This window comes from Pan paniscus, chromosome 1 (genome assembly GCF_029289425.2).
Source record: "Pan paniscus chromosome 1, NHGRI_mPanPan1-v2.0_pri, whole genome shotgun sequence".
Taxonomy (NCBI): domain Eukaryota; kingdom Metazoa; phylum Chordata; class Mammalia; order Primates; family Hominidae; genus Pan; species Pan paniscus.
The window spans coordinates 213613983-213684737 of NC_073249.2; the positions used below are offsets into that span (position 1 = coordinate 213613983).

Genomic DNA, 70755 nt, shown 5'->3' on the forward strand with positions numbered 1-70755 from the left:
AGATTCGGCCTGGTGTGGTGGCTGACACCTATAATCCCAGCACTTTAGGAGGCCGAGGCAGGCAGATCCCGATGTCAGGGGTTCGAGACCAACCTGGCCAACATGGTGAAATCCCGCTTCTGCCAAAAATTCAAAAATTAGCTGGGTGTGGTGGTGTGTGCCTGTAATCCCAGCTACTTAGGTGACTGAGGCAGGAGAACCCCTTGAACCCGGGAGGCAGAGGTTGCAGTGAGCCAATGTAGCACCACTGTACTCCAGCCTGGGCAACAGAGACTCTGTCTCAAAAATAAATAATAATAATCCAATTTTCTTTGTCAGTTTAGCTAATTTTCGTTTAAAGATACCATTTGTTCACTCAACCTTTATAGAATACCAAGGATAATGAAGTTAATGCTAGTGTCATTGGATCTGTAAAATTTTATCTGTGTGATAACCTGCCCAGTAAACTGAATTCTCATACCATTAGAGATTTCTCCAGAATTGCCCCAGAAAGGAAACACATTTTATAATCACTTATTTGCTATGACTGCATCATCAGCCTTTTTAAAAAGGTAAGCTACAACTCATCCTGAAAATGGAAACACAATCACAAAAATTTTAGCCTTTTTACACGGCTCACTGTCATCACTGGTCCATGACAACCCCCTTTCTTGCAGCTATATATGTGTATGTCTACTTGTTCATATCTATATCTATATCTATCTGTTTCCTTTTATTACCATTATTCACTTCCACTCCCCTTTCCACATATAGCCACTCTACTCTTTGACCTAGCCTTGAATTTGCATGTGACCTTATATAATATAAGTATATGGAAAGTATATAGAATATATACTTGCATTTTTATGTGTATTTATTTTAATCCACATATATGCTATAGCGTAGGGTGCTAGAGAAGAGGGCCTCACAATTAATTGTCCAGTCCTGGACACTTTGGGGAGTGAGTGGACATGCTGTTATAATTATTATTAGTAGTATTTTTTGGAGATGGAGTCTTGCTCTGTGGCCAGGCTGGAGTGCAAAGGTGCTATCTTGGCTCAATGCAACCTCCACCTCTTGGGTTCAACTGTTTCTCCTGCCTCAGTCTCCCAAGTACCTGAGATTACAGGTGCCTACCACCACGCCCGGCTATTTTTTGTACTTTTAGTAGAAATGGAGTTTCTCCATGTTGGCCAGGCTGGTCTCGAACTCCTGATCTCAGGTGTTCCACCTGCCTCGGCTTCCCAAAGTGCTGGGATTACAGGTGTGAGCCACTGTGCCCAGCCTCTCACGTGCCTTTTTAAGTTGGTGGGAAAATGACACCCAGGTTAATTTATGGCCATTGTGGGAATTATTGGAAATCTTTAAGACTGTTTTTCTTACAAAACCACAATGGTAGGATTAAACAGTCTGAATGGGATGCTAGCATGTAGAGCCTTCTAAACTCTTTCTCTCCCTCTTTGAGGCATTTGGGATCTGCCTACTGATTACAATTAATTGGATTTTTTTTAACTGCTTGGTTAAGATTTTTTTTTTTTCCCGACAGAGTCTGACTCTGCTGCCCAGGCTGGAGTACAGCACTGGTGTGAGCATGGCTCACTGCAGCATCAATCTTCTGGGTTCAAGGGATCCTCCCACCTCAGCCACCCAAATAGCTGGGACTACAGATGCATGCCACTATGTGTAGGGAAAAGAGAGATCAGACTGTTACTGTGTCTATGTAGAAAAGGAAGACATAAGAAACTCCATTTTGACCTGTACCCTGAAGAATTGCTTTGCCCTGAGATGCTGCTAATCTGTAACTTTGCCCCAACCTTGAGCTCACAAAAACACGTGTTGTATGGAATCAAGGTATAAGGGATCTAGGGCAGTGCAGGATGTGCCTTGTTAACAATATGTTTACAGGCAATATGCTTGGTAAAATCATTGCCATTCTCCATTCTCGATAAACCAGGGGCACAATGCACTGTGGAAAGCCACAGGGACTTCTGTCCTGGAAAGCCGGATATTGTCCAAGGTTTCTCCCCATGTGATAGCCTGAGATATGGCCTCTTGGGATGGAAAAGACCTGACCATCCCCCAGCCCGACACCCGTGAAGGGTCTGTGCTGAGGAGGATTAGTAAAAGATTAAGGCCTCTTGCAGCTGAGATAAGAGGAAGGCCTCTGTCTCCTGCCTCCCCCTGGGAATGGAATGTCTCAGGATAAAACCCAATTGCAGATTTGTTCTATTCTGAGATAGGAGGAAAACTGCCCTGTGGTGTGAGGTGAGACATGTTGGCAGCAATGCTGCTCTGTTATTCTCTACTCCACTGAGATGCTTGGGTGGAGAGAAGCGTACATCTGGCCTACATGCAGATCCAGGCAGAGTACCTTCCCTTGAACTTATTTGTGACACACATTCCTTTTCTCACATGTTTTATGCTGAGCACCAGTCCCCTGGGCCCACTGTTCTTTCTCCATACTTTGTGTCTTATTTCTTTTCTCAGTCTCTCGTCCCACCTGATGCGATATACCCACAGGTGTGGAGGGGCTGCTCCTCTTCAACCATGCCCGTCTAATTTTTTAAAAAAGAGGCAGGGCATTGGTGGCTCACTGGTGTAATCTCAGCCCTTTGGGAGGCCAAGGCACGTGGATCACTTGAGGTTAGGAGTTCGAGACCAGCCTGGCCAACATGGTGAACCGCCGTCTCTACCAAAAATATAAAAATGAGCTGTGCATGGTGGCGGGTGGCTATAATCCCAGCTACTCAGGAGGCTGAGGCATGAGAATTGCTTGAGCCTGGGAGGTGGATGTTGGAGTGAGCTGAGATTGTGCCACTCCATTCCAGCCTGGGTAACAGAGTGAAACTCCATCCCACCCCTCAAAACAAATGTTTTGTAAAGATAGGGTTTTGCCATGTTGCCCAGGTTGGTCTCGAAGCCCTGGGCTCAAATGATCCTCCCGCCTTGGCCTCCCAAAGTGTTGTAGTTACAGGCATGGGTCACTGCTCCCACCAAGAACTTTTTTTCTTTAAATTGCTGGTTTAATAAGGACTTGTTTATTTTGAGGAAAAAGGTCCCAAACATGAAGCTGTTCACAAAAATAACCCACAGTATCAACTTTAGAAAACATGTTTGAAGACTATAACACCAATTATGTTTCTGAGGATGCATTTGACATGCCTGCCAACTCTCATTCACAAAAATACATTGTTAGATTTTTGTTGAACTGCCCCACACAGCACACTAATATGGGGTGTAACACACATACTTCTAACTCCAAGCTGCTATCAGGAGCTACTCAACTCAATGAGATTGCCTTTGCAGTTAGGGAAGCAACTACTGAACTTATGTATGAAAGAAAAGAACTGTATTCCCTGCATAAAAAGAAATTATTTTGGAGACAGTTGATAAAAACCATACATCCTTTTTACTGTTAAGTCATAAAGAGGTATCTAAATTAAAAGCAAAAATTACAGGGTAAGACTTAGGAAAACTACTAGGGGTGTCAAGGGAAGTGAAAATGGGACTAGGTGCAGGGCAATATGAATTAATGAATGTGGGAAGGACAAGGATGGGGAGAACAGTAAGCATGTGCTGAAGATACTAAGGGAGAGGATCTGGTGAAAAATTTGTTGTTAGACAAGCTCCTAGGTAAAGAAACAATGGGATAAGATTTCTCAACCCCACTATGTGCTTAAGAGTCATCCTGGCCATTGGTGCTGTCTCTGTTATCCTCTCCTTCCTCAGCCTCTTTTACATTATTCTTGATCAACTCTAGCTGGTTGTCCCCCTGATCTTCATTATCATCATCATCCAGTGGGTCCCCCTCCTCAGCAGAGTCATCTGCACCCCCCTCAGACTCCATCTTCACATGAGTCTCATCGTTCTTCATGGAGCTACTGCTCTGCTCCTCTTCTGACTTAGCATTTTTCACCTCTACCTCTTGTTTGCTCTGTTCCTTTTCAATTTTTTCCAGGTTTTCCAGGAGAGAATCCACTTTCTCTTTTATCTGGGTCAACTCCTGCTTAATGGCCTGAAGGTCATCTCCTTTCAGCTTTCCAGACTTGGAAGATCCCCGCTTTCCACTCTGAGAATTGAAGCCACTTTTGCCCCTTCGTGAGGTGTTTCCTGATACGCGCTGACGTTTCGAGGGCACTACAGCCAGAGCAATGGGAGGAGGAGGAGGTACACGTGCTGGGAAACTGTACATCCCATCATAATAATGCCGTTGAAAGCCATAGTCCAAGTCAAAAGAGGAGCCGTACATCTCTGCTGCTGATCGTTTCACACCTGCGTTTCCTCGGTTCACTTTTGGCTCTGCAGCCAGGTTAATATCTACAACCTGGTCAGCAATCATTCTGCCATCCTCTCCTGCTACAGCAGCCCGGGCATTTTTCTCCTTATCATATTGAACGAAGGCAAAGCCCTTATGAACAGAGCAGCCCGCAATTTTGCCATACTTGGAAAAGATCGCCTCCACATCCGATTTCTTGACAACAAGAGTGTTGAGATTCCCAGTGAACACACGGGAGTTCATGGAGTGAGGATCCATCTTGTTGGTAACGTTGCTGGCCATTGTGTTGGATGATAAGGTTTCTCCAAAAGCCAAAAACAGGAGGCGGGAGGGAGAAGAGATTCGATTCTAAGTCTCCTACTGCCGGGTTCTACGTGGAGAAGTTGACTGCAGCTCGAGGCCAGAAATGCAGCCAAAACAGCTCAGTCTTCCTCTCTTCACAAAATGGCTCCCAACAAGAATTCTGAAATGACGTAAAGAAAAGCACAATCAACATTTTTGAAATAAAGACAAAATTGCATTCAGAAAAAAAATCAAAGCTTGAAACTGGTCATATGAAAAAAAGAAAAAAAGACAGGATATAGTTCTGTGCCGTCGTAGGCTGCACTGTCACCATTCTACATCGGCTGACTGTAGGTCAGATGGGAGTGTCCTTACAGAAATTAGTGACTTACCAGATCTGGATGTAGTTTAGAATGTGCTCAGACCTCAGGAAGAGCCAAGCAGGAACTCCAGGCTTGAAGACTTTGAGTCTGTCCTGTGGGTCTTTAGAAGCTTTTATTGACCTTTCTCATCACAACTCCCACCCACGCCCCTCCCCATATCCGCTGCTAGCTTCCAATCAAAAAGCGATATCTGGTTGCATTTCTGAAGCTCCACTCAGTTAATCCTGATTGGGTTTTTGGCTGTCCGAAGACTAATGGATTGAACCAGATATCCATTCATATCACATATGCATATTCATTTCATGAATTAAGAAATTGACAGCGTTAGGGATACAGTGGAAGTCAAGAATTCATTCACTCAAGGCCAGGTGAGGTGGCTCACACCTGTAATCCCAGCACTTTGGGAGGCCAAGGTAGGTGGATCACGGGAGGTCAGGAGTTCAAGACCAGCCTGGCCCACATGGTGAAACCCTGTCTCTACAAAAATAGAAAAGTTAGCCAGGCACGATGGTGGCTGCCTGTAGTCCAGCTACTCATGCGGCTGAGGTGGGAGAATCCCTTGAACCCTGGAGGCTGAGTTTGCAGTGAGCCGAGATTACACCATTGCCCTCCTGACTGGGTGACAGAGGGAGATTTTGTCAAAAAAAAAAAAAATGCATTCATTCATGAAATCCACAAACACTGATGGAATTTTACTGATATGTTGCCTTCATGTCCTGAGTGTGAGGCAGGGAAGGGGTTGATCTGTTCCAGATATTAGACAGAAAAATAAAACCTGAAAGTAGTGTTGTGGGGAGATCTTTGGCCACATCAAAATTATAAAAATGCTTTCTAGTTAAAACAGCTTTATAAAAACAGAGGAGTCATCCCTACAAAATAAGAATAAAAATCTCCATGTATGGAATGGTCTTGTGGGTTTTATATCACCTAAGGTAGCAGTTTATTCCCTCGTGCTGGTGGAAGAGAGGTGCCGCTCAGGGCGTGAGTGGTCTCAGTGCTTAGGTTAAGGCTTCTTTGGAAGAAATTGAAACGATACCTATAAACTTTATAAATTTAATCAGTGAAGAAGGGAGGGGGAGAAACAAAAATAAACCAAGCTTGCAGTGCATTCAGCATTCACCATGAGGTCAGCTTGCTCTCTGACCTTCTTCCTCATGGTTGCTGGCAGCCTACTGTCCCCAAATCATTTAGACCTTAGATTACAGTTCCCCTTAACTGCCCTGCAGACAACAATTTAAGCCTTGTAAAACATTAACTTTTTCATTTGAGATATTCTTACGTTCTGCATGTCAGTGAAAGTACAGATGCCAGCTGATCTGAAGGGCTCTGCAAGGCACCAACTCACCAAAGAATGCAGTTTTGACATCCTGATGACTTCATCCCTCTTAACTCTATATCAACTTTCCAGCCCCTTGCTATCCAGGATCCACTGGAAACCCTCAGTACTCCTTGGGGAGATGAATTTGAGGATCTCCTCCTAGCTTCTCATTTAGCCACCCTGTGATCATTAAACTCTCTGCTGCAAACACTGCTGTCTCAAAATATTGGTAAGCTACTGTGCAGCAGGCATAGGAATCTGATGGTCCTGTAACAAAATCATGTCAAAATTGCAAAGGGAAGTGAGGGTAGAGGATGGGCTTGGTTGAGCTTGGTGTTTTAATGGGATCCTGGGAGTGAACCAAGACTTGGTAAACATGTTGGGGGTTACTGAGGGGGTGGAGGAGGAATCTATCCAACATTTCACTGATGCCCCTTTGGTTTTGATTATTAGGACCAAGGATGGGTCTTTCAAAACAATTTATATAATCCTCCTTATTTTTCCTTTCAAAACCTTCGTCTTCTATTTTTCTCCCAAAATAATCTCACATCCATTCCCAATGCTTTGCTCATTTCAGGATAAACATCTTTTTTTTTTTTTTTCTTACATAGTCTCCTTCTCTGTTAAGTAGACCATATATTTTGTTGCCACAAAATGTCATTTGGACTGCTTCAAACACAGGAGTTTTCTGAACTTCATGTGAAACACCTCCTCAGAAATATTTTCCTTACTCCAAGAGATTTGCTGATATATCAGGTTGGGGTGTAACCTGGATATGGCAGCCCTGGTACCACCAACTCTGTACCAAAGTCTACATTGATCTGGATCTCAGCTTCTCCATTTTTTATTTAAGGGTATTACAGAAAATAATTTACCAGAGAGTTATTTGAAGTTCCATCAATATGGAGCCATCAGAAATGTTCTCTATCCAGGTTCGGTGGCTCGTGCCTGTAATCCTATCACTTTGGGAGGCCAAGGCCGGAGGATAACCTGAGGTTGGGTGTTGGAGACCAGCCTGACCAACACAGAGAAACCATGTCTCTACTAAAAATACAAAATTAGCTGGCTGTAGTGGCACATGCCTGTAATCCCTGCTACTTGGGAGGCTGAGACAGTAGAGTCACTTGAACCCGGGAGGTGGAGGTTGCAGTGGGCTGAGATTGTGCCATTGCGCTCCAGCCTGGGCAACAAGAGTCTGGGACACCACCTAGATTAGACCCAGTTACACTAATGTTTCCTATGCATAGAGATAAGTTACCAGTAATGAAATCAATAATAGTCATAGGCCACCCATTTGCATCTATAGCTTCTTCTCAGTGCCGAGTCATTTAATTATAAATATTACCCAACCGTGTGTGAGAGCAGGTTCTACTATTAGTTGTGATCCTTCCCATTCATCTAAATGACTCCATAGCCAGCAATTGCTTTGGTTAGTGACAGTGGCTAAATTTTGAACAAGAGACCTTAGAAAGTGTTTGCTTTGAGTGGTGAAAGTACGTAACAAAATAAAATGTAGGCTTGATCATTTTGTGTTAATACAAAACAAAACCAAGTCTCAGTCAATGGAAGGAGATCGAATGGAGTTTTGTTCCATTTTCTTAAAAAAGCTGTCTACCATGTGATGATGTCTGCTTCTAAGAAAGGCTTTTTTCCTTGGTTATCCTTAATTTTAAGTCACCTGGTATGGTCTCATCCAATGCTGCTCATGGGCAGATTTCCCTTAGGGCCATTTTAAAAGACACAATCTCCAAATGATAGGGCATGAAGGTCCAATCATCATCGAAAGCCTCCTTCACCTACTGGAAATAGTCTTTGAAAGGTCTCGTGGTACTGAGTCATATTGTTACTGAATGATGAGCTCACTCTCCTAAGTGCATAGAACCCAATACTACACCACCATGGTTTGAGAAAAGCAAAAAAGGCTGGGCACGGTGGTTCGTGCCTATAATACCAGCACTTTAGGAGGCCGAGGGAGTCAGATCACAAGGTCAGGAGTTTGAGACCACTTGGACAACATGGGAAAACCCTGTCTCTACTAAAAATACACAAATTAGCTGGTGTGGTGATCCATTCCTGTAATCCCAGCTACTCGGGAGGCTGAGTCAGAAGAATGGCATGATCCTGGGAGGCAGAGGTTGCAGTGAGCTGAGATTGCACCTCTGCAGTCCAGCCTGGGTGACAGGGCAAGACTCCATTTTGGGAAAAAATTAAAAATTATTAGGAGTTAACTGGGCTGGGCACAATGGCTCATGCCTGTAATCCCAGCACTTTAGGAGGCCGAGGCGGGCAGATCACAAGGTCAGGAGTTCCAGACCAGGCTGACCAATATGGTGAAACTCCCTCTCTACTAAAAATACAAAAATTAGTCAGGCATGGTGATGCACGCCTGTAATCCCATCTACTGGGGAGGCTGAGGCAGGAATCACTTGAACCCGGAAGGCCAAGTTTGCACTGAGCTGAGATCATGCAACTGCACTCCAGCCTGGGCAACAGAGCAAGACTCTGTCTCAAAGAAAAAAATAAAAATAAAAATAAAAAATAGTTAACTGACAGGGAGACAGGAGACAAGTTCCAAGCCTGTCTCCCCAATCTGGAGATAGTGGAGCAAGCTCACATGGCCTTTCCAACTGGTTTCAGGTGATGCCAATTCAAACAGTCAGCCAGGCTGTGTTAACAGTTAAGAGGTTAAACCTTTTTCCCATCGGACATGCCTGAGCAATTTAGGCTTTGCAACTTAAGCAATGGTTAATCCGTTGGAGTTGAACCCCTGATTACACGGTCAGAGCTAAAATGTGCAGGGGATACATGAGGTTCTATTATCAAAGGCATAGGTTCTCCAGTAAATACTTTATGATCAGTGCTTCTGATTGTAGTTGGTGAAAAAAAATACCTTATGAGGGGTCTGGCTGTATTTTCCCATGGGGTGGTAAAAATTATATTAAAGTAATCCAGTCTTCCTAGGCGTGGTGGCTCACACCTGTAATCTCAGCACTTTGGGAGGCTGAGGCTGGCGGAACACTTGAAGCCAGGAGTTGACCAGCCTGGGCAACATGGTGAAACCCCATTATCTACTAAAAATACAAAAATTAGCTGGGTGTGGTGGCATGCCTGTAATCCCAGCTACTTGGGAGGCTGAGGCATGAGAATTACTTGAACCCAGGAGGCAGAGGTTGCAGTGAGCTGAGATAGCACCACTGTACTCCAGCTTGGGCATCAGAGACTCTGTGTCAAGTTTCTCCAGAGGTGCACCAGAAATGAAACACATTTTATAATCATTTATTCACTATGACTATGCCATCAGCCTTTCTAAAAAGGTAAGCTACAACCCATCCTGAAAATGGACACACAATCACAAAAATTGTAGCCTTTTTACATGGCTCACTGTCATCATTGGTCCATGACATTCCCTTTTCTTGCCGCTATGTGTGTGTATGTCTACATATTCATATCTATATCTACACCTATTTTTTATTACCATGATTCACTTCCACTCCCCTTTCCATAGATAGCCACTCTACTTTTTGACGTAGCCTTGAATTTGCATGTGACCTCTTAGAATATAAGTATATAGAAAGTATATGGAATATATACTTGAACTTTGTATGTGTATTTATATTAATCCACATATATGCTATAGTGTAGGGTGCTACAGAAGAGGGCCTCACAATTAATTGTCCAGTCCTAGACACTTTGGAGAGTGAATGGACATGCTGTTATAATTAATTATTTTTTTTTGGAGATGGAGTCTCACTCTGTCGCCAGGCTGGAGAGCAATAGTTCCATCTTGGTTCACTGCAAACTCTGCCTCCTGGATTCAAGTGATTCTCCTGCCTCAGCCTACCGAGTACCTGGGATTACAGGTGTCCACCACCATGCCCAGCTATTTTTTGTATTTTAATAGAGAGATAGTTTTGCCACTTTGGTGAGGCTGGTCTCGAACTCCTGACCTCAGGTGATCCGCCCACCTCACCTCAGGTGATCCACCCACCTCAGCCTCCCAAAGTGCTGGGATTACAGACGTGAGCCACTCCACCGGGCCTTGTTATAATTAAGATTTTCAGAATGACAGGGGTGTATGAAGGCTTATAATCAACTTTACCATAGACCTTGGTCTCTCACCTAAGTTTGTAACTAATATATTTTTCAAATATAATAACAATAAAAATATCCTTGCTTGCCCTATGTCAAATCCAGCTCGAAGTACTTAAATAGATTAACTTATAACACTCTGTGAAGTCAATATTGATATTATCCCATTTTATATGTGAATGAGCTAAGGCACAGAGAGGTTAAGTAAGTTGGGTAAGACCACAGAGCCATTGGCCACTGAGCCAGTTTTTTTTTTTGGGACGGAGTCTCGTGCTGTCGCCCAGGCTGGAGTGCAGTGGCGCGATCTCGGCTCACTGCAAGCTCTGCTTCCCAGGTTCACTCCATTCTCCTGCCTCAGCCTCCCGAGTAGCTGGGACTACAGGTGCCTGCCACCATGTCTGGCTAATTTTTGCATTTTTAGTAGAGATGGGGATTCACCGTGTTAGCCAGGATGGTGCTGAGCCAGTTTTGAACTTAAATTAAACAGTCTGGATCTGCTGGATCTGGAGTCTTTACTACTAACCAAAATACCTACGTGCCTTCAAATCCTAAGGTGCTGAGGGTCTTACCTTGTTTCATATCTCAGTAGGAAGGGAGCTAATGTTTATCCATTACATCTGATGTTTAATGCAAGTTTTTAGCACAACATTTCATTTTCCAAAATATGCTATGATAAATTTAATTTGATTTTTCTTCAATTCCTTTCTGCATTTTGTAGGAACCTTGCTTTTCCCCCTTTAGTTTGTCAGTATGCTGAATTACACTTCGATTTTTCTGTGATTGGCTGGCATTCCTGGAATGGCCATTATATATCACTATATGGTTTTCTTTCTTTCTTTTTTTTTTTTTTTGAGATGGAGTTTCACTCTTGTTGCCCAAGCCGAAGTGCAATGGCACGATCTTGACTCACTGCAACCTCCACCTTCTTGGTTCAAGCGAATCTCCAGCCTCAGCCTCCTGAATTGCTGGGATTACAGGCATGCGCCACCACGCCTGGCTAATTTTGTATTTTTAGTAGGGATGGGGTTTCTCCATGTTGGTCAGGCTGGTCTCGAACTCCAGACCTGAGGTGATCCACCTGCCTCAGCCTCTCAAAGTGCTGGGATTGCAGGCATGAGCCATGGAGCCTGGCCTGTCTATCACTTTCTAATGCAGTGTTGCATTTAGTTAGCTGGTAATTTATTAAGTACTTTTTTCTGGCTGACCGTGGTGGCTCATGCCTGTTTGCCAATCATTTGCTGCCAGAACATGGGCAGGTTTTTCTCTGGCCAAGTCTCAGGTTTATCAGGTTAGAAATGGGGAAAATAGCAACATGCCTTAGATTCTCCATGAGGAAGAGCTGAGGTCCGGGATGATCGGTACCAGCCGTCTGTTGTGCCTCGTGGATGCTCAGTGAACACAGATTCTCACAACCATTATTGGTGCTGAGCTCACCCTCAGCCTCAGGTTGACAAAGTGGGGCGTGGGAAGTAGAAGCCTCACTGGGCTCAGGTGATCCTCCCACCTCAACTTCTCGGGCAGCTTGGCCTACAGGTGCACACTGCCTCCCCCCGGCTAATATCTTGTATTTGTATTAGAGACAGGGTCTCATCACATTGCCCATATTCCTCACAAATTCCTGAGCTCTAGCACTCTGCCTTTCTTGGCTTCCCAAAGGGCTGGGATTGGAGGCCTGAGCTTGCTTGCTTTCCCTTCCCAAGTGTGGCCCCGATCTTCTCTCTGGCCTCTGCTCCAGCTCACATTCTCAGATTCCATCTTTGCAAGCTGCTTTTCTGAGAGGAGCCCATCATTTTTGTGGGTAAACACCCTTTACCTTCTAGTAGGGCCAAGACTATACCTGCCCCCTGTGTTCTCAAAGCCAATGTTATGGTTTAAGAGTCTGACCTATCTCTTTTGATGATTCTCCTTTGAATTTCTGAACTCAATCTAGGGTGTGTGAGATGGCTGATGCCTGTAATCCCAGCACTTTGGGAGGCTGAGGTGGGGAGATCACTTGAGGTCAAGAGTTCGAGACCAGCCGGGCCAACATGGTGAAACCCCATCTCAACTAAAAATACAAAAATTAGTGGGGCATGTTGGAGCGCACCCATAATTCCCAGCTACTCGGGAGGCAAGGTGAGAAAATCGCTTGAACCCAGCAGGTTGAGGTTGCAGTGAGCTGAAATCATGCCACTGCACTCCAGCCTGGGTGACAGATGTTGGCCCAGTCTGAAAATCAAACAATCAATAAATAAACTCAATCTTGACAAAGGACTTTGAGTCCTGACATCTAGATGCCCACAAGATAACCACCATGTTTTACATTGTCTTGTTTCCTTTGCAGGTTCCCATTAGAAAACCTAGTCTCATTCCGCTCAGTTCGCACCTCACTTGGTCATTTTGTGCTGATTTCCTTCAGTGAAGCCTTGACTTAGTCTTGAGATAGATCACACCCTCAGTGGTTCCTTTCTTCTACCTGAATGTGCATATGATCTGCTATGTTAGATAGCATAAAACCGAGGTGACCATTCGATATACACAGCTTTTTATTCTGTTTTCTTGGGAATGACATCACTATCTTCTTCAGGCTGTTGTAGCTCTGAAACATTTTGACAATTTTGATGTGGCCAAACATCCTCCAATAAGGACACCTTTAGGTTTTTTTTTTTTTTGTTCTAATATCAGGAACAGATTAATCCCTTCCCTGTATCACTATGAAAGTCATCTATTAACCAAACTTCATCAGTATTTGGGGAATAAATGAATGAATGAGTTTTGGACTTTCACTCTATTATTTATTCTTTTACTTCCATAAATCTGTGTCTAATTCAATCAGTTGGTCAGAAGAAAGCTGAAAACTCAATCAGGATTAACTGGGTGTGACTACAAGATCTAATCAGGTATCACATTCTGATTGGAAGCTGGTGATTGAGAAGGGAAGGGTGGGGTTAGAAAGGTCTATAAAAGCTCCTGAGGGTACCCAGAAGAGACCCACAGCACTCATTCCTGGAGCTACTGCTTGGTTCTCTGAGAGGTCCCAGAACTCTGCAAAGTGAGTCCAGCGTTGGTAAGTCACCACCTGCTTAGGGTCATGCCCATCTGATCAGCAGCCAGCCAGTCAGGGACGGTGACACACATCCCAAAGTGGCACACAATATTTTTCTGTCTGTTTCATGAGATGAACAGATTTAGGCTTTCATTTTTTCTCTAAATGTAGTTTTGTCTTCATCCATCAGATTGTGATTTGTGCTTGGTTTTTGTCATTTTAAAATTCTTATCGAAGCAGGTTTTTAAAAAATATATTAAAAATTTACAGTGAGATGAATTTTTATTTCTTGACGTTTGAAGTTATTTGTTTTTGTGCCCTTCAATTACAGTTCATAGACTTGGTGTTATTGTGATTCTACAAGTGTGCTTTCATTTTCATAAAATCCTTAAAGGTATCCCACACACCAATCTCAAGAGTGCAGTTTTGCTCAGATCGTGGGATTTATTTTTGCCTCTAGGATCCATCAAAAAGTGGTTAATTGTGAGTATGTGGAAGTGATGTCTATAGGAACCTTCATCTTAGAGTTACAGTGCTCTAGAATAGCATGGTAGCACTTTTACAGTTTCTGGTTAATTTTTTTTTTTTGAGATGGAGTTTCCCTATTGTTGCCCAGGCTGGAGTGCCATGGTGTGGTTTGGCTCACTGAAATTTCTGCTTCTAGTTGCATGTGATTCTCCTGCTTCAGCCTCCTGAGTAGCTTGGATTATAGGCACTCACCACCATGCCCAGCTAATTTTTGTATTTTTAGTAGACACGGGGTTTTGCCATGTTGGCCATGCTGGCCTCAAACTCCTGACCTCAGGAGATCTGCCCACCTCAGACTCCCAAAGTGCTGGGATTACAGGAGTGAGCCAGCATGCCCAGCTACAGTTAGCATTTCTATACATACCTTCCAAATGCTGTGGAATACCATCACACCACTTTTACAGTTCCAGTGAATTAGTTTGTTTTTTTCTGCGATGTACTCTGAGTGTGTCACCCAGACTGGAGTGCAAGGCCCTGAGCTGGGCTCCCTGGAAACTCTGCCTCTGGGCTTCAAGTGATTCTCCTTCCTCTGCCTCCAGAGTAGCTAGGATTACAGTCATGCATGACCACACCTGGGTAATATTTAAATTAATTAATTTATCAATTTGTTTATTTTTGAGTCAGAGTCCAACTCTGTCACCCAGGCTGGAGTGCAGTGGTACGATGTCGGCTCACTGAAACCTCTGCCTTCTGGAGTCAAATGATTCTTAATTTTTGTATATTTAGTAGAGACATGGTTTCATTATGTAGGCCCAGGCTGTTCTCGAACTCCTGACCTCAAGTGATCTGCCTGCCTTGGTGTCCAGCAGTGTTGGGATTACAGACATGAGCCACAGCACCTGGTCCATTTCTGGTAGAAAATTTTCAAAATAAAAAATAATGGCATCGATTTTAGGGAGTCCCTTTAGCGTTCCCCCAGCATGTTCATGGTGTGAACTGAGAATGGAGGCTGTCTGGGCCCACGGGACACTCTCATTCTCACTGCTTTAGGGTGGTAAGTGACAAGAAATTTTTCCTCAAAGAGGTAGAGCTTGGATTTCAGGATCCTCAGTGGCACTGTCCAGTGGTTCTGGGATTCAGTGGAGCGAAGGATGAAAATTAATGGGTCAATGGTCTCTTTGACCCCTCCCTCCTTGGTGTTTGGAAGATACTCTTCCTGGTACCAGCAGAAGCAGAAGTATAGATGTGAGGCCACCAAGCACAGTGGAATTGGGGTAAAGTAGTAATTTTTCTACCTCTACCAGAGCAATGATATTGGTCCTAGGAGAAGATGAGGTGATTGTGTTTGCCCTGAGAGTGACACATTTTCCCTGGATTTGTCTTCTAGAGATTTTTCTTGCAGATCCATCAGTATGAGGATCCAGGCCCCACCGAGACTCCTGGAGCTGGCAGGGCAGAGCCTGCTAAGAGACCAGGCCTTGGCCATCTCTGCTGTGGAGGAGCTGCCCAGGGTGCTCTATCTCCCACTCTTCATGGAGGCCTTCAGCAGGAGACACTTCCAGACTATGACGGTGATGGTGCAGGCCTGACCTTTCACATGCCTCCCTCTGGGATTGCTGATGAAGATGCTTCATCTGGAGCCGTTGAAAGCATTGCTGGAAGGGCTTCATAGGCTGCTTATACAGAAGGATCGCCCCAGGTGAGGTGACCCAGGAGGGCTGGTAGATAGGGCTTAGGTGTCCAGGGAAAGAACAGCAGGGTCAGGCAGAGAAGTAACCCAAGTGTGGCCCAGAGTCTTCTGATGGTGTTGGTGAGGAAACTCAGGGAGGCTTTGGCCATTGTCCAGATCCTCAGAGAAAGGACTGCTCACCATACAGGGTCCACTGTGGGAACAGAAACCGGCCTTTACTCAGTGGAAGGTAAAGGGAATAGAAGTGGGGACCAGTCAGAATCCAAAGGGAAAAGGGACCAAGAAAAGACAGAGAGAACAGGGAGCACCGAGGACAGGAGCAGCTGATGTATGGGATGAGAATGAAAGCAAAGGTCAGGGATGGGTCCTTCTAAATTCTGAGCCTCTCCTTTACTTTACCCACAGGAGGTGGAAACTTCAAGTGCTGGATTTGCGGGATGTTGATGAGAATTTCTGGGCCAGATGGCCTGGAGCCTGGGCCCTGTCCTGCTTCCCAGAGGCCATGAGTAAGAGGCAGACAGCAGAGGACTGTCCAAGGATGGGAGAGCACCAGCCCTTAAAGGTGTTCATAGACATCTGCCTCAAGGCAATACCCCAGGATGAATGCCTGAGATACCTCTTCCAGTGGGTTTACCAAAGGAGAGGTTTAGTACATCTGTGCTGTAGTAAGCTGGTCAATCATCTAACGCCAATTAAATATCTCAGAAAGTCATTGAAAATAATGTGCACATGTACCCTAAAACTTAAAGTATAATAATAAAAAAAAGAAAATAATATACCTGAATAGTATTGAGGAGCTGGAAATTCACAACACGTGCTGGCCACATCTGATAAGAAAGCTTCGTTGTTACCTGAAGGAGATGAAGACTCTTGGCAAACTCGTTTTCTCCAGGTGCCATCATTACACGTCAGATAATGAACTCGAAGGACGGTTAGTCGCCAAATTCAGCTCTGTGTTCCTCAGGCTGGAACACCTCCAGTTGCTTAAAATAAAATTGATCACCTTCTTCAGTGGGCACCTGGAACAGCTGATCAGGTGAGAAAGGATTGTGCACTTTGTATGCAGACCACAGCACAGACTTGTTCTGTTACAGCAAACACTAGAAGGCATGTACTGTGTGCCAGCCAGTGGCAACGTCACAGTGAAGGGGACACCAGAATGTCAACACATTGTCCCATTCAGTGTTCCATGTTCTGGAGTGGCTATCACAGGATCACTGAAATAAGGGCAGAGGGGTCACCTGGGGTAGAAGCTAGAGAGGGACATCATGTACAAGCTAGTTAGTGGGGGTTTCAGCTCTATTGGGGGTGCACGTGTGAATTTCCTGTTACAAAGTGTGTTTCAAGTTGATATGATGTCAAAGAGATAATAGAGGAGGGTATGAAAGGAGGGAAAGCGCATCATCCTGTCCATTTCACAATAGAAAGTCTGTCCTCACCAGCTTAGTGATCACGAATGATCCTGTCTCTAATTCCCTGTCTGTAAAAGGTTGTTTTGAACTCCAGGAAAGGTAATTGACATGGGAAATGTGTGCTTCAGGGATGGAGGTGAGGGAGTAGGCATGAGAGTGGTAAAAAGTGACAGTTGGTTTGCAGATGCAGGCATGTCAGGGAGCCCCTGCCGACATGTAGCCCTAGCTGATGTCCCTAGACCTTGCTGAGTTGAGTTCTTTGTGCACATCTCCCACCGGGTACCTGTGGCCCAGAGATGAAGTTTTCTGCTAAAAGATGAAAAAAAAAAAGGCTTTAGAGATTTTATGGCCTTGAACCAATCACACAAGCAATGGTGAAAGGGCTGAGGCTAAAATGGGACAGCCCCTGAACGATCAGGGTCCTCATGATGCAGCAACTTGCATGAGGACCATCATCAGATGGTGGCAACAAACTTGTGTTTGGTTGAAGCAGGTATTTTCCTTGAGGTTATTCCCCACTACCTTCATCTAACTGGTACCATTGCCCAGAACTAACTTCTTGATCTCCACAGGTGCCTCCAGAACCCCTTGGAGAACTTGGAATTAACTTGTGGCAACCTATTGGAAGAGGATGTGAAGTGTCTCTCCCAGTACCCAAGCCTCGGTTACCTAAAGCATCTGAATCTCAGCTACGTGCTGCTGTTCCGCATCAGTCTTGAACCCCTAGGAGCTCTGCTAGAGAAAATTGCTGCCTCTCTCGAGACCCTCGTGTTGGAGGGCTGTCAGATCCACTACTCCCAAGTCAGTGCCGTCCTGCCTGGCCTGAGCCACTGCTCCCAGCTCACCACCTTCTACTTTGGCAGAAATTGCATGTCTATTGACGCCCTGAAGGACCTGTTGCGCCACACCCGTGGGCTGAGCAAGTTAAGCCTGGAGACATATCCTGCCCCTGAGGAGAGTTTGAATTCCTTGGTTCGTGTCATTTGGGAGATCTTCACCCCACTTCGGGCTGAGCTGATGTGTACACTGAGGGAAGTCAGGCAGCCCAAGAGAATCTTCATTGGCCCCACCCCCTGCCCTTCCTGTGGCTCATCACCGTCTGAGGAACTGGAGCTCCATCTTTGCTGCTAGGGAAGGCGTGCCCAGTGGGGTAGAGAAATCCAAAGTTCTCTTCCAGGCACTTGGACACTAAAATCTACTATGTAGGTGCAAACTATTTTTCTCTTTTCTTATTTATTTCATTTTTAAATAATTCCAAAATTTTTATTAAAGACAATTTGAGACAGGGTTTCTCTGTGTTGCTCTGGGATCCTCCTGCCTCCGCTGGGCTTATGGGATCCTCCTGCCTCAGCTTCCTAAAGTGCTGGGATTACTGGCGTGAGTGACTGTGTCCAGGCCACATGCAACTTAAAGGAGGCACAGGGAAGTGCTCAGTGTGAGGGAAAAAAACATAACAGCAGGGGGCAAGGCTGGAGGAAAATGTTGAGGTGACATGAATGAGAACTTCAGGGACCCGTGTCCTACAGAGTCGGAAAGAGAAGCTAAAGTTCTACAGTGATGAGAATGTTATCCCTGCAAGGATGGTTACCAAGGAATATCAGAAATAAAGAGCCCCTGAATGAAAACTTTTAACCTGTTGTAGCAATTTATCCACCAGAAATATCTAGTTATTGAGTTACTGATGGAAAAATAATGAAATACTACTTTGTCTGTGATTGAGTTTCAGCTGTAGAACATCAAAGCAACCAAATAAAATTTGATCATTTTAAGTATTTCCCACCCATTCTTGTTCTTTGTTTTGTTTTGGAGACAAAATCTCAGTTCGTCATTTAGGCTGGAGTGCAGTGGTGCAATCTGGGCTCATTGCAATCCTTTCCTTCAGGGCTCAAGTGATTCTTGTGCCTCAACCACTCAAATAGCTGGGACTGCAGGCACGTTCCACCAAGACTGGCTGATTTTTGTATTTTTAATAGAGATGGGGTTTTTCCATGTTGATCAGCCTGGTCTGAAGATCCTGGCTTCGAGTGATCCACTGACCTTGGCCTCCCAAAGCGCTGGGAAAACAGGCATACAGATGATCTCCACCCATTCTTTACTTCTCTTCAGTCATCAGTTTTTTTCTTACTTTTTTGCCCAAGGGGAGCAGCTTGGTCAGGCACGAAGGGATGGGCAGAGAGGGGCCCCAAGGAGAAGATAGGAATGGGGTGGTGCCACGCTCTCACAAGATGTGCGGATGCCAGGCCCAGAAGGCATAGCTGGGGCCATCCATCAGGGGGCCAGGGTGAGAAGCAGAAATGGCACCTGCTTCAAGGACCTGGCCAGCTATCTGGCCACTGTGCCCATCCTGCTAACAGTGTCAAGCTCCCAGGTCTTGAAGGGAGGTTCTATGCGGAACCACCCCATGCTGTGTTTCCGAGATCCGCCCCCCATAGGGGTGACCAGCCCGATTGCTGGGCCTGGGAACCATGAACCACTCCTGGAGGCACCCCCCTTGACTGGGTCATGAGGCAGGCCTGTGCTCCATTTCCCTGAGGCATCCAGCTGTGCCACCCACACCCTCTCATGGCAAAATGGAACCTTGTCCCAGGTCTGGAGTCTCCACCACAGCCTCTACTTCACTGCTCACTGCCTGCTGTTAGCCTGCAAGCTCCTGGATGATAGTGCAGTTGGGGCTGGTTAAACCACACCCAGGAGCATTGGGTTTGTTTGTGCGGGGTTGGCCAGAGCTGCTGTGTACCTGCTTCTCAACTGTCACTTCTGCAGGGAAACACAGAGAAAGGGCACAGCCAAGGCTGCGTACACTTCAGAGCTGATGGGAGCCTGGGACAAGAGGGAGTCCTGGTCCTCCTGAGTTGGCAGGTCAGTAGCTCCAAAGATGCAACTGAAGCTGTCCAGGTCACAGTTACCAAATGAGGTCCCCCAGTACTCTCGAGGGTCCAGGAGATCCCCCCTTCTCCTGCAGCTTGGGGGTGTCCGCTCTCACTGCCTCATCTCTCATGGCACCTGCTCTAATTTTGGAGTGTGGTTGTGGTCAAGCCCAGATGCTGTCACAGCCCAGGCGGGTCTGTGCACACTCGGATCAGTGCTGATGCACCATCCCACTGCTGTCTTGAACCCTCTGGACTTTGGGCCTTGATGAGTGTAGGAGGGAGGCTGAGGGGTGTTGCGGACTGATCAGCACTGGTCTTTGGATGCTCCTTGGTACAAGTGACCTGGACTCCATGGTTGGTGGTGGGAGGCAGACAGAATCCTGGACAGGAAGGTGAGGGTCACTGGTGAAGCTCCACCTTCTGATCAAGGAGGGCCTGAAGCCCGTGGGCTCGGCCACCAGTCCTATGGACCAGAGTGGGAACATGTGTTGCCTTTTCTGTGCCTGCTCATGGCCACCTATGACCCAATAAGTGCATACTTTCTCCTGTCTGATGTCAAAAAAACCCCAGACTCAGGGAGAACATTAGGAAGACCAGTGGCAGAGAGGAACTACCCACTGTTGGGATGATTTTCCTGTAGAGACAAGCAACCCACTCCGGGTCCTTTTCTCTGCTGAGAGCTGTAGAGATGATGAGATGACTTTCCTGCAGAGAGCAGCAACCCACTCCAGGGCCTCCTCTCTACTGAGAGCTGTGGTGATGATGGAATGACCTGCCAGGAGGGAGGGGTCACGCACCCCAGGGCCTCCTCTCTGCTCAGAGCTAAACACTCATCAGGACGCCCTGGCTGCAGAAAGAAGTTACCCACTGTGGGTCTCTGAGCTGTTCTATTGCTCAGTAAAGCTCCTCTTTATCTCACTCACCCTCCACTTGCCTGCATATTTCACTCTTCCTGGTCACAGGACAAAAACTTGAGACCCGCCTAATGGTGGGGTAAAAGAGCAATAACACAAATAAAGCTGAAACATGCCCCTTGCTCACCAAATTGTAGGTGAAGAGAAAAAGAGAAGAGCGACTACTCTTCCAGGAGCCCAGATGTGGGAGCTTCCTGAGCCAGGGCTGTGACTCCCTTTTGGGGGTTCTGCAGTACCTGGCATTTCCAAGCTTTCAGTGTTGGTGTCACTGTGTATTCCAGTGACAACCATGGAAGCTGTTTGTGCTGTGCCTGATTCATTTGCAGCCTTGCAGAAATCTGGCACCCATGCTGGCACCTGGAGCTGCCCATCCCACTGCTGCAGCAGCAGCAGCCGGTGACCGTCCAAAGTGGCCAGACCCCCTGCTCACTCACACACCCCTCACCACTCCAGCCCTGACCCGCCCTTAATAGGCATGTGCTCCAGGCCTGAAACATGAGCCAAGCATAGTCTACCAGGCTGCATGGGCAGAACGAACCCAGTGAACCCCATCAAAACTCTGGCAAAGGTGCCCCCAGCCACAGAGGTTTCTGGCCAGAAGAGTCACATTCCAAGGATTCCAGAAGAGAAAATTACTTAAACACAAAGAAAGACAATAAGAAAAGGATGGAAGAGAGAGGTCTCTAAACAACCAAAAAACAAGAAATGAAATGGGAGCACTAAGCCTTTATCAATAAAAACAATGAATATAATTTATCTCAATTCTGCAAGTGAAAGGCATAGGGTCTTTGAATGAGTAAAAAAATACGACCCTACTATAGGCTGTTTTCCAGAAACTCAATTCACCTATAAGCATACATGTAGATGGAAAGTGAAGGGGTAGAATAAGATATTCCATGCAACTGGAAACCAAAAACAGCAAGAGTAGCTGTACTTATATCAGGTAAAATAGATGCCAAATCTCACAATGCACTCAGGAAAAACAGAGTACAAATCTGAGCTTGTAAAATAATAGACTACGCTTACACAAACTATGCCTAGAAAGAACATACATCAAAATAATAGAAGCCAAAAATGACAAATCCACATGCAACATCATATTGAATGAAGAAACGTTGAAAGTATTCCTGCTAGGAACTACAAGCAGACAAAAATGCTCACTTTATCCACTTGTAATCAACATAGGACTGAAAATTTTTGTCAGAGCAATCTGGTAAGCAAAAGGAATAAAGTATAATTAAATTGGAAAGAAGGAAGTGAAACTACCTGTGTTTGCCAATGATGTGATCATATGTGCTTAGAAAACTGGAAAGATTCCACCAAGACTCGTAGATGCGATAAATGAATTCACTTAAATCTCAGGTACAACATGAATATGTACAAATCAGTACCACTGTTTGATACCAACAACAAGCAAGCTGAAAATCAATTCAAGAACTCCATCCCTTCACAATAGTTGCAAAACAACAACAAAAACAGTGACAATAACAAAAACAACCTAGGAATACACTTAACCATTAGGTAAAGGATCTCTATTAGATGAACTACAAGACACTGCTGAAAAAAATCATAGACAACAAAAAAGTAGAAAAACATCCCATGCTCATGGATTGACAGACACAATATTGTGAAAATGACCACACTGCCCAAAGCAATCTAAAAACTGCAAACATCAAACATCAATCTAAAAACGTCAGTCTAAAAATTTCATACACCAAAATACAAACACCATTTTCACAAGATTAAAAAAGAATCCTAAGATTCATATGGAGATGAAAAAGAGGCTGAAGAGCCAAAGCAATTCTAAGCAAAATGAACAAATATGGAGGCATCACATTACCTGACTTCAATTTATACAGTAAGGCAATAGTAAGCAAAACTGCGTGGTGCCAGTATGAAGGTCGAGACATAGACCAATGGAATGGAATAGAGAACCCCGGAATAAAGCCACATACTTACAACCCAGCGGTAGGACTGCTGCTTCTCAGTTTGTGCTGAGTGATGCCCCTTGGGGATATGGGGCCAAAGTTACTGGATTTTTCCCCCAAGAAAACCAGAGAGTGAATTGGGATATCCTGTGTGATTTTTAGACTGACTATTGCCATAGTGCTTAGGTCGTCTCCAGGTGCCCAGAGACTCAATCACCAACCAGTGTCCACATTCTTGTCACCGCTGCAAGAAAGAGTTTAGGAAGTAGGCAGAATGAAGCAAAAGGCAAGAAGTGTCTATTGCAAAGCAAAGGAACACACTCAAGAGAGGGCTTATTCAAGAGAGCGAGTCAGGTACAAGAGAGTTTGGGTTTCTAATTTTATAGGATTTCTAAGGAGAGGTTGAAATAATCATTAGGATTTTAAGAAAAAATGGTGAAGTTTTCCTAGAACTGAGGTGTCACTTATTTATTTATTTATTTATTTATTTATTTATTTATTTATTTATTTATGTTTTGAGATGGAGTTTCGCTCTTGTTGCCCAGGCTGGAGTGCAATGGCGCGATCTTGGCTGACTGCAACCTCCGCCTCCCGGGTTCAAGCAATACTCCTGCCTCAGCCTCTGGAGTAGCTGGGGTTACAGACATGCACCACCACACTCGGCTAATTTTGTATTTTTAGTAGAGACGAGATTTCTCCATGTTGGTCAGGGTGGTCTCAAACTCCCGACACCAGGTGATCCGCCTGCCTCAGGTTCCCAAAATGTTGGGATTACAGGCATGAGCCACTGCACCTGGCTAGGTGTTAACTATTTTTATACTAAATATGGGCATTCTCAGAACCGTCCTGGCGCTGGTGTGTGACTTACTGTCATAATAGGTGTATAATTAGGCCTGGGGTAGGGCAAGGGTCAAACCCAGTGCCATGTCTGACCAATTCAGTGTCAGCCAGCATAGCCCCTTCCTGCTTGCTCGGATCTTATTGGTCAAGGCTTATCCTTATTCTTGCAGCTAATTTTACAAGCTCTTTTCTTGCTGCTATATGAAATCACTGCTTGATATTTTCATGCTTCTCCTGTGACCAGCCAGCTTTCCTATTTTATGGGTATTTCTTTTCTTCTCCCTTCCCTTCCCTTCTCTTCCCTTCCCCTCCTCTCCCCTCCCCTCCCCTCCACTGTCTTGTCTTGTCTTGTCTTGTCTTGTCTTTCTTTCTTTCTTTCTTTCTTTCTTTCTTTCTTTCTTTCTTTCTTTCTTTCTTTCTTTCTTTCTTTCTTTCTTTCTTTCTTTTTCTTTCTTCCTTCCTTCCTTCCTTCCTTCCTTCCTTTCTTTCTTTCTTCTTTCCACTTTAAGTTCTGGGATACATGTGCAGAATGTGCAGTTTTGTTACATACGTATTCACATGCCATGGTGGTTTGCTGCGCCCATCAACCCGTCATCTACATTAGGTATTTCTCCTAATGCTACCCCTCTCCTAGCCCTCCACACCCCGAGAGGCCCTGATGTGTAATGTTCCCCTATCTGTGACCATGAGTTCTCATTGTTCAACTCCCACTTATGTGGTGTTTTGGTTTACTGTTCCTGTGTTAGTTTGCTGAGAATGATGGTTACTAGCTTCATCCATGTCCCTGCAAAGGAAATGAACTTATTTTTTATGACTGCATAGTATTCCATGATGTATATGTGCCACATTTGCTTTATCCAGTCTATCATTGATGGGCATTTGGGTTGGTTCCAAGTCTTTGCTGTTGTGAATAGTGCTGCAATAAACATACTTGTGCATGTGTCTTTATAGTAGAAGGATTTATAATCCTTTGGATATATACCCAGTAAAGGGATTGCTGGATCAAATGGTATTTCTGGTTCTAGATCCTTGAGGAATTGCCACACTGTCTTCCACAATGGTTGAACTAATTTACACTCCCACCAACAGTGTCAAAGCATTCCTATTTCTCCACATCCTTTCCAGCATATGTTGTTTCCTGACTTTTTAATGATCACCATTCTAACTGGCATGAGATGGTATCTCACTGTGGTTTTGATTTGCATTAGAGAAATGCAAATTAAATGACCAGTGGTGATGAACATTTTTTCATATGTTTGTTGGCTGGATAAATGGTTTTTTTGGAGAGTTGTCTGTTAGTATCCTTCACCCACTTTTTGACAGTGTTGTTTGTTTTTTTCTTGTAAATTTGCTTAAGTTCCTTGTAGATTCTGGATATTAGCCATTTGTCTGATGGATAGATTGCAAAAAATTTTCCCATTCTATAGGTTGCCTGTTGACTCTGATGATAGTTTCTTTTGCTGTGCAAAAGCTCTTTATTGTAATTAGATCCCATTTGTCAATTTTGGCTTTTGTTGCCATTGGTTTTAGCGTTTTAGCCATGAAGTCTTTGCCCATGCCTATGTCCTGAATGGTATCACCTAGGTTTTCTTCTAGGGTTTTTATGGCTTTAGGTCTTACATTTAAGTCTTTAATCCATCTTGAGTTAATTTTTGCATAAGGTGAAAGGAAGGGGTTCAGTTTCAGTTTTCTGCATATGGCTAGCCAGTTTTCCCAACACCATTTATTAAATACGGAATCCGTTCCCCATTAGCTGTTTTTGTCAGGTTTGTCAAGGATCAGATGGTTGTAGATGTGTGGCATTATTTGTGAGTCCTCTGTTCTGTTCCATTGGTCTACATATCTGTTTTGATAACTGTACCATGTTGTTTTGGTTACTGTAGCCTTGTCGTATAGTTTGAAGTCAGGTAGCGTGATGCCTCCAGCTTTGTTCTTTTTGCTTAGGATTGTGTTGTGTATACAGGTTCTTTTTTGCTTCCATATGAAGTTTTAAGTAGTTTTTTCTAATTCTGTGAAGAAACTCCATTAGAGCTTGATGGGGATAGCATTGAATCTATAAATTACTTTGGGCAGTATGGCCATTTTCATGATATTGATTCTTCAGACCCATGAGCATGGAATGTTTTTCCATGTGTTAGTGTCCTCTCTTATTTCCTTAAGCAGTGGTTTGTAGTTCTCCTTGAAGAGGTCCTTCACATCCCTTGTAAGTTGTATTCCTATGTATTTTATTTTCTTTTAGCAATTGTGAATGGGAGTTTACTCATGATTGGCTCTCCGTTTGTCTATTGTTGATGTATAAGAATGATTTTGATTTTTGCACATTGATTTTGTATCCTGAGACTTTGTTGAAGTTGCTTATCAGCTTTAGGAGATTTTGGGCTGAGACGATGGGGTTTTCTAAATATACAATCATGTCATCTGCAAACAGAGACAATTTGACTTCCTCTCTTCCTATTTGAATACTTTTTATTTCTTTCTCTTGCCTGATTGCCCTGGCCGGAACTTCCAATACTATGTTGAATAGGAGTGGTGAGAGAGGGCATCCATGCATTGTGCTGGTTTTCAAAGGGAATGCTTCTAGCTTTTGCCCATTCAGTATGATATTGGCTGTGGTTTTGTCATAAATGGCTCTTATTACTTTTACATACGTTCCATCAATGCCTAGTTTATCTAGAGTTTTTAGCCTGAAAGGGTGTTGAATTTTATCAAAGGCCTTTTCTGCACATACTGAAATAATCATGTGGTTTTTGTCATTGGTTCTGTTTATGTGATGGATTACGTTTATTGATTTGCGTAAGTGGAACCAGCCTTGCATATCAGGGATGAAGCCGACTTGATATTGGTGGATAAGCTTTTTGATGTGCTGCTGGATTCGGTTTGCCAGTATTTTATTGAGGATTTTTGCATCGATGTTCATCAGGGATATTGGTCTAAAATTCTGTTTTTTTGTTGTGTCTCTGCGAGGCTTTGGTGTCAGGATGATGCTTGCCTCATAAAATGAGTTAGGGAGGTTTCCCTCTTTTTCTATTAAGTGGAATAGTTTCAGAAGGAATGGTACCAGCTCCTCCTTGTACCTCTGGTAGAATTCGACTGTGAATCCATCTGGTCCTGGACTTTTTTTGGTTGGTAAGCTATTAATTATTTCCTCAATTTCAGAGCCTGTTATTGGTCTATTCAGAGATTCACCTTCTTCCTGGTTTATTCTGGGGAGGGTGTATGTGTTGAGGAATTTATCCATTTCTTCTAGATTTTCTAGTTTATTTGCATAGAGGTGTTTATAGTATTCTCTGATGGTAGTTTGTATTTCTGTGGGATCCGTGGTGATATGCCCTTTATCATTTTTTATTGCGTCTATTTGATTCTTCTATCTTTTCTTCTTTATTAGTCTTGCTAGCAGTCTATCAATTCTGTTGATCTTTTCAAAAAACCAGCTCCTGGATTCATTGATTTTTTGAAGGGGTTTTTGTGTCTCTATTTCCTTCAGGTCTGCTCTGATCTTAGCTATTTCTTGCTTTCTGCTAGCTTTTGAATATGTTTGCTCTTGCTTCTCTAGTTCTTTTAATTGTGATGTTAGGTTGTCAATTTTGGATGTTTCCTGCTTTCTCTTGTGGGCATTTAGTGCTATAAATTTCCCTCTACACACTGCTTTGAATGTGTCCCAGAGATTCTGGTATGTTGTGTCTTTTTTCTCATTGGTTTCAAAGAATGTCTTTATTTCTGTCTTCATTTCGTTATGTACCCAGTAGTCATTCAGGAGCAGGTTGTTCAATTTCCATGTAGTTGAGCGGTTTTGAGTGAGTTTCTTTTATTATTATTATTATGCTTTAAGTTTTAGGGTACATGTGAACAACGTGCAGGTTTGTTACATATGTATACGTGTGCCATGTTGGTGTGCTGCACACATTAACTCGTCATTTAGCCTTAGGTATACCTCCTAATGGTATCCTATGCAGCCATAAAAAATGATGAGTTCATGTCCTTTGTAGGGACATGGATGAAGCTGGAAACCATCATTCTCAGCAAACTATCACAAGCACAAAAAACCAAACACTGCATGTTCTCACTCATAGCTGGGAATTGAACAACGAGAACACATGGACACAGGAAAGGGAACATCACACACTGAGTGAGTTTCTTAATCCTGAGTTCTAGTTTGATTGCACTGTGGTCTGAGAGACAGTTTGTTTTAATTTCTGTTCTCTTACATTTACTGAGGTGTGCTTTACTTCCAACTATGTGGTCAATTTTTGGAATAAGTGCAGTGTGGTGCTGAGAAGAATGTATATTCTGTTGATTTTGGGTGGTGAGTTCTGTAGATGTCTATTAGGTCCGCTTGGCGCAGAGCTGAGTTCAATTCCTGTATATCTTTGTTAACTTTCTGTCTCATTGATGTGTCTAATGTTGACAGTGGGGTGTTGAAGTCTCCCATTATTATTGTGTGGGAGTCTAAGTCTCTTTGTAGGTCTCTAAGGACTTGCTTTATGAATCTGGGTGCTCCTGTATTGGGTGCATCTATATTTAGGATAGTTAGCTCTTCTTGTTGAATTGATCCCTTTACCATGATGTAATGGCCTTCTTTGTCTCTTTTGATCTTTGTTGGTTTAAAGTCTGTTTTATCCGAGACTAGGATGGCAACTCCTGCCTTTTTGTGTTTTCCATTTGCTTGGAAGATCTTCCTCCATCCCTTTATTTTGAGCCTATGTGTGTCTCTGCATGTGAGATGGGTTTCCTGAATACAGCACACTGATGGGTCTTGACTCTTTATCCAATTTGCCAGTCTGTGTTTTTTAATTGGAGCATTTAGCCCATTTACATTTTAGGTTAATATTGTTATGTGTGAATTTGATCCTGTCATTATGATGTTAGCTGGTTATTTTGCTCTTTAGTTGATGCAGTTTCTTCCTAGTATCGATGGTCTTTCCAATTTGGCATGTTTTTGAAGTGGCTGGTACCAGTTGTTCCTTTCCGTGTTTAGTGCTTCCTTCAGGAGCTCTTATAGGGCAGGCCTGGTGGTGACAAAATCTCTCAGCATTTGCTTGTCTGTAAAGGAATTTATTTCTCCTTCACTTATGAAGCTTAGTTTGGTTGCATATGAAATTCTGGGTCAAAAATTCTTTTCTTAAGAATGTTGAATATAGGCCCCCACTCTCTTCTAGCTTGTAGAGTTTCTGCCGAGAGATCCGCTGTTAGTCTGATGGGCTTCCCTTTGTGGGTAACCCGACCTTTCTCTCTGGTTGCCCTTAACATTTTTTCCTTCATTTCAACTTTGGTGAATCTGACGATTATGTGTCTTGGAGTTGCTCTTCTCAACGAGTATCTTTGTGGCATTCTCTGTATTTCCTGAATTTGAATGTTGGCCTGCCTTGCTAGATTGGGAAAGTTCTGCTGGATAATATCCTGAAGAGTGTTTTCCAGCTTGGTTCCATTCTCCCCATCACTTTCAGGTACAGCAGTCAGACATAGATTTGGTCTTTTCACATAGTCCCATATTTCTTGGAGGCTTTGTTCATTTCCTCTTATTCTTTTATCTCTGAACTTCTCTTCTCACTTCATTTCATTCATTTGATCTTCCCTCACTGATACCCTTTCTTCCAGTTGATTGAATCAGCTACTGAGGCTTGTACATTTGTTACGTAGTTCTCGTGCCATGGTTTTCAGCTCCATCAGGTCCTTCAAGGAATTCTCTGCATTGGTTATTTTAGTTAGCCATTCATCTAATTTTTTTTCAATGTTTTTGACTTCTTTGCCATGGGTTCGAACTTCCTCTTTTAGCTCAGAGTAGTTTGATCATCTGAAGCCTTCATCTCTGAACTCATCAAAATCCTTCTCCCTCTAGCTTTGTTCCATTGCTGGTGAGGAGCTGCGTTCCTTTGGAGGAGGAGAGGAACTCTGATTTTTAGAGTTTCCCGTTTTTCTGCTATGTTTTTTCCCCATCTTTGTGGTTTTATCTACCTTTGGTCTTTGATGATGCTGATGTGCAGACTTGGTTTTGGTGTGGATGTCCTTTCTGTTTGTTAGTTTCCCTTCTAAAAGTCAGGACCCTCACTGCAGGTCTGTTGGAGTTTGCTGGAGGTCCACTCCAGAACCCGTTTGCCTGGGTATCAGCAGCAGAGGCTGCAGAACAGTGGATATTGGTGAACAGCAAATGTTGCTGCCTGATCATTCCTGTGGAAGTTTTGTCTCAGAGGAGTACCTGGCCATGTGAGGTGTCAGTCTGCCCCTGCTGGTGGGTGCCTCCCAGTTAGGCTACTTAGGGGTCACAGACCCATTTGAGGAGGCAGTCTGTCCATTCTCAGATCTCCAGCTGCGTGCTGGGAGAACCACTATTCTCTTCAAAGCTGTCAGACAGGGACATTTAAGTCTACAGAGGATTCTGCTGCCTTTTGTTTGGCAATGCCCTGCCCCCAGAAATGGAGTCTGCGGAGGCAGGCAGGCCTCCTTGAGCTGCAGTGGGCTCCACCCAGTTCCAGCTTCCTGGCTGCTTTGTTTACCTACTCAAGCCTCGGCAATGGCAGGCGCCCCTCCCCCAGCCTTGCTGCCGCCTTGCAGTTTGATCTCAGACTGCTGTGCTAGCAATGAGTGAGGCTCCGTGGGCATAGGACCTTTTGAGACAGTCACGGGATATAATCTCCTGGTGTGCCATTTGCTAAGACTGTTGGAAAAGCACAGTATTAGGGTGGGAGTGACCGGATTTTACAGGTGCCATCTGTCACCCCTTTCTTTGACTAGGAAAGGGAATTCCCTGACTCCTTGCACTTCCCAGGAGAGGCAATGCCTCACGCTCCTTTGGCTCACGCTCGGTGCACTGCACCCACTGTCCTGCACCCACTTTCTGACACTCCCCAGTGAGAAGAACCTGGTACCTCAGTTGGAAATGCAGAAATCACCCGTCTTCTGCACCGCTCATGCTGGGAGCTGTAGACTGGAGCTGTTCCTATTCGGCCATCTTGGCTCAACCCCCTAGTTAATTTTTTATCTTTAATAGAGACAGGGTTTCATCATGTTGGCCAGAGTGGTCTCGAACTCCTGACTGAAGTGATCCACCCACCTCAGTCTCTGAAAGTGCTGAGATTACAGATGTGAGCCACTGTGCCTGGTCAATTGCTGGACGTTCATGATACACCTGGAGTATCCACAGTATCACAAGGGCCATTTTTTTCCATAATCCAATTTATTTATATTATTGGTAGTGAGCTAATGTTGATGTCCCCAAGGTAGCAATTTAGTGACTATACCAATGATAAACGTTTCCATGCATCACGTGGTCAACAGCATTTGCTACCAAGTGCCACCTTCCATGCTCAGCAGTGGGAACACAGGATGATGGAGACAAAGTTCCTGACCTTTAGCAACAATATCGAACAAGTGAGATTGTCAAGAAAGAAGAAATCATTGTAAAACATACCATACCCCTACAATTCCGTAATCATGCTCCTGGATATTTAATGAAGTGAGTAAACCCACACCTGGATGTTTACAGCAACTTATTCATAATCGCCAAAACTTGGAAGCTAGCAAGTTGCCCTTCGGTCAGTGACTGGATAAGCAAACTGATCCATCCAGTCAGTGAACTATTATAAAGCTGTAAAAAGACATGAAAAATTCCTAAATGCACGTTATTGTACAAGTGAAAGAAGGCAATCTGAAAAGACTCATCCTGTTAGACATTTCAGAAAAAGCTTTTGCATTTTTCTAAGGAGACAGTAGAAAGCCCAGTGGATGCAAGGGGTTGGGAGTACAATGGGATCAATGGGAAGAGGACAGAGGACTTTTAGGGAAAGAAAACTACTCTCCATGATGCTCTAATGGTGGATACATGTCATTATCCCTTTGTTAAAATACACAGAATTTACAAAACCAGCAATGATCCCTCATGTGAACTATGGACATTGGGTGATAATGATGTGTCCCTGTGGCTCATTGGTTGTGACGAATGCTCTGTGCTGGTGTGGGTGCTGATCCTGTGGGGGTGCTGTGTATTGAAGGGGGAAGAAGGTAGATGAGAACTCTGCAGTTTCTGCTTAGTTTTTCTGTGAATCTAAAACTGCTGTAAAGAAAAAAATAGGCTGGGCGTGGTGGCTCACGTCTATAGTCGTAGCATTTTGGGAAGCCGAGGCGGGTGGATCACCTGAGGTCAGGGGTTCCAGACCAGCCTGGCTAAAATGACAAAACTCTGTCTCTACTAAAAAAAAAAATAATAATAATACAAAAATTAATCAGGTGTGGTGGTGCATGCCTGTAATCCCAGCTACTCTGGAGGCTGAGACAGGAGAATTGCTTGAACTCTCGAGGCAGAGGTTGCAGTGAGCTGAGATCGTACCACTGCACTCCAGCCTGGGTGAAAGAGTAAGACTCCATCTCCAAAATAAATAAATAAATAAACTCAAGGCTGGGTGCGGTGGCTCATGCCTATAAGGGCTCACTCCCAGCAATTTAGGAGGCCGAGGCAGGTGGATCGCTTGAGCCCAGAATTTCAAGACCAGTCTGGGCAACATGGTGAAACCTGGTCTTCACTAAGAATACAAAAATAAGCCAGGCATGATGGTGCATGCCTGTTGTTCCAGCTACTAGGGGGACTGAGGCAGGGAGATCACCTGAGCCTAGGAGGTCAAGGCTGCAGTAAGCCGTGATCATGCCACTGCACTCCAATCTGGACGACAGAGTGAGACTTTGTCTCCAAATAAAATAAAATAAAATAAAATAAAATAAAATAAAATAAACACAATATTTTTTAAAACTGTAATGTTTCCTTTCAAAGCTAAAATTGTATTATTCTAAATATATTTTAAAGAAGAAATGATTATTGTTCAGTGTCTTTAAAATTGGTTTTTAAAATCTCATTTGTTTTGACATTTCAAACCAAGTTAACTATTCTTTTTCTCACCCTCCTTGAGACGGAGTCTTCCTCTTTCACCCAGGCTGGAGTGCAGTGGTGCATTCTTGGCTCACTGCAACCTTTGCCTCGCAGGTTCAAGCGATTCTCTTGCCTCAGCCTCCTGACTATCTGGGATTACAGGCACCTGTCACCACGCCAGGCTAATTTATTGTATTTTTCATAGAGACAGGGTTTCATCATGTTGGCCAGGCTGGTCTGGAACTCCTGACCTCGTGACCTACCCACCTCGGCCTCCCAAAGTGCCAGGAATACAGGCATGAACCACCACACCTGGCCATTAACCATTCTTAAAATATCACGTTGCATTCTTTAAAAGTTCTAATCTTTCATATACATAAGTTACAACACAAATATTTATACTCTAATAGTATTCACATTATAGTAAATTTTTTTTCATGTTCTGTCGCCTAGGCCGGAGTGCGTGGTGCGATCTCGTCTCATTGCAACCCTCACCTCCCGGGTTCAAGTGATTGTCCTGCCTCAGCCTCCTGAATACCTGGGATTACAGGCGAATGCCACCATTCCCAGCAAATTTTGTGTATTTTTAGTAGAGATGGGGTTTCACCATGTTGGCCAGGCTGGTCTCAAAATCGCGAGGCTGCCTTGGCCTCCCAAAGTGGTGGGATTAGAAGTGTGAGACAGCATGCCCAGCCATAATAATAAATTTTATTTTATCTTTTTTTTTTGAGACGGAGTTTTGCTACTGTTGCCCAGGCTGGAGTGCAATGGCTCAGTCTGAGCTCACCACAACCTCCACCTCCCAGGTACAAACGATTCTCCCGCCTCAGCCTATCAAGTAGCTGCAATTACAGACGTGTGCCACCACGCCTGGCTAATTTTTTGTATTTTAAGTAGAGAAGGGGTTTCTTCATGTTGCTCAGGCTGGTCTCAAACTCCCAACCTCAGATAATCCACCTGACTCAGCCTCCCAAAGTGCTGGAATTACAGGTATGACCCACTGCACCTGGCTCATAATAGTACATTTGTAAAAACACCATAAAATATAATCCTTGCAACACTCAATTATACCATCTAGTCGGATCTATCAGCAGATGGCACCTGAGGCATACGAATTAGAAATTTTGATCTTATTATGAATGAATCCAGTCCAGAAATGCCCACCCTGCCCCTGCTGGCTCCTGGGGCTCTGCTCTTTGGGGGAATCATGATGAAATTGTGGCAGAGAGTAGAAGTTGAGCCCCATTGCATGCCCTGAGTTCTTGTTGCCTCTCTATTGTCAGGAAAAGGAGGTGAGATTGAAAGATGAAAAGTGCTGGGACTTCTGCTGAGAAGAGAAAAAAGAACAAGATGTATTGATCTTACTGTATGCCAGACCCCATGCCAAGCCCTAAACATGAACCATCTCATTGGATCCTACCAAGGTTCCAGAAGCTGTTGGACATCATCATCCTCATTTTACAGGAAGCTGAGGCTCTTGGCTAACATCCCTGACAGCAACACCAGCCCCTGAGTACTCAGCAGGATCCTTCACTTGGGTGACCATTATGCAGGCTTCCTCAGCACAGGGAAGGTCACTCATCACCTACAGGCACTTGATCGTTATCCACCCTTTGATGATGTCAGATTCCAGAACACGCTGCACTAGTCTCTTCCTTCATAGGGAGAGAGGGGAGGTGTTATGAGAAAATCTCTCATCAATCTGACCTAGTTCCCCAAAAAGATGTAACTTTTAAAATGTCAGATGGAAATATTTAAAAAGTGTTACATGCCTGTATAGTTTTAGTATTTTACTTAAAGGGAATGTGGCTGTCTTTACTGGCTACAACCAGTTAAATTCAAGAAGGGCTGCTGGTCATCAGGAGAACAAGCCAGGGTTGATGCTGCCCAGAGTCTCCAGCTAATACACAATATGGCCATCCCCTTCCAGGGCAGCGGGAAGAGAGTGGCTCCTTGTGCAGTGAAGCTGACATCCACCAACTAAGGCTTCTGGAAGCATGTGGAGACTCACAGGGAGTGGGCGGGGTCTCAGCATCTGGCTAGTGGTGAAAGACGCTGAGAAGGAGGTGCTTTCCGTGTGGATTGGCTCACTGTTCTTGCCCAGTAATGTTCCAGGCCTTTGGTGTCCACCTAGTGTGTATTAACCCACTGAACAGCCACAACAACTAACAAGGAGTTAACAGACATCTAAAGAAGTGAAGAATTGGAGGAGGCCAAGCCAAGCGTGGTGGTCCACGCCTATACTCCCTGCATTTTGGGAGGCCAAGGCAGGAGAATCACAAGCTCAGGAGTTCCAGATCAGCCTGGGGAAGACAGCGAGGCCTTGTCTCTACTAAAAAGAAGTATCCAGGTGTGGTGGCTCACACAGCTGTAGTCCTAGCTACTCAGGAGGCTGAGGTGGGAAGATCGCTTGAACCCAGGAAATTGAGGTTGCAGTGAGGTATGATTGTGCCACTGCACTGTAGCCTGAGTGACAGGAGACCTCTAAAAAACAAAAACAAAAAAAAGCCTGACACAGTGGCTCACACCTGTAATCCCAGCATTTTGGTAGGCCTACTTGCGTGAATCACCCAAAGTCAGGAGTTTGAGACCAGCCTGACCAACACAGTGAGGAAACCCTGTCTCTACTAAACATACAAAAATTAGCTGGGCATGGTGGTGCATGTCTGTAATCCCAGCTACTTGGGAGGCTGAGGCAGGAGAATCATTTAAACCCCAGGTGGATGTTGCAGTCAGCTGAGATGGCACCATTGCACTCTAAACTCCAGCCTGGGCAACAAGAGTGAAACTCTGTCTCAAATAAAAGAATGGGAGGAAACTGATTACAATAACCAAATTTCATTTAAATACCTTGATTTTCTTGGGCTGCATTTTATTGATTGGACAACTCAGTCAGTGCCTTTTGGTTTTTCCATCAATAACTGAAAATTCCTGAGGCTTAAACTGGAAAACTGGTTACTTAGTAATAGAGGGCACCAGACAGATTCTGCTCAGTTTTCCTTTATTTCTGATTGTTTCTTTACAACCATCCATGCAAGAGTAACTCCCTCATGTATTCTCAAGCCTGAATTCCACTCTAGACATTCAGATTCCCATTTTCGACTCTACAGGACACAGGTCCCCAAAGTCCCACCGAATCCATGGCAACATTTCCCCTAAGTCCGGCCCCTGCTTGATCAGCTTTCCTTTCCCACTTTCAGAGCCTACGTGTGAAATGATGGGTTCTGTGCTCCCTTTAGGTTGTACCTAAGACCTAGGTTTTAGTTTCCAAGTGTCCAGAAGAAAGCGTTTGACATACCCATCCAAATAGGCAGGCATTCAACAGCAGTATTGATCTGCCTCCAGGTCATAAAATGACCTGTTGCCACAGTCAGGGCAGTTGTCAGTACAGAAAAAGATCCTCTCAGGGTGCCTTAAGTCCTTCACTCTGTTCATCAGCTCAGCCCTAATTTGAGCAAATCTGCTCCAGCAGAGAGTACCATCAGCACCATAACTCTCCCGCGGGGCAGGATACACCTCCATGCATAAGTTTTTGAGTATGATTGTGTGGCTCAGCAGGTTCTCCAGGGTGGCCATGGAGATGGGATTTCCACAGAAGCTGAAGGTGTTGAGCTCAAAGCAGCGGCTCAGGGCAGGCAGGATGGCGTTGACTTGGGAGTCTATGATGCCACAGTCATCTAAATCCAGGTACTCAAGGGTGGCTGCAACTTTTTCTAGGAGAATTTGGAGAGGCACAAGACTGTAATTGGTCAGTCTGATGCCACTCAGGTCCAGGGTCTTTAGTTGACTGATACTCGGGCACTGGGATAGATGCTTCAAGTCTGATTCCAAAAGCACACAGTTAGTTATTGTGAGGACCTTTAACGAGGTCTTCAGACAGCTGGGGAGAGAGAGCAAGAAGTTAATTCTGGGGAATCATAGGAGTGAGTGGAGGGTAGTGGGGAATGGCTTCAAGGTAATGGATGGAGACAATTTTGCCCAAGCCCAGGGTCATTCTCATGGCCTGATGGTCAACACTTAGGATGATGCGTGATGAAGAGCTTTGCCACCGAGGTCAATTCCACTTTAGGCCCAGTGCAGTAACTCACACCTGTAATCCCAGAACTTTGGGAGGCTGAGACTGGTGGATTCCTTGAGATCAGGAATTTGAGACCAGCCTGGTGAACATGGCAAAACCTCCTCTCTACTAAAAATCCAAAAATTAGCCAGGTGTGGTGGCGGGAGCCTGCAATTCCAGCTACTTGGGAAGCTGAGGCAGAAGAACCGCTTGAACCCAGGAGGTGTAGGTTGCAGTGAGCAGAGATCATGCCACTACACTCCAGCCTGGGTGACAGAGAGAGACTCTGTATTAAAAAAAAAAAAGGAGAAAAAATCATTCCATTTGAGGCTGACTCATTTCACCATCATTTATAGGAATGGATCAAGTTCACAGAATCCCTAAAGCTCCCTTTCCTCATCTGTCAGGCAGAAAACCACATCCCTGGGCCACAGGAGCCCAGTGGAGATGCAGGCATAAAGGACAAACCCAGACAGGATCCTGCAACATCAGCTGGGGTGGGCGGGCTGCAGGCGTCCCTGACACGCCTGTATCATCAGCAAACCATCTATCACTTTCACCATTCTTTGTGCCTGCTCCCTGGCCCTCTGTTTCAGAATCATGCATTGCCTAGGTAATTAATTTACCTGAAGCTCAAAAGAAACTTTTACAACAGGGAATTAGAGATGGGATCATTCATGTTCACCAAACTGTGGGGCACAAAGCTGATTTTCTAACATGTGCAGGTTTGCTGAGCATTCCCCTCTTCAGTGCCCACTTCACTTCCCTACTTCACATCATCTTCTTAAGAATTATCTTGCTGGCTGGGCGTGGTAGCTCTCGCCTATAATCCCAGCACTTTGGGAGTCCACAGTGGATGGATCACCTGAAGTCAGGAGTTGGAGAATAGCCTGGCCAACATGGTGAAACCCTGTCTCTACTTAAAATATAAAAATTAGCCAGGTGCGGTGGCTCACGCCTGTAATCACAGGCACTCAGGAGGCTGAGGCAGGAGAATCGCTTGAACCTGGGAGGCAGAAATCGCTGCGAGTTGAGATGTCACAACTGCACTCCAGCCTGGAACATCAAAGTTAAAATCCATCTCAGAAAAAAAAAATTATCTTGTTTGTTTTTAGTTTTATTTATTCATTTCTGACAGGGGACTTGGTATGTTACCCAGACTGGTCTTAAACTCCTAGGCTCAAGCTATCCTCTTGCCTCAGACTCCCAAAGTGCTAGGATTACAGGCATGAGCCACCGCCCCTGGCCTATTTTTCATCATCTTCACTTAGACACACGTCCTCAGGAAGAATTCAGAAAGGCACCTTCACTAGATCTGAACCCCCCAGTAGCTAGCTTCCTAGCATGGCAGCCTCTCTATAGCATCTCCCCTAGCTGATCCCTCTGCCTCTATTGGGAGGGTTGCGTGATACCCATTTCAGGACAGGGCCGCCAACAGGACAATGCATGGACATTCTAGTGTCCCCTTCACTGTTACATCCTCATAGGCTGCCTCACAGTAGATGCCCGTTAGCGTTTAGTGTAACAGGCTCCGCTGTGGTCTGCAGAGAAAGCTCACCACCCTCCCTCACCTGAGCAGCTGGTCCAGGTGGCCTTCGAGGAAAGAAACAGAGTTCATATAAAGCTTTTGGAGGCAGCGCAGCTTGAGGAACTGAGTGGTGAACTGGGTAACAATCTCCTTCTTCTGCTCTGGGGAAACGTAGCGAGAGACATCCATGTGGGAGAGAACGAGCTTCTGAAGATTCCTCATGTGGCCCAGGTATGGGGTAAACTGTCTCAGGATGGGCAGTTTCCACCTGCAATTAACTTCCACCTCCTGGATACAGTCTAGGTTCACCATTTTCAGGATGCTTCTGATATTGCGGAAGGGCATTCCCAAAATTTTCAGCTTCTTACAGCACAGGTGTAGTAAATCTCTCCTCTGCTTGACCCATAGAAGGAGGTAGGTGAGGTATTCATCCAGAGTCCTGTTCTTGAGCCAAAGTTCTACGAATACAGTCAAGGGCTGCTGTCCTCTCATCCTTGGACAGTCCTGCACTGGTTTTTTGTTCCTCTTGGCATTGAGGAAGCACCCATGGGCCATAGCTTCAGACCAAACCATCCAGAAGTTCTCACAGACATCCTGTAAATCCAGCACTTGAAGTTTGCACCTCCTGTGGGAAAATAGAGGTGAGACTGAGAATTTCAGAACTCATTTCTGAACTTAAACTCCACATCCTGGATAGCAGCTCCTCCCCTCCCTGCTTCGTGTCCCTCTCTCTGACTTTTCTTCACCCTCTTTTCCCCTTGGATCCTGCCCACTTGCACATTTTTTTTTTTTTTTTGAGACCAAGTCTCCCTCTGTCGCCCAGGCTGGAGTGCAGTGGTGTGAGGTCACCTCACTGCAACCTCTGCTTCCCGGGTTCAAATGATTCTCCTGCCTCAACCTCACAAGTAGCTGGGATTACAGGAACCCCCCACTATGCCCAGCTAATTTTAGTATTTTTAGTAGAGTTGGGGTTTACCATGTTGGACAGGCTGGCCTCCAACTCTTGACCTCAGCCTCCCAATGTGCTGGGATTACATTGTGAGCCACCATGCCTGGCCCAGTTCTCACTTTTCATGGTGCCTTTCAGTGCCATTAGAGGAGAGGTTCCTGGTACCTCCATGGACCTTGAGTGGTGAGCAGTGCTTTCCCTGAGGAGCTGGTGAATGGCCAAGTCCTCTCAGCTTCCTCACCACCACCATCCCCCTTGGGCCTCCTCACTTCACATGACCCAGCTGTTCCTTCTGTTGGACACCTGGGCCCTCCCCACCAGCCCACCTGGGCCACCTCACCTGGGACGAACCCCTTGGGTAAGCAGTGCATCAAGCCCATCCAGCACAGCTTGGAAGGCCTCTAGACAAGGCATCGTTATCAGAGGCCTCAGAGGGAGGCGGCGGAAGGGCCAAGCCTGCACCATCAGCTTCAGGGCCTCACAGCGTCTCCTGCTGAAGGCCTCCATGAACAGTGGGGGGAAAAGTTCTGTGGGCAGCTCCTCCAGGGTGGACATGGCCAAGGCTTGGTCCCTCAGTAGGCTCTGCCCCGCAAGCTCCAGGAGTCTGGGTGGAGTCCGGATGCTCATCTTCATGAATCTGCAGGGAAAACTTCCAGAGGACAAACCCAGAGAAAAGGCATCACTCTCAGGCCAAGCCCATGCAATCTCATCTTCTCCTATGGCCAAACTCACTGCTCTGGCAATGGTGAAAGAGCCCTCAGTTTACTCGAATTCTACTCTGTACTCAGTGGCCATTAAGCCAGCATTCTGCCTCTGCTGCATCAGCATGAGCGTCTCCGAAGCAGTGAGGAAGCAGGGCAAGCACTAGCCCTTCCTTTCTATCCAGTGCTCCATCCAGTGACTAGTGAGTGTGGAGGAACCTGAAAGTGAACCCCTCCTATCATTGGGGGAAATTACTAATTACTCAAGGTTCTAAAACAATGGGAATGGGAGTGTCACAAGCCTACATGCCCACATTTTCAGTTCCTACAAATAAGCTTGTTGGGAACATTCATGGGGCATCCCTAGAACAGGTTCTATTTGTTTTCTTTTCATTATTTAAGCTTGCTTTCTCTTTCTCTCTCTTTCTTCTTTCCTTCTTTCCCTCTCTCCCTCCCTTATTTCTTTCTTTCCCCCACCTCTCCCTTCTTTCTTTCTTGTCTTCTTTCCCTGCCTCCCTTCTCTCATTCTCTCTCTCTTTCTCTCTCTTCCTCTCTCACTCTCTTTCTGACAGGGTCTTGCTCTGTCACCCAGCCTGGAGTGTAGTGGTGGGATCTCAGCTCAGTGCAGCCTTGACCTCCCAGCTCAAAGGATTCTTCCTCCTCAGCCTCCCAAGTAGCTGGGACCACAGTTATGCATCACCACACCCAGCTCATCTTTTATTTTTTGACTTTTTGTAAAGACAGTGGATTTCGCTATGTTGTCCAAGCTGCTCTTGAACTCCTAGTCTCAAGCAATCTACCCCTCTTGGCCTCCCAACATACTGGGATTATAGGTGTGAGCCTCCGCCCCAGCCTCATTATTGAAAATTTCAGTGAGAAGCTTTGAAAGCTATGTGACACTGTTATGCATCATTCTCAAGATAGACATTTCCAATGCACACCTCTTACACATATTCAAACTGAACCACTTTGGCAGGGTGCAGTGACTCACACCTGTAATCTGAGCATTTTGTGAGGCCGAGGCAGGTGAATCATCTGAGATCAGGAGTTCAAGATGAGCCTGGCCAACATGGTAAAACCCTGCCTCTACTAAGACAGCAAAAATTAGCCAGGTGCAGTGCTCTGCACATGTAGTCCAAGCTACTAGGGAGGCTGAGGTAGGAGGATCGCTTGAACCCAGGAGGCAGAAGTTGCAGTGAGCTGACATTATACTACTCCACTCCAGCCTGGGAAATAGGCTAGATTGAACAGAGAGACAGAGAGAGCTACATTTGACTAGACTTCTTAATCTCTACCCAGTTAATCCTGATTGGATTTTTGGCTTTCTTAAAGATTAACTGACCGAATTAGATATTGATCCATCAAAATGAAAGATTTAGGGATAGGGTGAAAGTCCAGTACTCCTTCACTGATTCCCTTCACAAACATGGAGTTTTACTAATATGTGTCCTTCACAGTCCTGAGTGTGAGACAGGGAAGGGTTGAATCTCTTCCTGATATTAGACAGAAAGAAAGAAAACTTGAAAGTATCTTTGCTGAGGGATCCTTGGCCACATCAAATTTATCAAAATATTTCAGAGTTAAAACAGTTTTCAAAGACAGAGATGACAGTTCCTAAGAAAACACAATAGAAATCTTCATGTATCTGATGATCACCTGGGTCATATAATTCTTTTTGGTGTTGAGGGAGCTGAATCTCACTTCATCGGCCAGGCTAGAGTGCAGTGGTGTCATATCGGCTCACTGTTACCTCAGCCTCCAAGATTCAAGCAATTCTCATGCTTCAGCCTTCCACGTAGCTGGGACTACAGGCATGCACCCCCCACAGCCATGTCTCCATTTGGGTGGAAGAGGATGTGATTGGTTTAAAATTAAGGTCATAGATCCTTTTTGGTTAAGATATTGTTTTTGTTTTTTGGACAGGGTCTCTCTCTTTTGCCCAGGCTGGAGTACAGCAGTGGTGTGAGCATGGCTCACTGCGGCCTCAACCTTCTGGGCTCAAGTGATTCTCCCACACCAGCCACCCAAATAGCTGGGACTACAGATGCATGCCACCATGCTCGGCTAATTAAAATAAAAAAAAGTAGAGGCCAAGCACCAGTGACTCACAGCTGTAATCCCAGCACTTTGGGAGGCCAAGGCAGGTGGATCACTTGAGGTCAGGTGTTCGAGACCAAACTGGCCAGCATGGTGAAACCCCACCTCTACTAAAAATACAAAACTTAGCCAGGCATGGTTTCAGATGTCTGTGACACCAGCTTCTGAGGATGGAGACTGAGGCATGAGAATTGCTGGAACCTGGGAGGTAAAGGTTGCAGTGAGTTGAGATTGTGCCACTGCACTCCAGTCTGGGCAACACAGAGAGACTCCATCCCCACCCTCAAAAAAGAAAACGTTGTGTAGAGGAGGGTTTTTGTCATGTTGCCCAGGTTGGTCTCAACCCCCTGGGCTGAAATGATCCTCCCACTTTGGCCTCCCAAAGTGTTGGGGTTAAAGGCATGAGTCACTGCTCCCTTCAAGAATTTTGAAATGACCTAAACCAAAGCACAATCAACTTTTTTGAAATAAAGACAGAACTGCATTTAGAGGAAAACATTCAAAGCTTCAAATTGTTCATATATATAAAAAAAAGGACAGGATGTAGCTCTGTGCCATCGTAGGCTGCACTGTCACCATCCCAGACCGACTGACTGTAGGTCAGATGGGAGTGTCCTTACAGAAATTAGTGACTTACCAGATCTGGATGTAGTCTAGAAGGTGCTCAGACCTCAGGAAGAACCAGGCAGGAACTCCAGGCTTGAAGACTTTGGGTCTCTCCTCTGGGTCTTTAGAAGCTTTTATTGACCTTTCTAATCACAACTCCCACCCACGCCCTTCCACATATGCACTGCTAGCTTCCAATAAAAAAGCAATATCTGATTGCATTTGTGAAGCTCCACCCAGTTAATCCTGATTGGGTTTTTGGCTCTCCCCAGATTAATGGATTGAGTCAGATATCCATTCATATCACATATGTATATTCAGTTCATGAAGCAAGAAATTGACAGTGTTAGGGATAGGGTAGAAGTCAAGAATACTTTCATTCAAGGGTGGGCGAGGTGGCTCATACCTGTAATTCCAGCACTTTGGAAGGACAAGGTGAGTAGATCACCTGATGTCAGGGGTTCAAGAGGAGCCAGGTCAAAAAGGTGAAACCCCGTCTCTACAAAAATACAAAAATACAAAAATTAGCTGGGCATGATGGCAGGCGCCTGAAACCCAGCTACTTGGGAGGCTGAGGCAGGAGAATTGCTTGAACCCAGGAGGCAATGGTTGCAGTGAGCCAGAATTGTGCCACTGCACTCCAGTCTGGGTGACAGAGGGACATTCTGTCAAAAAAAAAAAAGTCATTCATTCATGAACTCCACAAACACTGATGGTATTTTACTAATATGTGAACTTCATAGTCTTGAGTGTGAGGCAGGGATGGATTTGATCTGTTTGCGACATTAGACAGAAAAATAAAATCTGAAAGTAGTGTTGTTAGGAGATCTTTGGCCACATCAAAATATAAAAATGCTTTATACTTTAAAAAGCTTTATAAAAACAGAGGAGTCATCCCTACGAAATCAGAATAAAAATCTCAATGTATTGAATGGTCTTCGGGATTTTGTATAACCTAAGGTAGCAGATTACATGCTCGTTCTGATGGAGGAGAGGTGCCACTGAGGGCGTGAGTGGTCTCAGGGCTTAGGTTAAGGCTTCTTTGGAAGAAATTGAAACCACATCGATAAACTTTATAAATTTAATCAGTGAAGAAGGGAGGGAGACAAACAAAAATAAACCAAGCTTGCAACACATTCAGCATTCATCAGGAGGTCTTCTTGCTCTCTGACCTGGTTCCTCAAGGTTGCTGGCAGCCTACTGTTCCAAAATCATATAGACCTTAGATTACAGTTCCCCTTAACTTCCCTGCAGATGATTTAAGCATTGTAAAACATTAACTTTTTCATCTGAGATATTCTTTCAGGTTCTGCATGTCAGTGAAACTACTGATGCCAGCTGATCTGAAGGGCCCTGAAATGCACCAAGTCACCAAAGAATGCAGTTTCTACATCCTGTTGACTTCTTCCCTCTTACCGCTACCCCAACTTTCCGGCCCCTTGCTATCCAGGATCGACTGGAAACCTTCAGTACTCCTTGGGGAGATGAATTTGAAGATCTCCTCCTAGCTTCTCATTCAGCCACCTTGTGATCATTAAACTCTCTGCTGCAAACCCTGCTGTCTCAGAATATTGCTAAGCTACTGTGCAGCAGGCATAGGAACCTGATGGTCCTGTAATAAAGTCATGTCAAAATTACAAATGGAAGTGAGGGTGGAGCTGGTCAGGGTTGAGCTGGGTTTTTAATGGGAACCTGGGAGTGAACCAAGACTTGCTGATCATGTTGGGGGTTATCGAGTGGGTGTAAGAGGAATCTATCTAACATTGCACTGATGCCCTTTTGGTTTTAATCCTTATGACCAAGTATGAGTCTTTCAAAACAATTTGTATAATCTTCCTTATTTTTCCTTTCAAAACCTTCAACTTCCTTTATCTCCCCAAATAATCTCGCATCTATTGCCACCTCTTTGCTTACTTCATAATAAACTTTTTTTTTTTTTTTTACAGAGTCTTCTTCTCTGTTAAGTAGACCATGTATGTTGTTGCCACACAAGGTGAGTAACCTGGTTCTCTGGACAGAAAGGGTCAAAAGGATCCCATTCCTCAACAGCTGGGGGTGATGTAAAGGTCATGGTTATTCTTTGTCATATCTGCACCTGCATATTGCCAGTGAAAACTTGCAGGTCACATTGGGCAGGCTTCCAAATTTGCCACCTGTGGAAGGTCTTTTGCTTGGCTTACATCCTGTCCCTGAGTAAAGAGTCTGATCGTGAGTTCATGAGTGCCTCAAACTCTGCAAGTATTGATGAAGGCTTCCACCCACTGACAGTGAGAAGGCACTGATTTGATGCTGATCATGAAGTTCTGCTGGTTGTCTTGCAAGGAATATGTTTTATTCTTTTATCTTATCATCTAAAGCCAATGATTGTAACCTCTGTTTGTCCCTTCCAATTGAAAAAGCAAAAACAAAGAGTGAACTCTATTTGACCCTTGTCAGGTCAATAAAACAAAAGAAAATTAAAAAAAATAATTGATAGGAGGAGTCCCATTCCCAGCCCGGGCAATAGAGTGAGACTCCATCTCAAAAGGAAAAAAAAAAAAAGGCCGGGCACGGTGGTGGCTCACACCTGTAATCCCAGCACTTCAGGAGGCCAAGGCAGGCAGATCACGATGCCAAAAAATTGAGACCATCCTAGCCAACATGGTGAAACCCTGTCTCTGCTAAAATTACAAAAATTAGCTGAGCATGGTGGCGCCCACCCATAGTCCTGGTTACTCGAGAGACTGAGGCAGGAGAGTCGCTTGAACTCAGGAGGAGGAGGTTGCAGTCAGCCAAGATTTCAGCACTGCACTCCAACTTGGTGACAGAGCGAGACTCCGTCTCAAAACGAACAAACGCAAACGAACAAACAAAGAAAAAAGCTGGAAAAATAAATTCTGAAAGAATTTCCATCTCTATGAATTCATCTTCAGAACTGATAGCATTTCCTGCTTGGCATTTTTTGCCTACATTTTTGGCATAAGATCTATCAACAAAAAGTATGAACCCAGGTTTGTGTAATGGAATATCTTAAACATCAATAGGAGGAGTCAATAGTTCTGATGCCACACACACGTATGGTCTTCTCCATCATCAGGAAATGGCAACAAAGTGGTAACGTTTTGCAGAGTGTAGCATTTGAAATGGAGATTTGAAGGTGACAAGGAAAGGATTTTGTAAGACATTAGTGTACAAGTTGAGCAATGTTGGTTCCTGTCACAATATTTTTATTGATTTATTTATTTTATTCATTTATTTTTTGAGATGGAGTCTCGCTCCGTCACCAGGCTGGAATGCAGTGGCACGATCTCAGCTCACTTCGACCTCTGCCTCCCCGGTTCAAGCAATTTTCCTGCCTCAGCCTCCTAAATAGCCGGGACTACAGGTGCATGCCACTACACCTGGATAATTTTTTGTATTTTTAGTAAAGACGGGGTTTCACCATGTTAACTAGGATGGACTCAATCTCCTGACTTCGTGGTCTGCCCGCCTCGGCCTCCCAAAGTGCTGGGATTACAGGCCTCAGCCACCATGCCTGGTCGGTTCACATCAAAATTTAAGAGGTATTCAATTGCATATGAAACTTGTAGGCAAAGTTTATTTCTTTTTTCTTTAAAGCATTAATTAATTAATTAATTTATAATGTATTTATTTATTAATTTTTTTTTGAGATGGAATTTCACTCTTGTTTTCCAGGCTGGAGTGCAATGGTGCGATCTCGGCTCACTGCAACCTCTGCCTCCCTGTTCAAGTGATTCTCCTGCCTCAGTCTCCCAGTTAGCTGGAATATATAAAAAAGACAGATATAGCTCGGTGCCATCATAGGCTGCACTGTCCCCATCCCAGACCGGCTGACTATAGGTCAGATGGGAGTGTCCTTCCAGAGATGAGTGACTTACTAGATCTGGACTGCGTTTGCAGCATGCTTAGATCTCAGGAAGAACCAAGCAGGAACTCCAGACTTGAAGACTTCGGGTCTCTCCTTTGGGTCTTCAGAAACTTTTATTGATCTTTCTAATCACAACTCCCACCCACACCCCTCCATGTATCCAGTGCTTGCTTCCAGTCAAAAAGTGCTATCAGATTGCATTTCTGAAGCTCCACCCAGTTAATCTTGATTGGGTTTTTGGCTGTCCCCAGATTACTGGATTGAATCAGATATCCATTCATATCAGCTATCCATATTAAGTTCATGAATCAAGAAATTGACAGTGTTAGGAATAGGGTGGAAATCAAGAATTCACTCATTAAAGGCCGGGTGAGGTGGCTCACACCTGTAATCCCTGCACTTTGAGAGTCCAAGTTGGCTGGATCACCTGAGGTCAGGCGATCAAGACCTGCAACGCCAACATGGTGAAACCCCATCTCTACAAAAACACAAAAATTAGCCTGGCATGATGGCAGGTGCCTGTAATCCAGCTACTCAGGAGGCTGAGGTGGGAGAATCGCTTGAATCCAGGAGGCAATGGTTGCAGTGAGCCAAGATTGCACCATTTCACACAGTTCTGGGTGACAGAGGTAGACTTTGTCCAAAAAAAAAAAAAAAAAAAAAAAAAAAAAAGAATTCATTCATTCATGAACTCCACAAACACTGATGGAATTTTACTGATATATGACCTACATAGTCCCGAGTTTGAGGCAGGGAAGGGTTTGATCTGTTCCGGATATTAGACAGAAAAATAAAACCTGAAAGTAGTGTTGGGAGATCTTTGGCCACATTAAAATTATAAAATTGTTTTATAGTTAAAACAGCTTTATAAAAACAGAGGAGTCATCCCTACAAAATCAGAAAAAAAATCTCCATGTATCGAATGGTCTTGTGGGTTTTATATCACCTAAGGTAGCAATTTATTTGCTCATGCTGGTGGAAGAGAGGTGCCACTGAGGGCTTGAGTGGTCTCAGGGCTTAGGTTAAGGCTTGTCTGGAAGAAATTGAAACCGTATCTCTAAACTTTATAAATTTAATCAGTGAAAAAGAGAGGGGGAGGAACAAAAACAAACCAAGCTTGCAGCGCATTCAGCATTCACCAGAAGGTCAGCTTGCCCTCTGACTTGCTTCCTCATGGTTGCTGGCAGCCTACTGTCCCAAAATCGTGTAGATCTTAGACTACAATTCCCCTTAACTACGCTGCAGACAGCAATTTAAGCATTGTGAAACATTCACTTTTTCATTTGAGATATTCTTTCAGGTTCTGCATGTCAGTGAAACTACGGATGCCAGCTGATCTGAAGGGCCCTGCAAGGCATCCACTAACCAAAGAATGCCGTTTTGACATCGTGATAACTTCATACCTCTGATTGCCATCAAACTACACCAACTTTCCAGCCCCTTGCTATCCAGGATCCACTGGAAACCCTCAGTACTCCTTGGGGCGATGAATTTGAGGATCTCCTCCCAGCTTCTCATTCAGCCACCTTGTGATCATTAAACTTTCTGCTGCAAACCCTGCTGTCTCAGAATATTGGTAAGCTACTGTGCAGCAGGCATAGGAACCTGATGGTCCTGTAACAAATTTATGTCAAAATTATAAAGGGAAGTGAAGGTGGAGGCTGCTCAGTGTTGAGCTGGGTGTTTTAATGGAATCCTGGGAGTGAACGAAGACTTGGTAAATGTGTTGGGGGTTATTGAGAGGGTGGAGGAGGAATCTTTCCAACATTGCACTGAGGCTCCCTTGGTTTTCATACTTGTGACCAAGAATGAGTCTTTCAAAAAAATTTATGTAATTCTCCTCATTTTTCCTTTCAAAACCTTTGTCTTCCTTTACCTCCCCGAGTAATCTCACATCTATTCCCATGGCTTTGCTCATTTCATAATAAAAATCCTTTTATTTTTCCTGTGGAGTATCTTTCTCTGTTAAGTAGACCATATATTTTGTTGCCACACAAGATGAGTAACCTGGTTTTATGGAGAGAAAGGGACAAAAGAATCCCAATCCTCATCAGCTAGGGGTGATATGAAGGTCAGGATTATTCTTTGTTATATCTGCACCTGCATATTGCCAGTGAAAACCTGCAGGTCACATTAGGTAGACTTCCAAATTAATCATCTGTGGAAGGTCTTATGATTGGCTTACATCCTGTCCCTGAGTAAAGAATCTGATCTTGACTTCATGAGTGCCTGAGACTCTTCAAGTAGACTGATGAAGGCTTCACCCAGTGACAGTGAGAAGGACACTGATTTGATTCTGATCGTGAAGTTTTGCTGGTTGTCTTGCAAGGAAAATATTTTTGCCTGTCATGTTGTCATCTAAAGTCAACGATTGTAACCTTTGTATTGTCCCTTCCAATGGAAAAAACAAAAACAAAAAAGCTCAACTCTATTAGAGCCTTGCCAGGATAAAACAAAAGAAAATTTAAAAAAAAACAACTGATAGGAGGAGTCCCATTCCCTTCTTTCAACCTTTCTTATAAAAAGCATTCCAACTTGTAACAGACTTTGGAAAACACTGATTTTGTCAGTGTGTGTCTTCCAAGTCGATCCTGACATTTAGCTTCCAATGAAGCTTTATTTAATTATTTCTGCCTCAACTACCTTAACGTCTATTGACAACAGGTTGCACGGTAATGGTTGGAATTGGGGTAGGAAGAAAAAATATTTCTGTGTGTTTTATAAAGTAATCCTTGCATGCCATCTCCATTGAAGAAAGAATAGTTTCCTCTCCAAATATGTCCTGAGTATTGATGCATCCAATAAATAAAACTATTATTTCATACAGTAGAGCTATAGATGCATTCTATTTGCCTCTGGAGTTTCCAATGAACCAGTGCCTAGTTTCAGTAAGTTCTCTGATTATATGGCAGAGGGTAACATGGTCATGTTCTGACTCTATGTCTATGTCAATATCTATAGCATTCCCATCTACATAATGCGTGTCAAACCAAAGAGTTTGATTCCAGTGGGAGTCTGGAACACTATCTAGGTTAGACCCAGTTACACTAATGTTTTCTAGGCATAGAGATAAATTACCAGTAATGAAATCAATAATAGTCATAGGCCACCCAATTGCACCTATAGCTTGTTCTCAGTACCAAGTCATTTAATTATCAATATTAACCAACCTTCCAAAGGAAGGATAACAAACCTTATCATGAAGTTAGCATCCTCAATTGCTACCCATCTGTGTATGAGAGCAGCTTCTACTATTATTTGTGATCCTTCCCTTTCATGTAAATGACTCCATAGCCAGCAATTGCTTTGGTTAGTGAGAGTGGCTACATTTTGAACAGGAGACCTTAGAAAGTGTTTGCTTTGAGTGGTGAAAGTACCTAACAATATAAAATACAGGTTTGAGAATTTTGTGTTAATACAAAACAAAACCAAGTCTCAGTCAATGGAAGAAGATCAAATGGAGTCTTGTTCCATTGTCTTGGAAAAGCTGTCTACCAGGTGATGATGTGTGCTTCTAGGGAAGGCTTTTCCTCGGATATCTTTACGTTTCAGTCATCTGGTACGGTCCCATCCATTGCTGCTCATGCGCAGATTTCCCTTGGTGTCATTTCCAAAGGATGCAATCTCCAAATGCTAGGGCAGGAAGATCTAAGCATCACTGAAAGTCTCCTTCACCTACTGGAAATAGTCTTTGAAATTCTGCATCAAGGTCTTGCAGTATTGATTCATATTGTTACTGAATGATGGGATCACTCTCTTAAGTGCGTAGAACCCAATACTATGACACTATCTTTGAGAAAAGAAAAGAAGATTCGGCCTGGTGTGGTGGCTCACGCCTATAATCCCAGCACTTTAGGAGGCCGAGGCAGGCAGATCCCGATGTCAGGGGTTCGAGACCAACCTGGCCAACATGGTGAAACCCCGCTTCTGCCAAAAATTCAAAAATTAGCTGGGTGTGGTGGTGTGTGCCTGTAATCCCAGCTACTTAGGTGACTGAGGCAGGAGAACCCCTTGAACCCGGGAGGCAGAGGTTGCAGTGAGCCAATGTAGCACCACTGTACTCCAGCCTGGGCAACAGAGACTCTGTCTCAAAAATAAATAATAATAATCCAGTTTTCTTTGTCAGTTTAGCTAATTTTCGTTTAAAGATACCATTTGTTCACTCAACCTTTATAGAATACCAAGGATAATGAAGTTAATGCTAGTGTCATTGGATCTGTAAAATTTTATCTGTGTGATAACCTGCCCAGTAAACTGAATTCTCATACCATTAGAGATTTCTCCAGAATTGTCCCAGAAAGGAAACACATTTTATAATCACTTATTTGCTATGACTGCATCATCAGCCTTTCTAAAAAGGTAAGCTACAACTCATCCTGAAAATGGAAACACAATCACAAGAATTTTAGCCTTTTTACACGGCTCACTGTCATCATTGGTCCATGACAACCCCCTTTCTTGCAGCTATATATGTGTATGTCTACTTATTCATATCTATATCTATATCTATCTGTTTCCTTTTATTACCATTATTCACTTCCACTCCCCTTTCCATATATAGCCACTCTACTCTTTGACCTAGCCTTGAATTTGCATGTGACCTTATATAATATAAGTATATGGAAAGTATATAGAATATATACTTGCATTTTTATGTGTATTTATTTTAATCCACATATATGGTATAGCGTAGGGTGCTAGAGAAGAGGGCCTCACAATTAATTGTCCAGTCCTGGACACTTTGGAGAGTGAATGGACATGCTGTTATAATTATTATTAGTAGTATTTTTTGGAGATGGAGTCTTGCTCTGTGGCCAGGCTGGAGTGCAAAGGTGCTATCTTGGCTCAATGCAACCTCCACCTCTCGGGTTCAACTGTTTCTCCTGCCTCAGCCTCCCAAGTACCTGAGATTACAGGTGCCTACCACCACGCCCTGCTATTTTTTGTAGTTTTAGTAGAAATGGAGTTTCTCCATGTTGGCCAGGCTGGTCTCGAACTCCTGATCTCAGGTGTTCCACCTGCCTCGGCTTCCCAAAGTGCTGGGATTACAGGTGTGAGCCACCGTGCCCGGCCTCTCACGTGCCTTTTTAAGTTGGTGGGAAAATGACACCCAGGTTAATTTATGGCCATTGTGGGAATTATTGGAAATCTTTAAGACTGTTTTTCTTACAAAACCACAATGGTAGGATTAAACAGTCTGAATGGGATGCTAGCATGTAGAGCCTTCTAAACTCTTTCTCTCCCTCTTTGAGGCATTTGGGATCAGCCTACTGATTACAATTAATTGGATTTTTTTTAACTGCTTGGTTAAGATTTTTCTTTTTTTCTTTTCTTTTTTTTTTTATTATACTTTAAGTTTTAGGGTACATGTGCACATTGTGCAGGTTAGTTACATATGTATACATGTGCCATGCTGGTGCGCTGCACCCACTAACTCGTCATCTAGCATTAGGTATATCTCCCAATACTATCCCTCCCCCCTCCCCCCTCCCCACCACAGTCCCCAGAGTATGATATTCCCCTTTTTTTTTTTTCGACAGAGTCTCACTCTGCTGCCCAGGCTGGAGTACAGCACTGGTGTGAGCATGGCTCACTGCAGCATCAATCTTCTGGGTTCAAGGGATCCTCCCACCTCAGCCACCCAAATTGCTGGGACTACAGATGCATGCCACCATGTGTAGGGAAAAGAAAGATAGATCAGACTGTTACTGTGTCTATGTAGAAAAGGAAGACATAAGTAACTCCATTTTGACCTGTACCCTGAAGAATTGCTTTGCCCTGAGATGCTGCTAATCTGTAACTTTGCCCCAACCTTGAGCTCAGAAAAACACGTGTTGTATGGAATCAAGGTATAAGGGATCTAGGGCAGCGCAGGATGTGCCTTGTTAACAATATGTTTACAGGCAATATGCTTGGTAAAATCGTTGCCATTCTCCATTCTCGATAAACCAGGGGCACAATGCACTGTGGAAAGCCACAGGGACTTCTGTCCTGGAAAGCCGGATATTGTGCAAGGTTTCTCCCCATGTGATAGCCTGAGATATGGCCTCTTGGGATGGAAAAGACCTGACCATCCCCCAGCCTGACACCCGTGAAGGGTCTGTGCTGAGGAGGATTAGTAAAAGAGTAAGGCCTCTTGCAGCTGAGATAAGAGGAAGGCCTCTGTCTCCTGCCTCCCCCTGGGAATGGAATGTCTCAGGATAAAACCCGATTGCAGATTTGTTCTATTCTGAGATAGGAGGAAAACTGCCCTGTGGTGTGGGGTGAGACATGTTGGCAGCAATGCTGCTCTGTTATTCTCTACTCCACTGAGATGCTTGGGTGGAGAGAAGCGTACATCTGGCCTACATGCACATCCAGGCAGAGTACCTTCCCTTGAACTTATTTGTGACACACATTCCTTTTCTCACATGTTTTATGCTGAGCACCAGTCCCCTGGGCCCACTGTTCTTTCTCCATACTTTGTGTCTTATTTCTTTTCTCAGTCTCTCGTCCCACCTGATGCGATATACCCACAGGTGTGGAGGGGCTGCTCCTCTTCAACCATGCCCATCTCATTTTTTAAAAAAGAGGCAGGGCATTGGTGGCTCACTGGTGTAATCCCAGCCCTTTGGGAGGCCAAGGCAGGTGGATCACTTGAGGTTAGGAGTTCGAGACCAGCCTGGCCAACATGGTGAACCGCCGTCTCTACCAAAAATATAAAAATGAGCTGTGCATGGTGGCGGGTGGCTATAATCCCAGCTACTCAGGAGGCTGAGGCATGAGAATTGCTTAAGCCTGGGAGGTGGATGTTGGAGTGAGCTGAGATTGTGCCACTCCATTCCAGCCTGGGTAACAGAGTGAAACTCCATCCCACCCCTCAAAACAAATGTTTTGTAAAGATAGGGTTTTGCCATGTTGCCCAGGTTGGTCTCGAACCCCTGGGCTCAAATGATCCTCCCGCCTTGGCCTCCCAAAGTGTCGTAGTTACAGGCATGAGTCACTGCTCCCACCAAGAATTTTTTTTCTTTAAATTGCTGGTTTAATAAGGACTTGTTTATTTTGAGGAAAAAGGTCCCAAACATGAAGCTGTTCACAAAAATAACCCACAGTATCAACTTTAGAAAACACGTTTTAAGACTATAACACCAATTATGTTTCTGAGGATGCATTTGACATGCCAACTCTCATTCACAAAAATACATTGTTAGATTTTTGTTGAACTGCCCCACACAGCACACTAATATGGGGTGTAACACACATACTTGTAACTCCAAGCTGCTTTCAGGAGCTACTCAACTCAATGAGATTGCCTTTGCAGTTAGGGAAGCAACTACTGAACTTATGTATGAAAGAAAAGAACTGTATTCCCTGCATAAAAATTATTTTGGAGACAGTTGATAAAAACCATACGTCCTTTTTACTGTTAAGTCATAAAGAGGTGTCAAAATTAAAAGCAAAAATTACAGGGTAAGACTTAGGAAAACTACTAGGGGTGTCAAGGGAAGTGAAAATGGGACTAGGCGCAGGGCAATATGAATTAATGAATGTGGGAAGGACAAGGATGGGGAGAACAGTAAGCATGTGCTGAAGATACTAAGGGAGAGGATCTGGTGAAAAATTTGATGTTAGACAAGCTCCTAGGTAAAGAAACAATGGCATAAGATTTCTCAACCCCACTATGTGCTTAAGAGTCATCCTGGCCATTGGTGCTGTCTCTGTTATCCTCTCCTTCCTCAGCCTCTTTTTCATCATCGTTGATCAACTCCAGCTGGTTGTCCCCCTGATCTTCATTATCATCATCATCCAGTGGGTCCCCCTCCACAGCAGAGTCTTCTGCACCCCTCTCAGACTCCATCTTCACATGAGTCTCATTGTTCTTCATGGAGCTACTGCTCTGCTCCTCTTCTGACTTAGCATTTTTCACCTCTACCTCTTGTTTGCTCTGTTCCTTTTCAATTTTTTCCAGGTTTTCCAGGAGAGAATCCACTTTCTGTTTTATCTGGGTCAACTCCTGCTTAATGGCCTGAAGGTCATCTCCTTTCAGCTTTCCAGACTTGGAAGATCCCCGCTTTCCACTCTTAGAATTGAAGCCACTTTTGCCCCTTCGTGAGGTGTTTCCTGATACGCGCTGACGTTTCGAGGGCACTACAGCCAGAGCAATGGGAGGAGGAGGAGGTACACGTGCTGGGAAACTGTACATCCCATCATAATAATGCCGTTGAAAGCCATAGTCCAAGTCAAAAGAGGAGCCGTACATCTCTGCTGCTGATCGTTTCACACCTGCGTTTCCTCGGTTCACTTTTGGCTCTGCAGCCAGGTTAATATCTACAACCTGGTCAGCAATCATTCTGCCATCCTCTCCTGCTACAGCAGCCCGGGCATTTTTCTCCTTATCATATTGAACGAAGGCAAAGCCCTTATGAACAGAGCAGCCCGCAATTTTGCCATACTTGGAAAAGATCGCCTCCACATCCGATTTCTTGACAACAAGAGTGTTGAGATTCCCAGTGAACACACGGGAGTTCATGGAGTGAGGATCCATCTTGTTGGTAACGTTGCTGGCCATTGTGTTGGATGATAAGGTTTCTCCAAAAGCCAAAAACAGGAGGCGGGAGGGAGAAGAGATTCGATTCTAAGTCTCCTACTGCCGGGTTCTACGTGGAGAAGTTGACTGCAGCTCGAGGCCAGAAATGCAGCCAAAACAGCTCAGTCTTCCTCTCTTCACAAAATGGCTCCCAACAAGAATTCTGAAATGACGTAAAGAAAAGCACAATCAACATTTTTGAAATAAAGACAAAACTGCATTTAGAAAAAAAAAGATCAAAGCTTGAAACCGTTCTTATGAAAAAAAGAAAAAAAGACAGGATATAGTTCTGTGCCGTCGTAGGCTGCACTGTCACCATTCTACATCGGCTAACTGTAGGTCAGATGGGAGTGTCCTTACAGAAATTAGTGACTTACCAGATCTGGACTCAGTTTGCAGGGTGTTCAGACCTCAGGAAGAACCAAGCAGGAACTCCAGGCTTGAAGACTTTGGGTCTCTCCAGTGGGTCTTTAGAAGCTTTTATTGACCTTTCTAATCACAACTCCCACCCACGCCCTTCCACGTATGCACTGCTAGCTTCCAATCAAAAAGCAATATCTGATTGCAATTCTGAAGTTCCACCCAGCTAATCCTGATTGGGTTTTTGGCTTTCCGCAGATTAATGGATTGAACCAAATATCCATTCATATCACATATCCATATTCATTTCATGAATCAAGAAATTGACAGCATTAGGGATAGAGTGGAAGTCAAGAATTCATTCATTTAAGGCCAGCTGAGTTGGCTCATGCCTGTAATCCCAGCACTTTGGGAGGCCAAGACAGGCGGATCACCTGAGGTCAGGAGTTCAAGACCAGCTTGGCCAATATGGTGAAACCCTGTCTCTACAAAAATACAAAATTAGCCGGGCATGATGGCGGCTGCCTGTAATCCAGATACTTGGGAGGCTGAGGTGGGAGAATTGCTTGAACCCAGGAGGCTGAGGTTGCAGTGAGCCGAGATTGCACACAGCCCTCCAGACTGGGTGACAGAGGGAGACTCTGTCAACAACAACAACAACAACAGCAACAACAAAAAAGAATGCCTTCATTCACGAACTCCACAAGAACTGATGGAATTTTACTGATATGTCACCTTCATAGCCCTGAGTGTGAGGCAGGGAAGGGGTTGATCTGTTCCGGACATTAGACAGAAAAATAAAACCTGAGAGTAGTGTTGTTGGGAGATCTTTGGCCACATCAATATTTTAAAAATGCTTTATAGTTAAAATAGCTTTATAAAAACAGAGAAGTCATCCCTACAAAATAAGAATAAAAAGCTCCATGTATGGAATGGTCTTGTGGGTTTTATATCACCTAAGGTAGCAGGTTATATGCTCATTCTGGTGGAAGAGAGGTGCTACTGAGGGTGTCAGTGGTCTCAGGGCTTAGGTTAAGGCTTCTCTGAAAGAAATTGAAACCATACATATAAACTTTATGAATTTAATCAGTGAAGAAGGGAGGGGGAGAAACAAAAATAAAGCAAGCTTGCAGCTCATTCAGCATTCATCATGAGGTCAGCTTGAACTGCTTCCTCATGGTTGCTGGCAGCCTACTGTCTGAAAATCATGTAGATCTTAAATTACAGTTCCCCTTAACTGCCCTGCAGACAACAATTTAAGCATTGTGAAGCATTAACTTTTTCATTTGACATATTCTTTCAGGTTCTGCATGTCAGTGAAACTACTGATGCCAGGTGATCTGAAGGGCCCTGCAAGGCACCAACTCACCAAAGAATGCAGTTTCAACATCCTGATGACTTCATACCTCTTACTGCTACACCAACTTTCCAGCCGCTTGCTATCTGGGATCCACTGGAAACCCTCAGTACTCCTTGGGGAGATGAATTTGAGGATCTCCTCCCAGCTTATCATTCAGCCACCCTGTGATCATTAAACTCTGCTGCAAAGCCTGCTGTCTCAGAATATTGGTCAGCTACTGTGCAGCAGGCATAGGAACCTGATGGTCCTGTAATAAAATCATGCCAAAATTACAAATCTTATCATGAATGTAGCATCCTCAATTGCTACCCAACTGTGATGAAAGCAGGTTGTAGGATTAGCTATGATCCTTCCCTTTCATCTAAATGACTCCATAGCCAGCAATTGCTTTGGTTAGTGCGAGTGGCTACATTTTGAACAGAAGATCTTAGAAAGTGTTTGGTTTGAGTGGTGGAACTACCTAGCAACATAGAATATAGGTTTGATAATTTTGTGTTAATACAAAACCAAGTCTCAGTCAATGGAAGAAGATCAAATGGAGTCTTGTTCCATTGTCTTGGAAAAGCTGTCTACCAGGTGATGATGTCTGCTTCTAGGGAAGGCTTTTCCTCGGATATCTTTAAGTTTAAGTCATCTGGTACGGTCCCATCCATTGCCGCTCATGCGCAGATTTCCCTTGGCGTCATTTCTAAAGGATGCAATCTCCAAACGCTAGGGCATCAAGGTCTAAGCATCACTGAAAGCCTCCTTCACCTACTGGAAATAGTCTTTCAAATACTGCATCAAGGTCTTGCAGTATTGAGTCACATTGGTACTGAATGATGGGCTCACTGTCCTAAGTGCATAGAAGCCAATACTATGACACTATCTTTTGAGAAAAGAAAAAAGATTCAGCTGGATGTGGTGGCTCACATCTATAATCCCAGCCCTTTAGGAGGCTGAGGCAGGCAGATCACGAGGTCAGGGGTTCGAGACCAACCTGGCCAACATGGTGAATTCCTGTTTCTGCTAAAAATACAAAAATTAGCTGGGTGTGATGGGGTGCGCCCATAATTCCAGCTACTCAGGGGGCTGAGGCAGGAGGATCTCTTGAACCTGGGAGGTGGATTTTGCAGTGAGCTGACATAGCACCACTGTACTCCAGCCTGAGCAACAGAGGCTCAGTCTCAAAAGAATATTAATAATAATAATCCAGTTTTCTTTGTTAGTTTAGCTAATTTTAGTTTCAAGATACCATTTGTTCTTGAATACCTTTGCAGAATACCAAGGATACTGAAATTAATGGTAGTGCCATTGAATCTGTAAAATTTTACCTGTGTGATCACCTGCCTAGTAAACTGAGGTTTCCTACCATTGGAGATTTCTCCAGGGATGCCCCAGAAAGGAAACACATTTTATAATCATTTATTTGCTATGACTGTGGCATCAGCCTTTCTAAGCTACAACGCATCCTGAAGACAGACAGACAATCACAAGAATTGTAGCCTTTTTACCTGGCTCACTGTTATGATTGGTCCATGACATTCCTCTTTCTTACAGCTAGATGTGTGTATGTCCATCTATTCATATCGATATCTATATCTATTTCCTTTTATTACCATGATTCATTTCCACTCCCCTTTCCATAGATAGCCACTCTACTCTTTGACCAACCTTGAATTTGGATGTGATCTTATAGGATATAAGTATATGGAAAGTATATAGAATATATACTGGCATTTCATATGTGTATTTATTTTAATCCACATGTATGCTATAGTGTATGGTGCTACAGAAGACGGCCTGACAATTGTCCAGTCCTGGACACTGGAGAGTGAATGAGCATGCTGCTATAGTTAATTTTCTTTCTTTTCTTTTTTTTTTCGGAGATGCAGCCTCACTCTGTTGCCAGGCTGCTGGAATGGAATGACATGATCTCGATTCACTGCAACCTCCACCTCCTGGGTTTGAGTGATTCTCTTGCCTCAGCCTCCACTCTACCTGGGATTACAGGCGCCCGCCACCATGCCTGGCTATTTTTTGTATTTTTATTACGATGGGGTTTCACCATATTGGCCAGGCTGGTCTCGAACTCTTGACCTCAGGTGATCCACCCACCTCAGCCTCCCAAAGTGCTGGTACTACGGGCATGAGCCATCTTGTCCGTCCTTGTTGTAATTAAGATTTTCAGAACAACAGGGTGAATGAAGGCTTATAATCAACTTAACTATAGACCTTGGTCTCTTACCAAATTTTTAACTAATATATCTTTCAAATATAATAAGAATAAAAGTATTGCTTGCCCTATGTCAAATCCAGCTTGAAGTACTTAAATAGATTAACTCATAGCACTCTGTGAAGTCAATCTTGTGATTATTCCTTTTTATGGGTGAGTTAGCTGGGGCACAGAGGTTAAGTAAGTTGGATAAGATCATACAGCCATTGGCCACCGAGCCAGATTTGAACCTAAATTAATCAATCTGGATCTGGAATCTTTCCTACTAACCAAAATACCTATGTGCCTCTAAATCCTAAGCTGCTGAGGGTCTTACCTTGTTTCATATCTCAGTAGGAAGGGAGCTAATGTTTATCCATTACATCTTATGTTTAATGCAAATTTTTAATATATAACATTTCATTTTCCAAAATATGTTATTATACATTTACTTTGATTTTTCTGCATTTTTTAGGAACCTTGCTTTTCCTCCTTTAATTTGTTAGTGTGGTGAATTATGCACAGATTTTTCTGAGATTGTCTGGCATTCCTGGAATGGCCATTATATATTACTTTCTTTTCCTTTTTTTTTTTTTAAGACGCAGTTTCACTCTTGCTGCCCAGGCTGGAGTGCAATGGCGTGATCTCGGCTGACTGCAACATCTGTCTCCTGGGTTCAAGGGATTCTCCTGCCTCAGCCTCCTGAGTAGCTTGGATTACAGGCACCCACCACCACACCTGGCTAATTTTGTATTTTTAGTAGAGATGGGTTTTCTCCATTTTGGTCAGGCTGGTCTCAAACTCCCGACTTCAGGTGATCCACCCACCTTGGCCTCCCAAAGTGCTGGGATTACAGGCGAGATTCAGAATGCCTGGCCTATATAATACTTTTTAATGCACTGTTGCATTTATTAGCTGACATTTTATTAAGAACTTTTGCTGTCTTGCTCCAGATCATAGAAAAAAAGGCTTTCAATTTCTCCATTCAGTATGATGTTGGCTGTGGGTGTGTGAAAAATACTCTTTATTATTCTGAGGTTTTTGTAGAGAGTTTTATCATAAAGAGATGTTGGCCAGTTGCAGTGGCTCACTGGTGAAACAGTGAAACGCCTTCTCTACAAAACATACAAAAAGAAAATTAGCTAGGCATGGTGGTGTGTGCCTCTAGTCCCAGCTACTCAGGAGGCTGAGGCAGGAGAATCACTTGGACCTGGGAGGTGGAGGTTGCAGTGAGCTGAGATTGCACCACTGCACTCCAGCCTAGGTGAATGAGTGAGGCTCTCTCTCTCTCTCTCTCTCACACACACACACACACACACACACACACACGTCCTTTCAGGACAAAATCTTGTTCACTCGTGGTGTATATTTAATGTGCTTCCACTAGAAGTGAGAAATTCTCATAGTTTACATAACATTTTAAAATTATGAATCACTCCAAAGGCATATCTACTATTTGTAAAAGTACTAACTACTTTGTCTTTGACTGTATGACAAGCTCTAGTAGGGGTGTATCTTACTGTAAATTGTTCTGATATAAACTCTAAAATAAACGCAACAGAATTAACCAACTTTTAAAACAGGAAAAATAGGCTGGGAGCGGTGGCTCATGTCTGTAATCCAGCACTCTGGGAGGCCAAGTCAGGCAGATCACAAAGTCAGAAGATGGAGACCATCTTGGCCAACATAGTGAAACCCCATCTCTACTAAAAAATATAAAAATTAGCCAGGCATGGTGGCACAGGCCTGTAATCCCAGCTACTTAGGAGGCTGAGACAGGAGAATCATTTCAACTACGGAGTCGGAGTTTAGAGTGAGCTGAGATCTCGCCACTGCACTCCAACCGGGGCAGCAGAGTGAGACTCCGTCTCAAAAAAAAAAAGAAGGCCGGTCGCGGTTGTGGCTCACGCCTGTAATCCCAGCACTTTCTGAGGCCAAGGCAGGCAGATCACGAGGTCAAAAGATTGAGACCATCCTAGCCAACATGGTGAAACCCCATCACTACTAAAAAATACAAAAATTAGCTGGGCATGGTGGTGTCCGCCCGTAGTCCTAGCTACTCAAGAGGCTGAGACAGCAGAATCGCTTGAACCCAGGAGGAGGAGGTTGCAGTGAGCCAAGATCGCGCCACTGCACTCCAAGCTGGTGACAGAGAGAGGCTCCATCTCAAAACAAACAAACAAAAACAAAACAACAACAAAAAACCCCAAAAAAGCTGGAAAAATAAATTCTGAAAGAATTTCCATCTCTATGAGTTCATCTTCAGAAGTGATAGCATTTCCTGCTTGGCATTTTTCTCCTACATTTTTGGCATAAAATCTATCAACAAAAAGTATAAACCCAGGTTTGTGTAATAGAATGTTACACAATATTCATACTTTCCTCAGGCTTTTTCCACCCTGCTGTAGTCATTCACTTTTAGGCTTTCCCAGGTCCTAATACATTTGTGTCAACTGATATAAACCAGGTAACCCACAGTCACAGCCTCCTGCGAGGATTCTAATTTACTCAGTAGATCGGTGCAGTGACTCACATCTGTAATCCCAGCACTTTGAGAGGCTGAGGTGGGAGGATCACTTGAGGCCAGAAGTTCAAAACCCACCTGGGGAACATTGCAAAACTCTGTCTCTGAACAAATAAAAATAAAAATCCAACAGAAAATAATGAATACTACAGAGAATATGGAGCAATGAGAACCCTGGTACAACATTGGTAGTTATGTAAATTAGTACAGCTACTATGGAAAACAGTATGGCGTTTCCTCCAAAAAATAAGAATAGGATTAGCATATGAACCATAAATCCCACTGCTGGATATATATCCAAAATTAAATAAATACATCCAGGAGATATCTACACTACCATGTTGGTCAGGCTGGTCTCGAACTCGTGACCTCAAGTAATCCACCTGCCTCAGACGCCCAAAATTCTGGGATTACAGGCATACACCACTGCACCCAGCCTGCACTCCCCTATTTATTGCAGCACTATCCACAATAGCCAAAATGTGGAATCAAACAAAGTGTCCATCAACAGATGAATGGATCAAGAAAATGTGGTAAATACACACAATAGAATATCATTCAGCCATAAACATGAATGAAATCCTGTCATCTGCAACAACATGGATGGAACTGGAGGGCATTATGTTAAGTGAAGTAAGCCAGCTATAGAAGACAAACATGGCATCTTCTCACTCATAATTGGGAATTAAAAACACGAAACTTAAAAATAGTAAAATGACTGTTATCAGAAGCTAGGAAGGGTACTGGGAAACAGATAATAAGAAGGGGATGGTTAATGGGAATAAAAACACAGATAGGAATAAGATCCAGGGTTCAGTAGCACAATAGGGCAAATCATGTTGACAATAGTTCATAGTAAATTTCTACATAATTAAAACAATGGAATTGGAATGTTGCTAACACAAAGAAATGATAAATTCTTGAGATGGTGGCTATCCCTGTTACCATGATTTGAACATTACACATCTTATGCTTATATCAGAATTTCAGGCCAGGTGCAGTGGCTCATGTCTACAATCTGAGCACTTTGGGAGGCTGAGGCAGATGGTTTGCCTGAAGTCAGGAGTTCAAGACCAGCCTGGTCAACATGGTGAAACCCCCCTTTCTATAAAAAATACAAAAATTAGCCAGGCATGGTGGCGGGTCCCTGTAGTTCCAGCTACTCAGGAGGCTGAGGCAGGAGAATTGCTTGAACCCAGGAGGCAGATTTCTAGAGACTTCTGATGTATAAATGTCTAAAACAGGTTGATCAATCATGGAAGACACCAGAAAGTTTCCATTCAGGTTCCATTTATTTTTGACATTTTTAAATAACCATCCTTGTGGTGGTAACTCCTGCATCACTCTAGAACTTCAGGTTCTATTTCTAAGTCTAGGACACAGGTCCCTGAAGGCCTCATTGATGCCAAGTCAGCATTTTTACCCAGTCCTGCCCCTGGCTGAGTCACCTTTGTTTTTCCACTCACAGTGAGCACGTGCCTCAAATACGCGGCTGTGTGCTTCCTTGAAGAAGCGGCTGACCGGGCCCTGCTGCTCACACCTGTAAACCTGGCACTGTGGAAGGCCAAGGTGGTCAGATCACTTGAGGTCAGGAGTTTGAGGTCAGCCTTCGCCAACATCGTGAAGCCCTGTCTCTACTAAAAATACAAAAATTAGCCGGGCGTGGGGACATACACCCACAACACCAGCTACTTGGGAGGCTGAGGCAGGAGAATCACTTGAACCCAGGAGGTGGTGCTTGCAGTGAGCTGAGATTGTGCCACTGCACTTCATCCTGAGGGACACAGTGAGACTCTGTCCCAAAAAATAAAATAAAATAAAAATAAAATAAAACAAAATAAAATAAAAAATATAAAAAATAAAATAAAAATTTAAAAAATGCACCCATGTACAATATTTTAGTTCCCAAGTGTCCAGAAGAAAGCTTATCCATCCCACGAACCAGGCCTTCCCTAGGAGCAAAGATGGAAGTCTACTTTCTCAGATGGCCATGAGCCACACGTAGGGCAAGGGACGGGACCAAAGAAGATCCTCTTGGGCTGCCTGAATTCCCTGAGTGTACGCATCAGCTCAGCCCGAATTGGGGTGAGGATCTCCCAATTGACATGACCCTTGTAGTCAAGACTCTCCAGAGGGGCAGGATACAACTCCAGGCCTAACTTGCTCAGCCCACCTGTGTGACGCAGCAGGTCTTTCAGAGCATTCATGGAGGTCTCATTTCCATGAAAGTTGAAGGTGGTGAGCTGGGAACAGTGGCTCAGGGCAGGCAGGAGGACCCTGAGTTGGGGGTCCTGGATCCGACAGTCCTTTAAGACGAGGGTCTTGAGAGTAACAGCAACTTTCTCCAGCAGAACGCCAAGGGGCTCAAGATTGGTGGTCCACATTAGGATATGAATCAGACGCAGCTCCTTTAGCTGACTGAGGCTTGGGTACTGAGACAGACACTCCATGTCCCGATCAGTTAGGTAAGCATCACTGAATATAAAGGCCCCCAAGGGGTTCTTGAGGTACCTGGGGAGAGCAAGAAGTTAGTTATGGGCAATGGTGCCAGTTAGAGGAGGGGGGTGGGAAATCATCTCAACGGTAAACTTGAAGTGGGCATTGATTAATTCTGCACCTTACTACCACACAGGTGTTATAGTAACTGCAATGTGGAAGCCTGTTTCACCCAAACACAAGTTTGTTCCCATCATCAGATGATGGTCTGCGTGCAAGGTGCTGCCTGATGAAGACCCAGATCATTCAGGGGCCACTCCATTTTAGGCTCAGTCCTTTCACCCTTGCCTGTGTGATTGGTACCACTCTCACACCTACTCCCTCACCCTCCATCCCAGAAGCATGCACTTCTGATATCAATTATCTTTCCTGGAGTTCAAAACAACATTTTACAGACAGGGAATTAGAGCAGTTTGCTAAGCTGCTGAAGACAGAGCTGCTACTGTGAAATGCACAGGTTTGATGTACTTTCTTTTTTTTTTTTTTTGAGACAGTCTCACATTGTAACCTAGGCTGGAGTGTAGTGGCACCAACCCAGCTTACTGCAGCCTCCACTTCCCTTGCCTCAGTCTCCCAAGCAGCTGGGATTACAGATGCCTGTCTGCATGCCCGGTGACATTTTTTTTTGTATTTTTAGTAGAGACGGGGATTCACTGTGTTGGCCAGACTGGTCTCAAATTCCTGACCTCATGATCTCCCTGCCTTGGCCTCCCGAAGTGCTGGGATTACAGGCATGAGACACCACAACCGGCCACACCTTCCCTTCTTTCATACCATCCTCTGTATGAAGAATGTGTTTTCATCATATTAACTTTATACACTGTTCCTCACAAGGAGTTCACAAATGCACCCTCACTAGATCTGAACCCTCAACTAACCAGCTCCCTACACACCTCTCTCTGTGGCATCTACCCCAGGCCATCCCTCTGCCCTTATTTGACTGGTCTTGTGATACCCACTTCAGGATATAGAGCACTGAAGAGCATAATGAGTTGACATTCTAGCGTCCCATTCCCTGTGACATCACCGGTGGCTGGCACACAGTAGATGCCCATTAACATTTACTGTGAAAAAGAACATAAGTCTGTGGTATGGTCTGCAGAGAAAGCTCACCATCATTTCTTACCTGAGCAGGTGCTCCAGGTGCTCTTTGATATTACTGATCTTTTTTATATAAAGCATCTGGGGGTAGTACAGGCAGAGGAATGGAGAGTCCAAGTCAGGAATGCACGGCCACTGGATGCTCACGTATAACTCACGCTCATAACCGAAGGCTAAAAAGAGTTCACGAAGATTGCTCATCTGGCTCAGGTAAGGGGCAAACTTTCCTGTTTTATTCAGAGAGGACTCTTTCCAGACTTCCAACTCCTGGATACTGTCTGGGTATATCCTTTCCAATAAATTGCAGAAACTTGAAGTGGACATTGAGTAATTCTGCACCTTATTACAGCACAGGTGCACTAGGCCTCTTCTGTAGTGGATCCACCCACAAAGGTAGCTCAGGCATTCATCCAGTGTACTTTCCTTTAGGCAGAGGTCTATGAACACCTTCAAGGGCTGGCGCTCTCCCATCCTTGGACAGTCCTCCACTGTCTGCCTCTTACTCATGGCCTCTGGGGAGCAGGAGAGGACCCTGGCTCCAGACCATATGGTCCAGAAATTCTCATCAACATCCCGCAAATCCAGCACTTGAAGTTTCCACCTCCTGTGAGTAACATAGGGGAAAAGCTCAGAATGTAGGCAAGGACCCACCCCTGACCTGAGCTTTCACTCCACATCCAGGACATCAGTCAGCTGCTCCTGTCCTCAGTGCTCCTCCTTCTGTCTCTTCTCCATCCTGTTCCCCCTTGGATTCTGCCTTGTACCCACTTCTAATACCTTTACTTTCTGCTGGGAGGAAGCAGGCTCCTGTTTCCTCAGTGGACCCTGTATGGTGAGCAGACCTTTCCCAGAGGATCTGGGCAAAGGCCAAGGCCTCTCATGGGCACTGTCAGAAGGCTCTGAGCCACCCTAGCTCCCCAACCCCACCACTCCTCCTGAGCCAGCTGTCCCTTCCCTGGATGCCTGGACCCTTCCCCGCAAGCCACCTGAGTCACCTCACCTGGGGCGAACCTTCTGGGCCACCAGTGTATCAAGTCCCCTCAGGACAGCTTGCAAGGTCTCCAGATGAGGTGTCTTCATCAGGGATCCCAGAGGGAGGCAGAGGAAGGGCCAGGCCTGCACCATCAGCTTCAGGGCCTCAAAACGTCTCATGCTGAAGGCCTCCATGAACATCAGAGGGAAGACCTCCCTGGGCAGCTCATCCAGGGTGAAGATGGTCAAGAACTGGTTCCTCAGCAGGCTCTGCCCTGCCAGCTCCAGCAGTCTGGATGGGGACTGGAGGCTCATTCTGAGAAATCTCCGAGGAAAAACTCTAGAGGACAATCAAGTGAAAAGGCAAGTTTCTCGGGCCAATCCCCTGCAATCCCCGCTTCTCCTAGGGCCAAAGTCATTTCTCTAGCATGTGTGAAAGAGCCCTCAGTTTACTCCAATTCCATTCTGCAATAAGTGGCCACAGAGGCATAGTTCTGCCCTTCTGGTACCAAGAAGAGTGTGTCCCAACCTCTAAAGAGCAGGCAAGATCCCTCCTAGTCCATGAATTATTAGCCACTGTTGCAATAAACTCATAGCACTGGCAAATGTTACCGAGGATCTCTGAAGCTCGGATCTCATGCCCAGCTAATCTTTTATTTTTTGACTTTTTGTAAAGACAGTGGGTTTCACTATGTTGTCCAGGCTGGTCTTGAACTCCTAGACTCAAACAATCCACCCACTTTGGCCTCCCAAACTACTGGGATTACAGGCGTAATCCTCTTCCCGGCCTCATTATTGAAAATTTCAGCAAGAAGCTTTGAAAGCTATGTGACAGTGTTATGCATCATTCGCAAGACACAGATGTTTCCAGTACACACCTCTTACACATGTTCAAAATGAACCACTTTGGCTGTGCACAGTGACTCACACCTGTAATCCCAGCACTTTGGGAGGCAGAGGCATTGGATCATCTGAGTTCAGGAGTTTGAGACCATCCTGGCCAACATGGTAAAACACTACCTCTACTAAAATTACAAAAATTAGCCAGGTGCAGTGGTCTGCGCCTATAGTCCAAGCTACTAGGGAGGCTGAGGCAGGAGGATCGCTTGAACCCAGGAGGCACAGGTTGCAGTTAGCTGAGATTATACCACTACAATCCAGCCTGGGAAATTGGCTAGATTCAAAAAAGAGAGAGAGAGGGAGAACTACATTGGATTAGACTTCTTAAGCTCCATCCAGTTAATCATGGTTGGATTTTTGTCTTTCTTCCAGATTAACTATCAAATTAGTTATTCATCCATGAAAGTGAAATATTTAGGGATATGGTGAAAGTCCAGGACTCATTCACTGATTTACTCCACAAACATGGAATTTTACTAATATGTGTCCTTTGTAGTTCTGAGTGTGAGATAGGGAAGAGTTGAATCTCTTCCTGACATTAGACAGAAAGAAAAAAACGTGAAAGTATCTTAGTTGAGAGATCCTTGGCCACATCAAATTTATCAAAATATTTCAGAGTTAAAACAGTTTTACAAAGATAGACATGACAGTCCCTAAGAAAACACAGTAGAAATCTTCATGAATCCAATGATCACCTGGGTGGTATAATTTAATTTTTTTCGTGTCGGGGGAGCTGAGTCTCACTTCATCACCCAGGCTGGAGTGCAGTGGTGCCATCTCGGCTCACTGTAACCTCTGCCTCCCAGGTTCAAGTGATCCTTATGCTTCAGCCTTCCATGTAGCTGGGATTACAGGCATGCACCTCCACACCCATGTCTCCGTTTGGGTGGAAGAGTTACAATGAGGATGTGATTGGTTTAAAATTAAGGTCAAAGATCCTCTTTGGTTAAGATTTTTTTTCTTTAATAGGGTCTCACAATGTTGCCCAGGCTGGAGTACAGCAGTGGTGTGAGCATGGCTCACTGCAGCCAAAATCTTCTGGGCTCAATTGTTTCTCCCATGTCAGCAACCCATACAATTGGGAAGACAGATGCATGCTACCATGCCCGGCTAATTAAAAAATATGTATATTTTGTAGAGGCCAAGCACCAGTGGCTCATGGCTGTAATCCCAGCACTTTGGGAGGCCAAGGCAGGTGGATCACTTGAGGTCAGGAGTTTGAGACCAACCTGGCCAGCATGGTGAAACCCCACCTCTACTAAAAATACAAAATTTAGCCAGGCAAGTTGGCAGTTGGATGTAATACCAGATACTCAGGAGGCTGAGGCATGAGAATTGCTTGAGCCGGGGAGGCAGAGGTTGCAATGATTTGAGATCATGCCACTGCACTCCAGCCTTGGAAACAGAGCAAGACTCCATCCCCCGTTCAATAAAGAATATTTTATAGAGATGGGTTTTTGCTGTGTTGTCCAGATTGGTCTCAAACCCCTGGGCTGAAATGATCCTCCCGCCTTGGTCTCCCAAAGTGTTGGGGTTAAAGGCATGAGTCACTGCTCCCTTCAAGAATTTTGAAATGACATAAACCAAAGCACAATCCAATTTTTTGAAATAAAGACAAAACTGCATTTAGAGGAAAAAATGCAAAGCTTCAAATTGTTCATATGAGAAAAAAAACAAAACAGGATATAACTCTATGCCATCTTAGGCTGCACTGTCACCATCCCAGACCAGCTGACTGTAGGTCAGATGGGAGTGTCCTTACAGAGAGATTAGTGACTTACCAGATCTGGACTCAGTTTGCAGGGTGCTCAGACCTCAGGAAGAACCAAGCAGGAACTCCAGACTTGAAGACTTTGTGTCTCTACTGTGGGTCTTTAGAAGGTTTTATTGACCTTTCTAATCACAACTCCCACCCACACCCCTCCACGTATCCACTGCTAGCTTCCAATCAACAAGTGATATCTGATTGCATTTCTGAAGCTCCACCCAGTTAATCCTGATTGGGTTTTTGGCTCTCCCCAGATTAATGGATTGAATCAGATATCCATTCATATCAGATATCCATATGAAGTTCATGAATCAAGAAATTGACAGTGTTAGGGATAGGGTGGGAATCAAGAATGCATTCATTCAAGACCGTGCAAGGTGGCTCACTCCCGTAATCCCAGCACTTTGGGAGGACAAGTTGGGTGCGTCACCTGAGTTCAGACATTCAAGACGAGCCAGGCCAACAAGGTGAAACCCCGTCTCTACAAAAATACAAAAATTAGCCAGGGACGATGGCGCATGCCTGTAATCCAGCTACTCAGGAGGCTGAGGTGGGAGAATCGCTTGAACCCAAGAGGCAATGGTTGCAGTGAACCAAGATTGCACCATTGCACTCCACTCTGGGTGACAGAGGAAGACTTTGTCAGAAAAAAAAAAATTCATTCATTCATGAACTTCACAAACACTGATGGAATTTCACTAATATGTGACCTGCATAGTCCTGAGTTTGAGGCAGGGAAGGGTCTAATCTTTCCCAGATATTAGACAGAAAACTAAAATCTGAAAGTAGTATTGTTGGGAGATCTTTGGCCACATCAAAATCACAAAAATGTTTTATAGTTAAAATAGCTTTATAAAAACAGAGGAGTCGTCCCTACAAAATCAGAATAAAAATCTCCATGTATTGAATGGTCTTGTGGGTTTTATATCACCTAAGGTAGCAATTTTTTCACTCCTGCTGGTGGAAGAGAGGTGCCACTGAGGGCTTGAGTGGTCTCAGGGCTTAGGTTAAGGCTACTCTGGAAGAAATTGCAACCATACTTATAAACTTTATAAATTTAATCAGTGAAGAAGGGAGGGGGAGAAACAAACATAAACCAAGCTTGCAGCGCATTCAGCATTCATCATAAGGTCAGCTTGCTCTCTGACCTGCTTCCTCATGGTTGCTGGCAGCCTACTGTCCCAAAATCATGTAGACCTTAGATTACAGTTCCCCTTAACTGCCCTGCAGACAACAATTTAGGCCTTGTAAAACATTAACTTTTTCATTTGACATATTCTTTCAGGTTCTGCATGTCAGTGAAGCTACTGATGGCAGGTGATCTGAAGGGCCCTGCAAGGCACCAACTCACCAAGGAATGCAGTTTTGACATCCTGATGACTTCATACCTCTTACTGCCACCAAACTGCACCAACTTTCCAGCCCCTTGCTATCCATGATCCTCTGAAAACTCTCAGTACTTCTTGGGGAGATGAATTTGAGGGTCTCCTCCCAGCTTTTCATTTTGCCACCCTGTGATCGTTAAACTCTCTGCTGCAAACCCTGCCGTCTAAGAATATTAGTATGCTACTGTGCTGCAGGCATAGGAACCTGATGGTCCTGTGAAAAAGTCATGTCAAAATTACAAAGGGAAGTGAAGGTGGAGGCTGGTCAGGGTTGAGCTGTGTGTTTTAATGGGATCCGGGGAGTGAACCAAGACTTGGTAAACATGTTGGGGGTTATTGAGGGTGTGGAGGAGGAATCTTTCCAACATTGCACTGAGGCCCCCTTGGTGTTGATACTTGTGACCAAGAATGAGTCTTCCAAAACAGTGTATGTAATTCTCCTGATTTTTCCTTTCAAAACCTTTGTCTTCCTTTACCTCCCTGAATAATCTCACATCTATTCCCATTGCTTTGCTCATTTCATAATAAAAATCCTTTTTTTAAAAAGAATCTCTTTCTCTGTGAAGTAGACCATATATTTTATTGCCACACAAGATGAGTAGCCTGGTATTATGGAGAGAAAGTGTCAAAAGGATCCCATTCCCCACCAGCTGGGGGTGATATAAAGGTCCTGGTTATTATTTGTCATATGTGCACCTGCATATTGCCAGTGAAAACTTACAGGTCACATTTTTCAGGAGTCCAAATTAACCACCTGTGGAAGGTCTTATGATTGGCTTACATTCTGTCCCTGAGTAAAGAATCTGATCTTGAGTTCATGAGTGCCTCAAACTCTACATGTATTGATGAAGCTTCACCCACTGACAGTGAGAAGGACACTGATTTGATTCTGATCATGAAGTTTCACTGGTTGTCTTGCAAGGAAAATGTTTAACTTGTTATGTTGTCAGCTAAAGTCAATGATTGTAACCTCTGTATTGTACCTTCCAATGGAG

The 70755-nt window shown here is 44.3% G+C and overlaps 4 protein-coding genes and 1 pseudogene across 9 annotated transcripts; 1 reads left to right on the forward strand and 4 right to left on the reverse strand.

Annotated features, from left to right (window-relative positions):
* Positions 1 to 2999: 2999 nt before the first annotated feature.
* Positions 3000 to 33952, reverse strand: LOC117978020 (heterogeneous nuclear ribonucleoprotein C-like 2). Of its 6 annotated transcripts, none has more exons than XM_063601786.1 (5): positions 33749 to 33935; positions 33493 to 33655; positions 16290 to 16493; positions 14245 to 15703; positions 3000 to 4718 (listed from the first exon to the last, which is right to left on the reverse strand). In XM_063601786.1, the coding sequence occupies exon 5, from the start codon at positions 4535 to 4537 to the stop codon at positions 3656 to 3658; it is 882 nt and encodes a 293-aa protein (XP_063457856.1). In that variant the 5' UTR covers positions 4538 to 4718; positions 14245 to 15703; positions 16290 to 16493; positions 33493 to 33655; positions 33749 to 33935; the 3' UTR covers positions 3000 to 3655. The 6 variants fall into 6 exon arrangements, 5 of the variants coding, with proteins under 5 accessions (XP_063457856.1, XP_063457854.1, XP_054954031.2 ...); XM_063601784.1 differs by having other exon boundaries at positions 16290 to 16538; positions 33749 to 33908; XM_063601782.1 differs by lacking the exon at positions 33493 to 33655 and adding an exon at positions 4930 to 5020 and having other exon boundaries at positions 3166 to 4718; positions 16290 to 16538; positions 33749 to 33952.
* Positions 15233 to 18053, forward strand: LOC129393885 (PRAME family member 2-like; annotated as a pseudogene).
* Positions 33953 to 35646: 1694 nt separating the features above from the next.
* LOC117978589 (PRAME family member 15-like) lies at positions 35647 to 39510 on the reverse strand. Its single transcript, XM_055105443.2, has 3 exons — positions 39203 to 39510; positions 37957 to 38538; positions 35647 to 36208 (listed from the first exon to the last, which is right to left on the reverse strand). Exons 1-3 carry the CDS (start codon positions 39493 to 39495, stop codon positions 35647 to 35649), a joined length of 1437 nt encoding a protein of 478 aa, XP_054961418.2. The 5' UTR covers positions 39496 to 39510.
* A 14290-nt stretch (positions 39511 to 53800) lies between these two features.
* LOC134728917 (heterogeneous nuclear ribonucleoprotein C-like 1) lies at positions 53801 to 54697 on the reverse strand. Its single transcript, XM_063596140.1, has one exon. It carries the CDS (start codon positions 54680 to 54682, stop codon positions 53801 to 53803), a length of 882 nt encoding a protein of 293 aa, XP_063452210.1. The 5' UTR covers positions 54683 to 54697.
* Positions 54698 to 60003: 5306 nt separating this feature from the next.
* On the reverse strand, positions 60004 to 66022 carry LOC134729804 (PRAME family member 10). The gene is made up of 3 exons (XM_063601807.1): positions 65736 to 66022; positions 64761 to 65339; positions 60004 to 63649 (listed from the first exon to the last, which is right to left on the reverse strand). The coding sequence occupies exons 1-3, from the start codon at positions 66020 to 66022 to the stop codon at positions 63091 to 63093; spliced, it is 1425 nt and encodes a 474-aa protein (XP_063457877.1). The 3' UTR covers positions 60004 to 63090.
* Positions 66023 to 70755: the final 4733 nt, after the last annotated feature.

Coding starts and splice junctions, on each gene's coding strand:
- LOC134728917 (XM_063596140.1), bottom strand. CDS start 54,682: ATGGCCAGCAACGTTACCAACAAGATGGATCCTCACTCCATGAACTCC.
- LOC134729804 (XM_063601807.1), bottom strand. CDS start 66,022: ATGAGCCTCCAGTCCCCATCCAGACTGCTGGAGCTGGCAGGGCAGAGC. Junction 65,340..65,735: donor GCCCAGAAGGTTCGCCCCAG/GTGAGGTGACTC, acceptor TGTTACTCACAG/GAGGTGGAAACTTCAAGTGC. Junction 63,650..64,760: donor CACCTGGAGCACCTGCTCAG/GTAAGAAATGAT, acceptor TGCTCTCCCCAG/GTACCTCAAGAACCCCTTGG.
- LOC117978020 (XM_055098056.2), bottom strand. CDS start 4,537: ATGGCCAGCAACGTTACCAACAAGATGGATCCTCACTCCATGAACTCC.
- LOC117978589 (XM_055105443.2), bottom strand. CDS start 39,495: ATGAAGATGAGCATCCGGACTCCACCCAGACTCCTGGAGCTTGCGGGG. Junction 38,539..39,202: donor ACCCAAGGGGTTCGTCCCAG/GTGAGGTGGCCC, acceptor ATTTTCCCACAG/GAGGTGCAAACTTCAAGTGC. Junction 36,209..37,956: donor CACCTGGACCAGCTGCTCAG/GTGAGGGAGGGT, acceptor CTCTCTCCCCAG/CTGTCTGAAGACCTCGTTAA.